The sequence below is a fragment of the Pipistrellus hanaki genome (assembly GCF_964339955.1).
Source record: "Pipistrellus hanaki genome assembly, chromosome: 1".
Classification (NCBI taxonomy): domain Eukaryota; kingdom Metazoa; phylum Chordata; class Mammalia; order Chiroptera; family Vespertilionidae; genus Pipistrellus; species Pipistrellus hanaki.
In genome coordinates this window covers 135,722,831-135,794,919 of record NC_140503.1, presented here as the reverse complement: position 1 = coordinate 135,794,919, position 72,089 = coordinate 135,722,831, and the positions used below count along the sequence as shown (strand labels likewise).

Here is a 72,089-nt window from a genome sequence, read left to right as displayed (position 1 = left end):
CTTCTGACCTACAGGAAGAGATTGAACTTTTAGAAACGGTTGCTGCATAGGTGAATGAGTGGACTGGTGAAAAAAATTATAATCACTAATTTCCATCTGTAGATCAATTAATAGTTACAGCCTATATTATCCAAGGTCATATATGTTTCATGTGAAGTTGTTCCCGGAATTATAACTCCCATCTACAACGTCTAAATGCAATATTGCTAAAACAAAAGTTCCCTTCAATAATAAAATAGACTTAAATGGTTTCAGCTAGTTACACCCATAATGAGCCAGATATTTCTTTTGCTTAAACCCAAGTTCCTGAGTGCATTAAGCTTGTTCGGGTGTGCTTTCAGACTGTCTGGGTGACCAATTAATGAATCACAGCCTTGGTGCCAATGGCCTATTAATGTCTGCTTGGGCCCAAAAGAGCCTTTTGTAATATTAAAATACTAGTGGCCCAGTGCACAAATTTGTGCGCGTTGAAAGGAAATTAGTTAGAAAAAATATTTTAATATTGCTATTCGCCCTTTTTCTATAATAGAAGTGTCAACCAAATTCGCGATTGACAACAGATCAAAACACACTCATGCGATTGTTGTCAATAAGAGCTTTATATGTATTGTGCATGCACAAGTCAACTTAGCCTTTTATAGATATAGAATAAACTTGCTTAATTAGACCTGTTTTCTGATTAACTAAACTTTTTCCAGCCCAGTGAAGCACCCCAATTTCTCTTTCAGGTAATTGTCAGCAACACAGTAAATATCAACATGAAGCAGATTATCCTACCTAATAATAGAGTAATATGCAAATTAACCATTACTCCACTGCACTCACAAGCCATGGCCACCAGCCACACCCACCAGCCAATCAGAGTGAATATGCAAATTAACCCAACAAAGATTGTGGTTAATTTGCCTACACAGAGGGAGGAAGGAGTGAACACTGAAGACAGCATTGAAGGAAGAGGGAGGGAAAGTGGAAAGCAAGGAGGCTGTGACTGCTGAAGGGAAAGCACCTTCAGCATGTGCAGGGCGGGGTGAGGCGCACAGTGGTGTGCAGCTGTGGAGGCAGAGGCGGCGGGAGGCAGCCAGGGCAGTTGGTGAAGTGGGTCAGGTAGGTGGGGCGGGGTGCATGGCCTGAGAGGTGGCAGCAGTGGGCGCAGCGGGTCAGGTGCGCAGCAGTGGCAACAGCAGCAAGGCTGCTGAGTCAGCGGTGGCAGTGGGCTGGTGGGTTGGGTGTGTGGGGCAAGGCGCTCAGCGGTGGTGGCAGTGTGTGCGGCCGTGGAGATGGCTGAGGTGGCCACAGGCATGGTGGGGTGGGCAGGACAGGTGGGGTGTGGCCTGTCCATCCCATCCTGCCCCACCCTGCCTGCTGCAGCGGGAAAGGTGGGGGGCAGGACAGGTGGCAATGGTGGGAGGGAAGCCTGCTGGAAGTCTTGCAGGAATATTCCTGCAACAGATCGCTAGTTATTATAGATCACGAAGGGAGACAAAGGATAAAATATTTAGCTGCAGCAGTGTTTGACTATATTCTGTGCGGTGAAAAAACCTGAAGTCATTTTCAAGGTCCACCACTTCATACTTCTTTTCAGTCGGGTCAAGTTTCTACACTTTCTAAATCTTCGTTTTCTGGCTAATGAAAAGAAAAATAGGATTCCACAGAGTCTCCTATTTACCTACTCCTGGACTTCTGTAATGATCATATGAGATAAGGCACAGGAAAATACTTCACAGATATTTGGTTAAAGTATAAAGTATTTCCACTTAGCTATAAAGCAAGCCCTGAAGAAACTGGGCTGAAGAAACTGCAAGGAGGCTAGTCACTAGGGAGGGGAAGCCAGGAACTGCTACATGATGTCATTACCCGGCACTCACAGCCACTGTTTCCAGGCTGGGCTGAGCTGTGGGCTGCATTTTGTGCCAAGGGGTCTCAGTAGTGTCAGCTGCGATTTGGTGGGCTGTTGCTCTGGGGTAGTGGCAGGGTCTGTGTCCTACTTAGGGGAAGCCGAGTGTTGCTTTGTGGGTGCCAGGTCTGCAGTGCTGCTTCTCTGTAAATGGCCAGTGAGCATCACAGCAGCTCCTGCAATGAGCGTCTGCCCCATGGTGGTCAGTGCACATCATAGTGACCGGTCGGACAGTCAGACACTTAGCATAGTAGCCTTTTATGTACATAGAAGATAGTTCAATACATTCAATATATACAGTACTCAGCTTTTCTGGGTTTTCACATGAGAGATTTTAGGCAAGGAATTTATATCTAACTCCTTCATATATCAAAATAAGAAAATGTATTACTATAGATAAATAATCTCATAGCACTTACATGTTACTATTGCATTATATGGGTATCTGAAAACAATTCTGAGGAAACCAGAAGAGTGTAAAAGCCCAATGATTACACAGGGTGCTCCTGGTTACAACATATCCTTTAGAACTTGCTGTACATTACAAAGTTTGTAACCCAGTTTACCAAAAGTGGTAGGCCTAAACAGCTTACTCATTGACTCACTGCATCTGGGAGAGATTTAGTGATCATTTTAAACACTCTATTGCTAAATTCATATCCTCAAGAGTATGTTTACATAATGCTAACTACACACACAATTTAAAAATGTTCCTTCTTTTACACCAAATTTAAATATATACATTAGATTTAATAAAATAAAAATAAAAGTAGGCCTATTCATGTAAAAATGCTGATTTAGACTTGTTATTAATTTTTTTTCAAGAAAATAACATTTTATATGTTTGAGATTGATCTGGGGGTTATGCATTATATTAAAACATATTGCAATAATTATATATATTACACTACATTTTTGTCAAAATAGTCTTTTGAGAAACTAATTCGTGTGTGTGTGTGTGTGTGTGTGTGTGTCTATCCTGGTAGGTTAAATTCCCTTCATTACTCTATTTTTTCAAAATTCACTGATTCATTATGCTCTTCTTACCTATGCACTTTTAAGGTTTATTTTTAAATGAATGTATATGATTCTGAAAGAATTTTAGATTTCATTTGGAATTACATTTGATTTATAAATTAATATTGAAGGAAATGATATTTTTGTAATATCTGGCATCTATCCTGGAATTTGTTTTATAAAAAAAAAAACCTTGAATTTTTTTCATCTATTTTACTTATACTTGTTAAATTATACATAATCATAGGAAAGCTATGAGCTCAATGAAAGAGGAAATAAGTGTTTTAATGTCTGCATTATTTCTATATCACTACATAAAGGGATTTGTGCTGGGTCCATATAATTTTTCCAAATGTTACAATAGTCACTTATAAAGAAACCTTCTATGCATGCAGTACCACCTCATCACCCAGCAGACAGTACAGCAGAAGACCTCATAAATTTCACAGGCTGAATAATATCATAATACAATTAATAAAAAAACAACAGTATGATCATGACTATGTAAGCTAACTTTACAGTAAAAATTTTATTTGAAACTACTATTTAATAATAAAGTGAGCGAGGCCCTAACCAGTTTGGCTCAGGGCATAGAGCGTCGGCCTGTGGATGAAAGGGTCCCAGATTCTATTCCGGTCAAGGGCATGTACCTTGGTCGCGGGCACATCCCCATTGGGGGGTGTGCAGGAGGCAGCTGATCGATGTGTCTAGTTCTCTATCCCTCTCTATTCCTCTCTGTAAAAAATCAATAAAATATATTTTAAAAAATAATAATAAATAAATAAAGTGAGTGAGGATTTTCTATAGACACTTTGTATCTTGTATTTCTGAAGAGTGCTTAACCAGAGGAAAGTGATAGTGGAGAATCACACTTTTCACAAAGTAAAACAGAAAATTAATCATTGCCCCTAGCACAATATAACTTTGGGTCTTTAATTTTCCATGAATTAAAGAATCACTGTCATTCTTACCCAGGTCATATGTGGAAATTAACCCTTTCATAAAATTAATCATGTAGAAATTAACTTAATGTTTTCTGGGGGAATATGACATGTTATTTAATAATCTTTTAAATTACAGGAAATTTCAGTGGTCAAGAATCTGGAATCTCTAACATCTCAGTCTGTGCCAACTACACGAGGACCAGGTCATGATGAGACAGACACCTTGTTATCCACTAAACCTGACCATCCATTCACCTTTCGGAAATGTACACTTAGAATAACAGGTTTCAGGTTTTTCTTTACTACTTTTATAACCAGAAATACAATTTCTCCTAGATTGTGCTACTAAGAGGTTCAGATAAGAGAATCTGTAAAACATACAGCAATTTTATGTCCTATGAAGTGAAAAATTATCTATCATTTTTCAGGTTCATGCACCAAGAATTATCCCAGCCAACATGCTGAGGATTTTATGACACAGTTAAAAACGTTTGAGTTGGATGATATGGAATCTCAAAGTAATTCATTTTACTCCAATACATATTTGTCAAAGAAGCATATGAGTCACTACTGTTTTTTATATCTCACTTAGGAAAGAGAAATTGCACACATAAGCTTGCCTAACCTAAATCCTGCTCACAGAGCCTGATCTTGGAGCTGTGGGAGGAAGAGAATGAGCATGGAGCAATAGTAATGCTACATCATCTATATATAAAAGGCTATTATGCAAATTGTCCCTTCAGGAGTTCGACCAGGAGACTGGGAGTTTGATTGCTCACTATGACGTGCACTGACCACCAGGGGGTGGCACAGAATAAAGGAAGGCCAGCAGCTGGGGAAGAAAGGCCCCAGCCATAAGGAAGGCACTGGCTAGTATCCAGTAAGCCCCAATCACAGGCCAGGCCTAGGAACCCTACCCATGCATGAATTTCATGCACCAGGCCTTTAGTCCTTAATAAAAGCCTACCAAATTACTGATCTCCACTAAAGCATTAGCATAGCTGAGATTTACTCAGTGCTCACAGTGGGCCAGGTGCTATACTAAGCACATTTGTAAGATAACCTCATTCAATTCTCACAATAACTTCATGAGATAACTACTGTTAATATATGTATTTTTTCATAAGAGAATAAAGGGTTTCCCAGAAGTTGTTGGTAGGTATCCAAGTTATGCAGCTGTCATTGCAAAGCCAATGTCAACTCAGGCATTAGGACTCTTCTACATACCAACTCACAGGGGCAGTATAAAAAGTAGCTCTAGTCCCAGCCAATGAGCTCAGTGGTTAGAGTGTCAGCCTGTGCCCCGATGGGTGGTGGGTTCAATTCTCCAGTAAAGAGTATATTCCTGGGTTGCAAGTTTGATCCTTGTCCCAACTGGAGGACATATGGGAGACAAACAATAAATGTGTCTCCCTCACATCAATGTTTCTTTCTCTCTCTCCCTCCCTCCCTCTTTTTCACCCTCTCTTTCACTCTTTCTAAAAATCAATGTAAAAAAATATCCTCATTTTGTTTGTTAACCAAAAAAAATAAACAAAAACAAAAAAATGTGGCTCCAAAAGTTCTTTGTTATCTGGTCTGCATGAAGGGGGATTCTGTCCCTTCACCTTGACTCAGGCTTTGTGACTGACAAACAGAACTCATCTAAAGTGATGCTGGCCTATCAGGAATTCACAACTCAAAGTGCCAGCCAGATGCACTGTCAGGAGTTTTACCTTCGTGGCCCCATGGTGATGCAAGCAGATGACAAAAATACACACAGACCTTGGGTACACAGCCTAAGATGTGCAAGACACAGATGGTCTGCCCCAGATTGGGGATGCCAGTGAAACCCACAATGCCATGGCAGGGAATCACTGAGGATGCATGTGCCCTATAAGAGCTATCCCCACTGTTGCTCCACACTCCAGCTACCTCTGCCTCACCTCTCTCTTCTGATCCCTGTTCCCACTTTCACCTTTTCTGAGGTTTCCACTCACTGGTTGGAGAGCTGTCCCAAGCTGTACATATTCTTGCAAAGGAGTTCCTTCTGCCCTCCCCACCCCCTATCTAATGATCTACTCTTACCCCTCCACTATCTTTTTGGCTTAAACATCTCTTTGCATATCTACCATAGGAGACCAAACTGAAATGCAGTAAGGGACCAACTAGGTAACATTTATGGGAGGAGTAACAACACCTAACAATAGGGAGTGGTGGGGCCTTTAGCAAGTTTATTTACAATCTTAAATGTCTAGTTAAAACACTGTCAAAACAAAATGAGCCAGGAGAAATGGAAGTGCAATAAAGGGCTTCATTTTGAGCCATTCATACACCTTGCACTTCTGGCTCAGATCTATTCCTGGTACTACTCAATGCAACATCCCTGGTTCTGAAGTCATTACAAGAGAATAGGTGGGGGGATCAAGCTGGCCTCATCAGCAATCACTCAAGTATTGGCAACAACAAGAAAAATCCTTTCTGCCTTGATGTACCTGAAGGCAGAATAATCTTTTTTTTTTTTTTAAATATATTTTATTGATTTTTTTACAGAGAGGAAGGGAGAGAGATAGAGAGCCAGAAACGTCAATGAGAGAGAAACATCGACCAGCTGCCTCCTGCACACACCCCACCGGGGATGTGCCCGCAACCAATGTACATGCCCTGACCGGAATTGAACCTGGGACCTTTCAGTCAGCAGACCGACGCTCTACTACTGAGCCAAACCGGCTTCGGCTGAAGGCAGAATAATCTTTAAAATACTTTTATTCATAATAACACTGATCTATTGATGTGGAAGTTATGACTAAAAGAACCAGACAGTTATCAGACACACATAAAAGCGATTATTTTTCCTGATTTTTTTTTCATTTACAAAATGTTAGAGCATCCTTAAATTTTCAAAACAAATAAAGCAAAACAAAATAATAAATTACAGTTGAAGACATGCCGTTTGCCAATGAGATTTTTATTTTTTTATGAAAGATCAAAACCAACTTACCTTCTCAAGCTGATTTGAAAAGCTGACTTATTAGAAATAATATTATGTAATAAAGAGGGAATATGCTAACTGATCCTCACACCGTCTCAAAGATGGCAGCGCCCACAGCCAATAATGAGGGAATATGCTAATTGATTGTCATGCCCTCAAAGATGGAGGTGCCCACAGCCACAAGATGGAGGTGCCCAGTTTCCTCAGCCCTACTGGGATAGCAGGCGTGTGGCAAGGCCTTGCCCTCAGGCCCAACTGCTCCGTGCACCTGCCACTGGAGTCCCCCAGTCCCTATCAGTTCTCCAGTTGCCCAGGGCCTGCCCAAGGCACAGGTAAGCCTTCAATAACGACTGCCCAGCTTCCCAGGTTCACCTGAGACTCAGGTAACCAGGGCCAGCTAAGGCTTGCACTGCCAGCAGTGGCAGCAGCAGAGGTGTGATGGGGGCATTGTCTCCCCCTGATCGGCGGGTCACCTCCAGCCCCTGAGGGCTCCCAGACTGTGAGAGGGGGCAGGCCAGGCTGAGGGAACTCCCTCAGCATGAATTTTCATGTACTGGGCCTCTAAGAAAGGACATAAAATTAAAATGTTCCAGACCCTCAAGATTCCATAAACAATTTAAAAGGAAAATGAAGAATTGAAGAAAATGTTGCCACAAAGAGTTAATATTCTTAGAATATAAATGACTGATGTAATTAGGAAGCTAAAAGATACACACCTCCATAGAATAATGGACAAAGGCTATGAGCAAGTAATTTAGAAAGAGAAAATGGTTATGGCTTTCAAAAACTATGAAATACCACCTATCAAATTATCCAGCATTAAAAATAAGTTATAGTATCTGATGTCCCACATATGAAGAAGTGAACAACTTCATATACTACTGGTGGAAAAACAAATTGATTCAACCTTTTCACAACTAATTGGCTCACTCCTATGGAAAATTTTTTAAGGATTTTGATTTTTTTTAAAACATTAAGTCCACTTTGAAGGATTGTAACAAAAATCAATATGGGTATACTTATACTCAAAGACTTGACTTTAAGTATTTTCATCGTTGATAAATGATCAAATATTTGAAAAATCTAGTAACAAAAATTACATAATACAGTTCCATTGGGGTGAAAAAAAATACTTATCTGTATATAATAGAAGGAAAAATAAATATCTGTAAGTATATACAGCAAAGAGGCTATTCTTGAATGATACAATTTTATATTATTTTATTATTTTATCTGATAATGCAAGGGGACTATTTTTTCTTTAATAACCATGTGTTATGCTATTAGATGTTTTATTAAATGCAAAAAAAATATGTTTTAATTCTTTCGTTAAAAATAAATGCTTCTAGGAGAAATATATAGAAGTGATATACTTATTTGATATGGAAAGTTATTCATGATATGTTGATTTTCTCTAAAATAATGCCATTAAAGAACATAAATGTACATTCATGGAAAGAACACTAAAGTAATAAAAAATAAAATAAAGAGTACTCATGTCTAAATGATGGGATGGTGAAAGGTGTTTATTGTCTTTTTCTTCTTATTTTCACTATCTAACTTCTCTATCAGAATGTTTATTATTTCTAGGAAAATGTATTTTAAATCCAGCTTCCATGCATTAAAACTATACTTAATAGCTTCCTGAAAGTGCTAAAATAAAATCAGTCTACCCCATGATCTAATGTTAATGGGAAAAACTGCCTCAATTGCATCCAAGTATAAGAGACATATAGGCATAGGAAGAAATACAACAAAATAATCAGATACACTTTGGATGGTGACTCTTCAAGCAGTTTGTGAGTATGTTTTTTCCTTTCTGAATTTTCCCAAATTCACTACAATGAATATATTATATTTTATAATAAGGGGAAAGAATGTTAATATGCCCCAAGTGACAAAACAGTTTTCAAACAGATAGTTATCTAATGGTTGGTATGTTTCATATAAACACTGAACGACACTAGTCAGTGTGTCAATTGACTACACACACTGCGCTTTGTAATTATCCTACAAAAACTATATCAAATACACATCAGTTGACTTTGAGTAGGTATGTCAATACATTTTTCCCCAATTAGAGTTGTGACAAATGCTTTAGTTTAAGAGCTCCTCCCTAGATAAATATGAACACACCAAAATGGGAGTGAATTTGCCTGCACAAGGGGCAAGGCGTTGAGAGATAAGGTTTTGCTCCGGCCTCACCAACCTGCTCTTCTGGAAAGAGCTTCCAGGAAAACAGGAAGTGAAGCTAAGATAAGACAAACTGCTTCATTCCTGCCTTGCCATCTTCAGATCCTCCAGGTGTCATCTTCTCAGAGATGTCAAAAATAACCAAGATTATACACATCAGTAGAAGAGAAGGGGCCATTATGCATGCAGTACTTCACATGAACTAAAGGAAAAGGGAATCATACCAGGCTGAGTCGCTGCAGGGGAGAATGGGTGTAGGCTGAGCCAGAGGACCTCTCGCTACAGTGGCCCGAGAGGAGGCCACTTGGTGAAGGTTCTCACCTCACTTCATCTCCCCATAATTGGGGGATCTTAGGAAAATGACTCAAGGCCTTGGTATCACTGTCTCTTCGTTCTTTTTTAAAAGCAGGATAAGGATAATATCCATTTCATAGGGCAATCGTGAGATGTGTGTCAAGTCCAGAGGTGGCCCACTGTGAGCATCCAAACCAGGCCGTCACCAATACCACTGACCGTGGTCCTGCTGTAGACACGGCTGTGAAAACACACCCGACCCTGTACTTCAGCTTCACTGGCTGTACTTTGGGTGGCCCTTATTAAACAGGTATTGCCCCATCACCCATAAGCACTCACAGAGGTTACTGCTAGAAGAAATCTAGGTCTAAAGCACGCTTTCCATAACCTAAACATTTTCAGAAACGATTCATAAGATCACTTTCTATTGCAAAATAGAGTTTGTATGTAACACCATGATCATTATAATCATGTTCCAATTTTATCTGATAAAACTCTGGTCTTAACAGTCCACTTTTCAGGACTTTTCCCTCCAGTATTATGTCATCACTTCTGCTCAGGAAGGCCTGTCTATACAGAACACTCCATGTGACATCAGACCACAAGAGCTGAGTGAGCCACCTGAGCAGCGAAGGCCAGTTGTCCCCAGGTCACGGTTGTGGGGACCTGAACTCTGATCCTTCCACCTGTCATCACATGGTTGGTTGGGGCTGCACAGAATGGATACCAGGAACCCACACCTGTACAGCTGCTCAGAGGGATGGCTACGCCCTAAGGTCCCAAGTGGGCCTCCCCCCAGGACATGCAGAACTACACATGGACCAACCTCCTCAGAAATCCTGTCACCTGGCCCCACAGCTCCTGAGCCCTGCAGCCTGGGCCAGGGAGGCCACCTGGAAACAGATAGGGGAGGCGCCCCCACCTCATCAGGAACACCCATTACGCGGCGCAGGTGGGAGGGAGACCAAGCTGAGGAGGGCTGGAACCCACAGAGCATCCCAGCTTTTAAGGCCTGCACCTGAGAGAGGAGCTTCCAAAGCATCTGTCTTTGTAACCACCCAGACACGTGCCCCTAAGAGTCATAGGCCTGGCCCCAGCTACCTGAAAACCAGGTGCACACTCACCTTTCAGGGTGTGGCCTTGGTGCCTGGAGCTCGCAGCCCACCTGTTTGGTGGGAGCATTCCAGGCAGGCTTCTCCCGCTCCAGGGTCAGTGCCTCTGCTGGGAGCTCCATCTGCATCTCGGCCCAGTTTGGGTCTTGGACGCAGGCTTACTTCTGGGGCCTGGGTTTTGTGTCTTGTGCGCTGGTTTACCTCAGCATCTCAGGTTTTACCTCTCGGCGCCTGATTTATGTCAGAGATCCATCTTTTACGTCTGTGCCTGGTTTTAAATCTAAGCTCTTGGTTTATGGCAGGATCCCAGGTTTTACATATGTGCTCCTGGTTTTACATTAGGGCAGTGGTCAGCAAACTTCGGCTCACGAGCCACATTCAGCTCTTTGGCCCCTTGAGTGTGGCTCTTCCACAAAATACCACAGCCTCGGCGAGTCTCTTTTGAAGAAGTGGTTTTATAATTATAAGAAGTTGAAGTTTAAAAAAAATGGCCCTCAAAAGAAATTTCAACCGTTGTACTGTTGATATTTGGCTCTGTTGACTAATGAGTTTGCCAACCACTGCGTTAGGGGCTCAGGTTTGCTCCTGGGTCCTGGGTTTTGCGGCTGCCATCTCCTGCACGTGGCCTGGCTCTGGTGGTCCTCCGGGTCTGCTGTTGTGATCCCCCAAGGTTGTATGTATTTGCATACTTTCAAAGCTCTGCCTGAGGGTCTGGGCTCCAGTCAGCCTGAATCTAGGCTCTAACAGTCCTCGCCTTTAAGGGGACAGTGGGCCTTGGCACACCCTAAGTGCCTGGGAACCTCTGAAAATAAAGCAGGCTACTCGTTCGATCACAGATGTTTGAGAGCCAGCTAAGGGCTGGTGGCAGGATTCAATAATAAGGCAATGCTTAGACCACTCCTTCAAGATGGGGAGAGGGGCTATTTCATCAAATGCATAGAAATCAACAGAGAAACTCGGAAAATGAAGAAAGGGGGCTGTGCTGAGGGGCAGAAAACACCAGCCCTGCACATGTCCTCTGTTTAAGCGCAGACTCAGGCAGGCCCAGTTGCCTGTGCTGTCTTTTGGGCCCTCGCACAGGTTAGACTTCAGAATCTTGCCACATTTGTATGCAAAAGTAGCATATTCTTTTTTTAAAATTTCTTTATTGATTAAGGTATCGCATATTTTTCCTCAATCCCCCATTCCAATCCCCTACCCCCCCACTCATGCCCCCACTCCCCTGTTGTTCTCAACCACTGGTTAGGCTTATATGTATGCACATAAGTCCTTTGGTTTATCTCTCCCTTTTATCCCCACCCTCCCTTTGAGGTCCAACAGTCTGACCCATAGCTCCTTATCTCTGGGTCTGTTCTTGTTCATCAGTCTATGTTGTACAGGATTTCCCCTAGATGAGTGAGATCATGTCCTACTGGAAATATACTTATAAGAATAAAAAATGAGACAAGTAATAATTATTATGCTGAAAGGCATATGAATCAGTCTGTAGTGAGCATCTTTCTGGGACACCAGTTCTTTTGAGACCCAATTTCAATGTCAAACAGTTCCTTATGTGTACATGTCAGCATATTCTTTACTCCAGAAAGAATTGAGAAAAGAAGGCACATATAGAGCACTGTTAGCATCTAGATTTAGGCTGACTGGAGCTCAGACCCACCCTTGAACATATAGAGCAAAGTGTTTCTTCCTAATGAGGTAATTTATACTCCTGTATTCTGAGGAGGATTGAACCTTTCACCTGGGTTCTTTTCCTGTAAAAAGAAGGGAGGAGGAAGGGTTTTGGCTGAAACTCCCCTCCAGATGTGAATGTGTGCAGCAGACACACCCCTAGAATTAGTTTTCCTTCTGTCAACCCAAAAAACAAGATAGATATTCCTCCAGGGGTTTTGGTGTTTCCTTCTAGGAAGGAGACTCATACAATATCATTAAAATTCAGTTCCAGCTCAGACAAGTTAATGTCTGTTCACTCCCATCAATGACAACTATAAAATCTGAAGATAAGCAAGAGACAAAGTGAAGTGGGGAAGGAGAAAGGTGGGCTGTTTAGGGACCCAAAGATTGGAGAACAACACAGAGGCCGATTATTGACACCCCAAGAGCCAGAGCCCCTCTCTCCACCTGGAGACATGGGCGTCCTTGGGGCTTTGGCAAAGGGGGAACCCACCCATGGACCAACCCCAGAACTCAGGTCCTTTCCACATCTCAGGGGCCCCAATAGGATTCACAGGAATTTCAGAGGCACAAAGCAAACAAGAATTGCTTGACAAAAGGTGCTGGTAATAAATGGCCATTGGAACCAACAGCCCACAAACAGCCCACATACTAAAATGCAAGATTGAAATGGGATTCATGATAGGCAAAATTTCAGGAAGCAATAAAAAGGTCACCTGTTTATTTAAAAAGGAACAGGAAAATTATAACTTACCTGAGTAAAGACTGATGCCAATATAGAAATGAAATTAGATGCTGGAATTATCAACAAGAATTTGAAAGCAGACATCATAAGTGTTACAGCAAACAATTACAAGTTATATCAAAACAAATTTTAAAAAATAGAAAATTTCAGCAAAGAACTAGACATTATAGAAAAGAATCAAATGGAAATTATAGAATGAAAAATGCAATAACTGAAACAACTCACTGGGTGTGCTTAATTAGTAGAGTGCTTTTGTGAGTTCAGCTCAAAGCCTTTGGCATAGTCAACACCATTGGCAAACCAGATTCATACTCAATACCAATTGAAGGTCAGCACTCAGGACCCTCAAAAAAAACAAGCAAACAAACAAACAAAAAAAAAACACACAGAAAACTATCAGAACCATCCAGTCTTGCAACTAAATCGCCAATAAGTTCATTCTCAAAAAATCTCCCTCAAAACCCAGGTGCAATCTCCCTTTAAATCTGTGTATTCATTCATTCTTTCCCAGTTATTACGCTCATCTATTGTGTGTTAAGAATTATGTCTCACATGTAAGGACTGCAGTGAGCAAAATGGTCTTGGCACTCCTTGAGCTTAGAGCCACATATAGTATTTCCCATTTCAAAATACCCTCAAGCAGAGCACCTGTCCCACCTTTACATTTTCAAACCAAATTTCTTAACAGTTAGAAACACAGCTTCTTCTAACCTTCCTGTAGGGGTTCAGTGACCTGAGACATTACTAGACAGAGTAGAGAAATAAATGTGTGATGAGAGTAGAAACTACTCTAAGTCGCACATTGATCAAAATGTATCTCTAATTTTTCCTATCGTTCTGGAATTACCAAATTCCTACAAATCAATTTCCAAGTGGATAGAGCAGGGATGAAGTGACTGGGGTTCCAATGATTCCTGGAAGTGTGAACATGTTCTCTCATCCTGGGCACATACACAGTTTGAATGGGAAAACCACCTTCTATAGTCAAGAACTGATAGCCTACCATCTTTTCATACCCACCTTATATTTAATCTTATTATGCAAAACTCAGAAACTGAGGTCCTGAGATCCATTATGCATTTAATTCCAGAATTGGGACACTGAATACCAGTGAGTTCTGCCACTTTGGTTGTCTGGAATCCCCTCACCTTCCACATCCCATGACAAGAAGAAGGAGGGTTGCTGGTACAACCACTATGGAAAACATTATGGAGGTGTCTCAAAAAATTAAGTATAGTTACCTTATTACCCAGCAACCCTTCTTCTTGGTATCTAACTGGAATTTTTAAAAAATATTTATTTATAAAGATAAATGTACTACTGTGTTCATTGCAGCATTATTCATGGTGGCCAGGACATGGAAAGAACCAAAGTGCCTTCAATAGATGATTAGATAAAGAAACTGTGATACATATTGTAGTCGGCAAACTCATTAGTCAACAGAGCCAAATATCAAAAGATTGAAATTTCTTTTGAGAGACAAATTTTTTAAACTTAAACTTCTTCTAACGCCACTTTTTCAAAATAGACTAGCCCAGGCCATGGTATTTTGTGGAAGAGCCACACTCAAGGGGCCAAACAGCCACATGTGGCTCACAAGCAGCAGTTTGAGTATCACTGCCCTCGACTGAATGGCAGAACAACCGAACAACTGGTCACTCTGAACTACGCTGGCCACCCAGGGGTGCACGTGGAACATGGGCTCCAGACAAAGGCAGGACACGATCACTGTCATGGGGTGAGCTCCTGCTTGCCAAGGTCCTGCCTGGCACTTGCACCTGCTTCCAGTGTGAACTCTACTCACACTTGCTGCCAGCAGTGGAGCCACCACTTGCACCAGAAGCCGGGGCCAGCAGTGGGTGCAAGTGATGGACTGCCAGCCCCGGACTTCTCCACCCCCCCCCCCGCTCCTTCTGAGGCAATTGGGGCCAGCAGCCTCCTTTTGCACCCACTGCCAGCAACGGCCCGCTTGCACCCACTGCCAGACACCCACTTCCAGTGTGAACACCCAGTGCCTGGCACCCAATCACTCCACACCTTCAGTGGGTAAGAGTGGGTCAGTGCTGTCAGTTCAGTGGCAGGATTCGGGCTGTTGGCAAAGTGGGGACCTGGGACCACAGCAGGAGGGGTCAGGCAGGGGTATGGAGAATGGGCTGAAACCCACCCTTGTGCCCACAGCAGCCTCAGCCTCATAGCCCACAATTCCTTTCAAGGAGCACGAATTTGTGCACTGGGCCCCTAGTATATTATGGGATACTACTCAGCCATAATAAAAGACAAAATAATGCTATTTTTAACCACATAGATGGGTGTTGAGAATATAATGATGCTAAGCAAAAGAAAAAGTCAGATAGAAAAAGTCAAGAACCATATGATTTTATTCATTATGCAGGATATAAAATTGAAAGCAACAAACAAGCAATACAAATAAAAACATATAAACATGGATAACAGTATGGTGAATACCAGAGGGAAAGCGAGGACGGGGAAGTAAAGGGTGAAGGAGTCAAATATATGGTAACAGACGGGGATTTGACTTTGGGAGTTAATTACACACTGCAGTATAGGATGATGTACTATAGAATTGTACACCTGTAAACTATATAATTCTGTTCGCCAGTGCCACCCCAACAAGTTTATTTTAGAAAACGAGGAGGGTGTGAGGAGCTTCTAATGAAGACTAACCCTAACCATAACCCTAACTCTAGCCCTATTTCTTAGTGTTTAGAAGTATATTTGATGAAAAGAGCATTCTACATGGATTCAAAGATAATAAAAAGTTAAAATGAGGACTCTGGACTAGAAGACCTTAAAGGTTTCTCTCCCATACATAGTCAAAGATGCCTCAGGCAGACATCTAAGGAACACCACTCTGTAAAGCCTCTTCCTTTCAGCATGACAGTGTATCTTGGAGTTCTCTTGTTGAGAACTATGTCTTCTCCTTGATGCTAATACTGTATCGTGGACTGTGAGCTCCTTGCACTTGGGAGAGGCTCCTTTCCTTAGAAAACCAAATTGATGCAGTTATCCAGAGAGAGACAGCAGCAAGCCAGCCAGCCACTTAGACCTGCCTGGGCTCTTTCAAAACAGAGCAGTCCCTCCTTACACACAATTTCAGTAACCTTTGCTTAATCTCAATCTGAAAATATTAAATGGAAAATCCCAGAAATAAACAATTTGTAAGTTTAAACTGCTTGCTGAAATTTCTCACTGGGATATGAATCATCCCTCTGTCCAGCATATCACACTATACACACTTCTTCCCCCCACTCCCAACTCTGTTAGTCACTTAAAAGGTATCTCAGTGGCCACATTAGCTTTCATAGTATCACAGTGCTTGTTGCAAGTCACCCTTATTTTACTTAGCAATGGCCTAAAAGCCATACTCATAACTTTTATTACAGTGTATTGTTATAATTATTCTATTTTATGTTACTGTTGTTAATCTTTTACTGTGCTTAATTTGTAAGTTTAACTTCATTGTGTATGTATAGAAAAACAAAACAAAACATAGTATATACAGGGTTCAGTACTATCTGCAATATTAGGCATCCACTGGTGGAGGGGGGGAGTGTCTTGCAGTGTACCTCCTTAAGATAAGAGGGGATGGCTCACATGGGACTAAACTCAGATCGCCAAGAGAACTCATCAGATTTCAAGGCCAAAACACTAACTGACAATGAGAACATGTATGTTTCTAGGGAGTCTTCTGGCTTTGTCAGCCTCCTTTTGGAACCATACACAGTGGCTAAATCCCTGATGGAAGTAATTTGGGTGTTGAGAGCTCTGGATCCTGCCCAAAGAATGTTTCTATCTCAACAGAATAAGTAATATTTATTATATATGGGCATAATCTAATACTCAATTACACAATTTATCCTGTTGTTCCAAGAACTCATTCCTAATGAAGGAAGACCAGAATGTTTATGTAATTTTGTGCTACATTACATAATGTTTGCTAATTATCTTGTAAGTTTTAGTATTGTTTATTCCATCCACTACATTGTGATAATTCCATATGATTTTTTAATATCATCACCAATCAGAGTCTATCAGAGTGCACAGCACACAGTAAGCGTTCAGCAAAATCCTGATAACTGTTTTTGCAAGGTGAGTCCTGTTTCCATTGGGAACTGGTTTCTTCAGGGCTCATTATTGTGAGCTTTGCACTGAGCAGTCTTGAAGATGGTAAAATGAAGAAATGCGTGCTAAAAAGACAGAACAAATCTGGAGGTCATAGAATAAATTGAGAAGAACCTCAAAATTCATTAACACAACAATGGAATTGTAAAGAGTAAGATGTCAAAAGAAATTAAAGGTAAGAAGGATGGAAAGAGGAATGGAGGAGGGCCAAATGAACAAAACAAAAATTCAAATAAAATGCTTATATTTTATAATAGTAAGTGACTGGAAATAGTAGTACATAGAGAATTTAGAAGGAGGAAGGAACATAACTCAGTATAATAAAGAGAAGACAATGGCAATGTCCTGAATGTGGATCTGGGAATGATATCAGATGAGGTACAACCAGCCATCTTAATGTTCTCTAATATGAAATGGAGTGGGCAGTTGCAATGACAGTCTCTGCTTCAGCATCTCTTTAAGAGAGGTTTCATATAATAGTATGAGGCCAGAACACATGCCAACTAATGGACATGGAACAGTATCTCACTCCCACAGGAGAAAAAATCTGGAAATGTGCATCAATGTGGTCACTCACTTGTCTAGACGAAATGGTTTCTGCATCAGAATTCATCACCACATTCCATAAGTATCTTTACAACATGTTTTCAAACAGAATTATTTATAGCTACTACTAGTATATCTTATTCTTGCTAAAGTCAGCAGTAATTTCTTTGTTGCAAAATACAACAGAAAATTCTATCATCTTTGCTGGTTTTCTCTGCCAATTTAGATGCTGCTAACTAGTTTCTCTATTCTGAAAATTTCTATATTTAGTTTTCCATATATTCATTTTCTCCTGAGTTTTACTTTTCCTCTTTGGTTTCATTCATCCTTGGAATCCCTTTCTTCTGCTCACACCTTAGGGGTTAGAGTAACCTTGGTGATCTCTCATTTTCTCTGGGTGACCCTGCTCTGGATTAGATTGATGGATTCGATGTCAATATATTTTACCTTTTCCTATCATTTTCTGCATATTTGTATTTTTTTCAATTGTTATTCAGGCTAATGTAAATAACTATTTGACATTTTGAAAGTATAACAATATCATATCAGAGGCAGGATTTATGGGAGAAGACAGAAGGATGAAACAATGACAATACCTTACATAATATGTTTATCAATAATGCTGATTGAATGAACAGTGCTAGGAGAGCCATAAATTACTTTCAGTGAATAGAAAGGAAGGGCAATTTTCCCATTAAAGAAATCATCCCAAAACAGTAACTGGGTGCTTATCAGATCTGTGGTAAGTGTGGCTGATAGGTGAGGAATAAAGCTTTGTCTTTTACCTCTAGCACTGAATGTGTAACATTTTTTTTTATCTTGCCATACCAAAACAATTCCAGACTTTGAATAAAGCTCCTCATTAAATTGTGATATAAAAATATTGAGCTTTACTCCTAAAAATATAGGAATCAATACTCATCTTTATAATCCATCAGAAGATTATCAGGCAGTCAAGGACTTGTACTCTTTCATTTATTCATGGTTTCATTCACCCTCATTCACAGAAAGACACATGCCTTCATTACTTACATGCCTGAGAGCTAGCCGCACCCCATCATTCTCTTTGTATATTTAAAGTTGCATCCTTTGTCACTCATTAGAACCAATATTCTCACTTGACTAAGATTTTATGAGCTGCAAAATTCTTAACCTTTAAAGAAAAGTTAAATTATTTTCCAGAATTCTTCATTTCTTTTGACAGTCTTGTCAATATATATATACAGAACATATAATTTTTACTCTCATTGCATCTGGAACAGATAATGGGGTGAGAGAGAGAGGAAGACATCCCTCCTCTCATTTCTCATAAGCAGGGTTCCTTGTGTCAATCACCGTGAAACAGAGCAGGAACAAAGGGCAAAATGACAAGCACCTAACAGACAAGAGTGCTTGAATGTCATCATAAATAAGACCTTAATACCAACCTCAGAAAGGTGTGCTACACCCCTCCCACAAACAACCCTTGCTTAAAAAACAAGAAAGCCCACAGTGTGGGAGATCATATTTGCAAATATTACCACTGATAAAGGTTTAATCTCCAACATTTACAGACAGCTTATACAACTAAATAAAAGGAAGATGAATGATCCAATTAAAAAATGGGCAATGGACCTAAACAGAATATTTTCAAAAGAAGACAGAAGGAAGGCCAAAAGGCACATGAAAACATGCTCAAAGTCACTAATTATCCGAGAGGTGCAAATCAAAACAACAATGCGGTACCATCTCACACCTGTCAGAATGGCCAACATCAACAAATCAACAAACGACAAGTGTTGGCGAGGTTGCGGAGAAAAAGGAACCCTCGTGCACTGCTGGTGGGAATGCAGACTGGTGCAACCACTGTGGAGAATAGTGTGGAGTTTCCTCAAAAAACTGAAAATGGAACTCCCATTTGACCCAGTAATCCCACTTCTAGGAATATATCCCAAGAAACTAGAAACATCAATCAGAAAGGATATATGCACCCCTATGTTCATAGCAGCACAATCTACAATAGCCAGAATTTGGAAACAGCCTAGGTGCCCGTCAGCAGATGATTGGATCCAAAAACAATGGTACATCTACACAATGGAATACTATGCTGCCATAAAGAAGAAGGAATTCTCATCATTTGCAGCAACCTGGATGGAATTGGAGAGCATCATGCTGAGTGAAATAAGCCAATCAACGAAAGAGAAACACCACATGACCTCACACATCGGTGGATGATAAAGATCTTTATAAACTGATGAACCAAGAGACAGATATAGAGAAAGTAAAGCAACAGGCAGACTGTCAAATTACAGTGGGGAGGGTAGGGATATCAGGGGGAGATAATAGATCAACCGAAGGACTTGTATAAATGCATATAAGTACAACCAATGGACATAAAACTATGGGGAGGGAGGGGATGTGTAGGAGGGAGGGAGGGGGGCAATAAAAAAAAATCAAGAAAATATGTAAAAAATAAATAAAATAAAATAAAAAAAACTATTAGAATCAGAAACTAGCCTAGTAATTAGTACAATGTCAGTACCATTCTCAGCTGGATACCCAAGAAAGGAAGAAAAAAAAAAAGAAAAAAAAAAAAAACAGTCTCAGGAAATCATTCACAGGTGAAAAAAAAATACAATATAAAACTGATGAGGAAAATATTTACCTTCAAAATATAATGGCAATTGGAAATAGTCTAAATGCCCATCAACATGAAGATGTTAACATAAATTAGATGTATCTATTTGTCTAGTCAAAATTCCAATGTATGTGGAGGTGAGGGGGGGTGAGGGTACCCTTCTCCCACCCACCCCCCCTCTCCCTCCTTCTACACACAGACACACCAGCTACCTCAATTCCAACACTATCTACTTGGAGATAGCAGCAGATGCCACAGGTTAAGAACTCAGTTACACAAGGTTGCACCCACTTCAGAAGCCACTGCAGGTCCAGGTTGTTACCTGTGCTTCTGACCAATAGATTAAAGGTTTCTAAGACTTGTCTTCCTAAGGTTCAATGAATTGCTCACAGAACTCAAAGAAACATTTTACTGACTAGATTACGAGTTCGTTATAAAAGAATACGATTTAAGAACAGCCATGTGGAGAAGATGCAGAGAGCGAAGTATACAGAAAGGGCAGGATGCTTCCAGGCCCTCCTACAGGTGAGCACTCTCTTCAGCTCTTCAAGTGTTCACCAATTTGGGATCTTTCCAAACTCCATCCTCTTCAGTTTTTATGGAGATTTCATTACAAAGGCATCCAGGGGTGGATTCCAGGGGTGGAGGGCCCAGAGTCCAGCTTCCTGGCAAAAGGAGGGTGTCTTGCCCTTAGAACAATATTCAGAACCTGTGAATTGGCCATTGGTGATAATGTAACTTAAAGCCCCACTCCCCACTCTAGAAGTCTGGGTGTGAGACTGAAAATGTCAATCCTCTGATCTCAGGATTGACTCCATGGCAACCACCCCCTTTCCAAAAGTCACCTAGTTCACATAACAAAAGAAACCCTTATCGCCCTCACCACTTAGGAAATTCCAAGAGTGTTAGGAGCTCTTTGCCAGAAAAGGGGAGAAAGACCAAAAACATACCTATTTCTTTTTATAGATCTCATATCACAATATACATTCAGTAGCATAGCAAGTCAATCATAAAAATGGTCATGTAGGTCATACCCATTGATTTGAGAAGATATTCATGATTTTTATGAGAAAGAATCAGGTTTTATACATACTTACTTTATTAAGTAAAACCATGAGGAAAGGAGAAAGAAAGGAGAGTGAGAAGTAGGCAGAAATAGGGTTAATGCTAGATGGCGAGTTGTTTTCCATATTTCCCTTTATTTTATCCACTACCTAATATTTAGAGTGGATATATATTCTGTAACTAGTCAAAAATATTTGAACATGTATAACTTACACAATGAAATGCAGAGGCTCTGGAGGCTGTGGGAAGGTTCTGAACAGGGCCTGCAGGCCCAGGTCCCACTTCTGGTTCTTCCCATAGAATATTTAGGAAAGCCAATTCCAGTTAGCCACCCGAGCAAAATCTCCCACCTTAAAAATAAAGAGGTTTTGAAATTCACTAATGGCTATAAAATTTGAATTAATAGATTTCCTAAACCTCTACATCTCATTAAATTAACTATCTAAACACACTGACAACTGCTCAAATGTGAAAGATGAGCCAAAACCGGTTTGGGATCTTTCCAAAGGTCAAAGGCATGTACATTGGTTGCGGGTACATCCCCGCAACCAATTGCGGGATGTGCCCGCAACCAATGGGACCTAGGGACTAGGGACTTAGGATTTGGGGGCTTTGGGTATTTGGCAGGTGCTGATTGGTGGTTGAATGCACAGTCCATAAAAAAAAAAAAAAAAAGAGCCGAGACCGGTTTGGCTCAATGGATAGAGCATCGGCTTGGGGACTGAAGGGTCCCAGGTTCAGTTCCGGTCAAGGGCATGTACCTTGGTTGTGGGCATGTCCCCAGATGGGGGTGTGCAAGAGGCAGCTGATCGATGACTCTCTCTCATCGATGTTTCTAGCTCTCTATCTCTCTCCCTTCCTCTCTGTACAAAATCAATTAAAAAAAAATATATATTTAAAAAAAAAAAAAGTGAAAGATGAAACAGAGGGCCAGAGAACCAGGACACAGGCTTTATTAGAGGAGAAGACCCCTGCTGGGCTACCTTCCAAAGGGAGAAAGAGCACACGTGCTGAAAGTGAACAAGCCTTTTGAGGGGAGGAAAAGGAAGAAACGGGGCCTAGGGCACCCAGCACACGCTGATTGGTGGTTTCATGTAAGGCACATGATTAAGGACCTAGGGACTTAGGAATTGGAGGCTTAGGGTATTTGGCAGGTGCTGATTGGTGGTTGAATGCACAGTCCATATAAGGTGCCTTGTTAGGTGCTCAGGAATGTCTATGCTGCAGGTACAGGTTATGTCATACTCCATCCATCAGTTGCGGGAAAGGAGGATCTATCAAAATGCACCTTATAGTGAGCCAAGGTGACCAATGTTTTTGATAGGCCATAGCACTGTGGGTGGCTTCCAGCTGCTCCTGGTTGCCTGTGTGCCCTCCATGAACAGAAGCCATACAAGGTCACCCTTGTCAGTCTGGAAACAGAATATTCGATAATCTATGATGCTGTTCATTTGGAGTTTCTCAATCTTCACTGAACTTGACTAAAATAAAGGCAGACATTTTTCATTTGGGCACAGATATATCATGTTTTACTTGTGAGGGAACATCTGAGGACTCTGTCCACTCCTGACAATATTTGAGGTAATCGGCATAGCTGACACTCTCACTGCTGATCTAAGGACCCTAGAGTGAGCCACTGGAGTGAATACAGTACATGTTACCCAGTCTTGGAAGTGTAGTCGTGTGTGTGGTCTACATGGAACCCTTTCTCGCTGAGACAAAGGCATGGATGCCAGAGTTCACAGGCTAGGGGTGGGGGCTCAGAGCCCAGCGTCCCTGCTGAAGGAGGGTGCCTGCTCTTAGAACAATAGTCAGAACCTGTGGATGCCTTCACAGTGGGTGACGATGAAACCCAATGAAGCACGCGAAGGGAAAACTGCTATTTGAGCTGGAGGATGATGGGTAAAAGGGCACTCAGAGGAGCCAGCTGGGTGAGCAGGATGAATGGGTGTGGAGAGTGTTGGCCAGGGTTCAGCCAGGGGGCATGAAAGGGGTAATCTGGGCATGAAGGCTTGAGAACAGAGTGAGGTTGTAATACCAGGTAGGATGACTCACCCCACACCCTTGTGTGCCTGTGAGCAGTCCAAAAACAGGTTCTAGAACTTCCAGAAGACAAAAGTGTTACTTTGCCTTCCTCCCACCCTCAAATTTTTCTCAGTTTTGCTGTTCACATCACTGTGTGGGAAAAGACGAAACTTTCTTCTACCCGATCGAGCAATTAAATTGATACTTCTCTCCCGGGAACTGGCTTTTCAGGTCATTTCACTATGGACATTCCCTTTGCTGAAACCACATTTCACTTGTGGTGATCACATTTCATTATCTCCCATCTGGATATGCATAAAGAAGTCTCTGCCCAGAAAAAAATCCCACCAAAATTCCTTTAAAAGGCTCCCTTCACTGGGTGTTGGTCTCAGATGATTGAATACATTCATAATCCCTCGCCATTCTGGCCTCCTGTGTTCCTCTTTGGGCGACTTTACTTTTCATGGTTCTTCAGCTGGTATAAAAATTGGATGTATGTAAGACAGGTTAACAAGAGAACATGACCAAATTTAATTATTGTACATATGGGAACCGCACATACACTGTAGAGTCAGAGACTCCACAGACAGAAAAAGAAAAGGAGGCACATGTGATATTTTGAGCTAAGGATGAGGTAAGGAACCTGAAACTTCAGAGAGGAGAAAGAACACTGCAGGATGATAAGAAGATGTCCAATAACTAAAAGTTTTCCCAGCCCTACAGATAGGTCATAAAGAGTCATTTTTGGTGATGACTCTTATTATTTATTAGCAAACCCCCTAATTTAAGTTCTTTAAGGAAGAGATATGTTTCCTGTGAGCCCACAGGATGTTGATTGTCAGTAATCCCCATGCAAGAGTGGAATGTGTTGAAGGGGTTTATGGGGGGCCTATTCTGAACCCTTCATCTGACATCCCCTCAGGGAAGGGTCTTGGGTGACGCACAGGCTCTCAGAGAATGGATGGTTATTATGGTACCCCTCATGCTGGTTTTCATTGTTGACATTGCTGTTTCTACTATGAAAGTCATAGAGAAAAGTTGACTGAGAAAAGATGGAGGAAATTAAGAGTCTTCCCCAAATAGGAATATCATTTTAATCAAGTTTAATTTTCAGGAGTGATATGTACTTTACTATATAAACTCAAAGCTCTCTTTCATTTATTTTGAGAAAGCAATAAAAAGTATTCTCTTTCACTGAGGACCCTGGTAATCCATGAACACGGGAGTTCTTTACAAGAGCAGAGCCGGAGGGCTGACCCTGAAATATAAGCACCGTGCACACCAGGAGTGACGAGAAGAGGGCTTTCCTGGGTATTGTTTCATGGGTCTTGGTTACAGTTTCAAAATGTGTGTCTCATTATTAGCACAATGTTCTACACTTACACCCTAGTAAATATTTTTACAAGATAATATTTAATGATAAAGGTATTTTGCTCACTAGCCTTTTCCCTGTCAACAACTGGAAGTTGACCTCTAACTTTCCCAAAGCTGAACAAACAGTGGTGGAGGATGTTTGCATCTGTCACTTCGAAAATGCCTTCCTTTTTAAATCTGGACTGAAAGAGAGTTTCCTTACCACTGCTCCCACCCAGAAAAAAATAAGTGAACCAAAATGAAAGCTGATTATTATTATTCTTTTCCTCCCTTTTTTCCCCTTTCGTTTTTGAAAGGCTCCAGCAGGACACTGAGTCTTTTCGGTAAAGCACGGTAGTTGGCACTGATGAATAAAATGCCAGTTTCCCATAGCTCCTCTGCCACCTGCACGACTGAAGATGAGATTCATGACCATGTGGGACTATGCCGTCAGAGAGAATTTGAATTTCAACCTTCTCCTTTCTATCTCATGTCCTTTCCTTCCCCAGATGCCATGATGTGTGGATATTACTGTGTTGTGCAGAACTACGCAGAAGCAGCCCCTGCCATACTCAGGCAGCATTCACCGGGAGCCAGGACACCACAGATGTCATCATAACTTGGCCACAACTTGGCTAAAAGCCACTTACCTTCTCCAAGCCTCAGTGTTTTGTTTTGTTTTTTCTAGAATGAGGAGTTTGCAATGGCACTAATTTGACATTGCCAACTTTATGAAACATAACAGGCAACAATTGCCGGCAGATGTGTTACAGTAGACCTGGCTTCTGCAGAACGGGAACCTTCAGGCTCGTTCTAAGACTTGAGGTTCTGTCCTCATCTGACATTGAATTTATGGGGTGTGTGTGGGGGGGAATATGAAGCCAAGAGGACAACATAGAATGCTAAGTAGAGTGTAGGCACTTTCTGATGGGCCGGCACCCTCTATGGTGCATTCAATGTTGAATAAAGAACCTGTGAAAGGCATGTGGTTCTCCTTAAACCAGAGCATCTGTTTACTAAACACAGGGAGGGACCAACGTGACCCAGGGAGGGTTTTATAGCTTCCACTCAGCCCAGCGACATCAGCTGTGGGGATCACTTGTGGCAACTTTCATTCTATTTTGGGGATTGGGCTGTAAAAGTGGGAGGCAAACTCAAGTCCATATGCTATGGAGAAATACATGCTTCCAAAGTGGGTCGATGGCTATTTTTAAAGCCACAGCTAATAATTTACCGTCTGACGCCCTGGGACTTGCCTGCGTCTAAAAATAGTTGTTCCTGAGCTTTCGGACACCATCAGGGAACACTTGAGAGCAGTGGGGAGTGGCATTGAGCAAAACCTGGCCCATCGGGGAATGTATGGCCAAATCAAATCCAGGCACCTGAGATCTGATTTCTTAAAAGATGGATGTGACTATTGATTTCCCATTAATTACATTTGTAAAGATATTTTAAGGATAGAAATAAAACGAGCCAACCAGACCCATTCTTTGGGCTTAAGACAGTCTGAAATGTTATTACATCATCTCTCTAGCGGCAGGTTAGCAACATTAGAGAAACAATGAGAGCAAATGGTCCACTTAGGGCTGACAGCTGACCTCAGTCCAGCTGGCAGTACCTAGACAGGGTCAGGGCCCTGCAGGGCAGGGGAACCTGTTCAGCCACAGGCAGTTCTTCAGATTCGGGCTTCTGTGAGCACTGGGCATGTCACACAGATGGAAATCACCGGGTGGAAACACGTAGGCTGCCATTTGTTTCCCCCCAACGCAAATCATTGCTGATGTGGCCCTTGTCAAAGGGCTGAAAACAACTCTGTCCAAATGCTTTTCTGATAGTTGATATTTATTTAACAAATGAACTAAAATTTCTTTGTGTGTTTGGACTTGAATGTTTAGGTAATATTTGATTAATTTATGTAAGCTGAGAACTTCTTATGATTACTTATATCCTGGGAAAGATAGCTCCAATAAGGGAATTCAAGTCATTTTTTTTTCCCTATTCTGTTGGGCTTCGTTCTGGCCATGTACTACTTACATTATTGTGTTTCTCTATCCATCCGTCTGTCCATCATCTGTTTATCTATCTACTCATCTGTGTATCTTTCTACTTTGTACTAGTATCTATCCACCTGTCTGTCTTGGATCTAGGAATTAAATGAGAAGTTTTCAAGTTTGAAGAGAATTGCTTCACTTATTGTCTTTCTAATACATTTAAAATTTTCACCTAATTGGAATGGGGTATTTAGCTAAACATACAGGCAATGCTTAATGCTTTTGGTAACATCGAAAGAGGGTTGGGATAAAGAGGGGGCACAGATGGATTAATTGATAGCGTTAGACTGTCTTTATTCCTAAACATGAGAGAGCATATTTTCTATATAACTATTATTTTCTTGCTTTCCATTTAGCTGAGACTGCAGATAAATATAGAAATTACATTTGAACATAAGAAATGGTTTCTGATAAAGAAAACACATTTCTCTCTCCCTCTCTCTCTCTCTCTCTCTCCACACACACACACACACACACACACACACACACACACACACACGCGCGAACACACACGCACACACACACACCTTCTACCCACAGCACAAAAGTGAGTCAGAGGCTCCCCAGAACCATATGGTATAGGAATTGGTGCCCTGAAGGGGAGGGGCTGCATTCCAGGGTGGGGGGCACTGGCTGGTGTGGCCTGTTTTGCTTGGTTGGTTGAAATCTAATTCATAGAGCTGGGTTTCTTTCAATATCTGAGATCAATCATAACAGCCAGGCTACGCAGGGGAAATTTATGGGTTCCAATGTTGTTTCAAGCATTTCAGTTTATTTTCATTCACATGGAAAAAAATGGGGAAACAAATTAGACTCGTACTTTAAATTGTATTGGAATAAAAAATATGATGTTATATTGTTTAATTTTATAAGAAACCCTTGAAAGAGTCAAACATTGAATCTAAGCTAGGTGCCAAGTGCTCTATTAGGTCTGTCCTAGGGCTATAAATATCATATTTTACTGTGCAAACATCACGTGGCTGACTAAGGAAAATATGGACTGTATAATATTTAAAGTAGCTTTGAGTGGCATAACTTGGAAAGATCTTACAATCATCAGTTATTGTGGAGGAAGTCATCTCATAGTATTGATCCCATGTATAATATTTCCCCTTGTACTATATTTCCCTGGACATTATTCCTTGATTTTTATTAATCAATAATAAATTTGCTATGGAATGTAAAGAGAATTTAAGGAGTTACTTGAGAACATATTGTACCACTAAATTTACTCATAAACTTTTCTACAGAAAAAAAAATGTTTTTCATTGTAAGAAATTGTATATCCTCATTTCACTAAAAATAATACATATCTTACTTCAGATTAGTCTTTATTTGAAAAGATTTTAGGGATCTTAGAAATATGTAAACATTTTATATAAATATAGACATATTTCTAAATGTATCTCCTTTTAATTGGATCTCATCTTTTGACCCCCCTTAATACAAATAGGACCCCATCCTAACAAAACAAACAACAACAATAACCAAACCCAGAGCACTTAGGCTATATTTAGGTATCAGAAATTTGGTTTTCTCAAGACTATATTGATGTCTGAGACATACTTTCAATTATAAGAAGGCAGAAATTAGTCCAGAAAACTGTAAGGCAGGATGTGGGAATCTCTGTTATATGGAACAAGGGCTAGAGGCAAAGGGAAAATTGTACAAAAGGGGAACAGGTGCTTGGAGAAATTCCTGTCAAGCGCCAGGGCAATAGGAAGGACAGGAGGAGCTCTGTTTCCTGTGGGGTCAAGTGTTATCAGGTCAGTACTTATTCTGGGTGACCTTCTGCTGCCCAGTGGTCTGAACAGGACCAGATACATTGGTAAGTGCCATGCTTAAATGCACCACCTTGAACTTTTATACTGTCCTTATGTCATTTGTTTGGTAGTTCTCATCCCCACGTGGTCTGTATAACAAAGACCATTTTGAGGACACAAGAAAACCAAGCTATTTTAAAGTCAACATCTTTCAGACGCTTCAAAGGAAGATGGCTGCTGATCCATTCCAGGGATGACTGGGAAGTCAACAATAATGCTCTGAACTTTTTTCCAAAGAGAAGAAGAAAATATTTAATCAGAAAGCAGTTTGAGGACTTAAAACAAAAGGTCATGCAGTATTATCAGCTCCTGTGCAAGACCTGACCTTTGATGAGCAGAGTCCTGAGAACTATGGGACAGCTGTCAGCGTGGAGCCTTATAGGAAGTTGAGGAATCTCTTACACAGTCCTAGGGAAGAGAAAAGAAAACTTGCTGAGACCTGAGAAGGCTGTACAGGCCAAATAGTGGTGGGAGTAAAGACGGAGGACAGTCTGGTTTGCTCCTGACCAGCAGATACTATTAGAATATTTGTACCAATACATTTCATGTTTTAGACTAAGAAATGGGATAAGATTGTCCTAAAACATCAAGCCAGTGGTCTTCAACTGAGGTGATTATGGCCCTTTCTCTTGCTATCCTCTGGCCCTGTCCCCTCCCCTCCAGGGGAAAACTGAGCAATGAATGGGGAGCTATCTTGGAGGATGGTGGTTGTTGCTGGTATCTAGTGAGTGGGGGACCGGGATGCGGCTGCATGTGCTACAGTGCATGGGACACTCCCACCACAGTTACCTGGGCTGCAATGTCAGCAGGGTTGAAATTGAGAAAACATAGTATAAACTCCTTGGAAGGAAATGAGTTTGATATCTTAAATTTATTTATAAATGTTCTCATGTGTATAAGAAATCTGAAAAATAATTTTATATTAATAATATAATTATATAGTATATAAAAGGTATATTTTTATATATAATATGTAATTTTATATTATATAAAGTTATATTTATAGACATAGAAACATTGATACATACTCAAATTTATGTATTAAATATATATCTATATATAACACATATATATTTAAGGTATAGGTTTATGCATAGGTACGCATATACATGTATATTACAAGGAAAGGCAATATTGGCTTATAAAGCTAAAAGTGTTAATTTGTAGGAAAATATGGTAGCAATGTATTTAGTATGTCTAGTTCTATAGGACCTCAGACACTCCTCTAAGCCTGTTTCCTCATATGTAACAGAGTGATAAAAATATTTACTTCACAGTTTCAAGAGCATCTATATATATAAAAGCCTAAGTGACCATCCAACCGTTCAACCATCTGACCGGTAGCTATGATGCATAATGACCATCAGGGGGCAGATGCTCAACACAGGAGCTGCTGAGCTGCAGTGCCTTGGCAGCTGTGGTCTCAGGTGACACACCAGGAACTAGAGAGGAAGGAGCCTGATTCCAGGATCTGTCACCTGAGAACTGCCCTTTCTCAATCTGGGATTCCTCAGGGGATGTCGGAGAGCCAGTTTCAGCCTGATCCTCACAGGCCAGACCAAGGGACCCCCTCTAGTTAAATAATAAAAACACTCATCTTAGTGTTTGTGCATAATAAACTGAATAAATATTTGTTAATCTTCAGTTTTTAGCATTATACCTGATTTATTACATGGAAATGAACCTAAGCTCAGAGTGGTTCACAAAAATAATATGTTAATATGGTTTCTTTGGGATTAATTAAAATAATAAAATTCTCATTAAGAATTCTTGTTCCTTGACACAAACTGAAAAGTGAGCAAAGGTAGTGTCTGCTGATGGAATTCTGCCTGGAGGAGGCAGAGAGGTTATGAAAGTCAGTCTGTCACCATGTGAAAGAACCCACTGCCCGTGGTAACAGACTGAGATCTTCTGGAAGGATAGCCTGTGAGCCTACTGAATAACCACAAAACATGAGCTCACCGTTGAGTAACTCTTCTTAGCTTGTGTACATCATGAAGTAAGTCACTTCTTGAGCACTTCCGAGGACAGGGAACGTACCTGTCCTTATTTCTCCCCAGTTCTCTTAGCAGAGTTTAAATTTTAAAAATGATCTTATGGAGCTTTCCTGGCTGTGACGTGTATAAGAATGTTCTGAAAAGCAAACTACTTGTTCTGGCTGGTTGGGTAATCAGCTATGCTATCAGTGGCATCTTCTTGTTTGCAGACGAAAAAGAATGCTTGAGGAGCTGCAAACCTTTCAGTCATTGGCTGTCTGGAAAGGGACCTACTGCAGCTGACTCAACTGAGCTTTGCCCAACAATGTAAGCTCCGGAGCCTGGATGCTAGGTGATTCAGGGGCAAAACCATCTGAATTTTTACAGGGAAGGGTGTCAGTGTCTGATGCATAAAAAAGGGCATACACTGTAAATACAGGGGAATTTTGGAGAGTTAGTTTTATTTTCCCTGGAACCCTAGATGTCTTCCCCTCTGGGGACGTCCCCAAACCAGCAACAATATGATGATGTCCCTAATTTTAACGGAAACGACACACATTTCCCAGAAGTGCCCTATCTGCTGACGGAGCTGAAGTTCCCAATCAAAAAATGAAACTGAGCTTCCACATGCCTCTGAAGAACCTTTAAATGCTTGGCCACTGAGGTCCTTCAGAGTCTGTTTACCTGGATAATCTCTGAGTCCTGCTCACTAGACAGACAGACAGAGGGATGGATCGACCTGCTGATCTAGGCCACTGTCCCAGAGCCCCTACCTAAGGCTCTTGCCAACATCTTTAGGATCTGGAAACCAGGCCTCTGCATTCCCAGACAACCACATGTCTCTCAGAGGTTACAGTCCTGCACATTTCTGGAATCCTGTTTTCAAAAGTCCAATGCTGTCTTTGGGAAAACAGGTATGTGTGGGAAGAAAGTCTCCTAATTGCTCAAAAGTAACTAGGGCAGGAAATGGTTTATGAAGGAACACCTTGGGTGGGTCTTCTATGTCAATAGCAAAACAGGAGTCCCTGGAGCAGTAGAGCAGAAGTCCCAGCAGAGAATACAAACCAAATTAGACAAGAATGACACACAACCTGAAACAAGGGAACGTGATCTGCTCCACGTGCTTCCTGGAACTTGGCCTGTTTTATTACCAGTTGACATCATTTTCCTAAAAAAGGCCTAACATGTAAAAAAGTGCCTGGATGACAGAGCCAACATTTCATGACTTGTCCTCCTATTCTCTCTCCAAAATGAGATAATGTGTCAGGTTTCAAATATGTTCTAGATACCTCTGAAAGTGATGAGTGTTCTCACAGTGGTCCTGAGTCAGGGGTGCTGCAGCTGTGTGTCTTCGTGTCTGCCCAGAGCAAGTCCCCTCCACTCAGAATAGGACACATACAGCTTATTTTATTGTGAAGTTGAAGTCCCAGGTTGAGTGGGAAGTTGTTTCTTTTTCCTGCGAAGGGAATTTCCTCTGAAAAGGAGAACAGAGTTCTCTAACATTTTTCATGAATAAAAGAACACCCATTACCAAAAAGGCAGGCATCACATCCAGTATGGGCCACACACCTTCCTTCGGGTAATTAAACCTTCCCACAGACCAAGAAAGGGAGGGGAGATTCCCTGTCATGGGGGAGGGCTGACTGGGGATCTCACTCCAGCCTCTGGGTCTCACAGAGCTGGCTGGTCTTGCCCCTACCCCAACACTGTTTCCATCACAACAGAGCTGCTTCCAGTAGCGAAGCATCTTCAAGAAATACGAGCTTGGGCTGGTTACCCGGGAGTACAGTAAACGAGAGGCCAGATGCATGCTGCTGCTTAGCTCTGCCTTTATTGAGGCTATCTGTTTTCATTATTTCAATCAATGCTGTTATCAGTGTTTTCTCTGGAAATGTAAGCAAATGGGACCGTGTAGAAAATCCAATAAATAAGTAGTAGGCAATGAACAGAGAACATCCACTGTGATTTGCTGGCCCAAGAACAGTAGCTAGTGCTGCAGGTGTACCCGGCCAGTTTGTTGGGTGTGATTACCTGAGACAGGTGTCACATCAGCACCAGTCTCCATCCTCTCTGCCCAGCCAGCTTCTGGGCTCTGGAAACGGCAGGAATGGACAGTCTCGCTCAAGCAGGGGCCTCTGGTCAGCTTCCTGCCTTCTCTGCAACTCCAGTAGCCTTATGTGTAAACTGAGGATAATAATGCCTACCTCCAAGGTGCTTTTATGTGAAATAAGTATCGATTTTCTTTTTGTTTCTACATTTACCTTTATGCCACAGATAGATGAACATTTCTAAAGCACCTATTTCATCATATTATTTTCCTGCTTGAAAACATCAAATCTCCCAGATGTGATTTGGAAGAAAGAGGAGACTATCGGTGCAAACATGTCATTCCTCTGCCCCTGGCCCCCAAACACCCCTGCTCTTTCTGGGGCTGTGGAGTTCTGTGTGTCTCATTCCTACCCACCTGAAGAAAAGGAGGACATCGGGCTGCCCCCGAGGCCTCTGGGTACTGTGGCGCCATGCACTGTCCCTTTCTTCTGTGGTCCTTCCTACACAGGCCCAGGGAGCACGTGTCACCTTGAGATGGCTGCAAATGCAAATCTGAAGCAGGACACACCTCAGTGCCTGGATGACAGAGCCAGCATTTTATGACTTGTCCTATTCTCTCTCCAAAATGAGATCATGTTTCAGTTAAAAAAAAGAAGGGTGGGGGCTTTTGTTTTCTTTCTCAAATATGTTCTAGATAACTCTGAAGGTGATGAGTGTTCTTACATACTTTGGCACGTTGAAGGCCAGGGGATGTGGTTAATCAGGAGAAGTTACAAAGAACAGGACCAGCTCTTGGGTGGGGGGAAGGTCCATGATCTCCATGTCTCTCTTTCTGAGCTCACATCACTTTTCCAAAAAACAGTTTTATGGTTCACCAAGGAATCCAAGCCTAATTATTAGCATTAAAGAGACTCCTGAAACTGGTGGTGAAGGGTTTCTTCTTTTTCAAACTGCCCTGAAACATCCACATTTGCTCTTTCGGGAGCATGTTTAGGAGTAAGGATCTGCCTAATATTCGGATGAAGAGAAGTTGAATTTTTAATCTCTGAACCAAAGGCCTCTGGTGACTTTCGAGTTCCCCTGAATCTTCTGATTTTCATTCTTGTTCAAAACCACAGTTCCATGTGCAGTAGAAATGGCATTTTCTACCCTTTGGGACTTCTGCATTTAGTATCAAGACTCTGGGAATGTGTGTGGCTGTGGGGATGTGCATGGACCGTGCCTCTTCCCACAAGTTCCACCAGTAGAATGCTTGCCTCTCCCCTAGGAAGAGCTCTCCAAAGCCAACTGGAGTCTTCCATCCAGGCAGAGGCCTCGAGTGAGCCCTCGCTCCTCAGTGCAAATCCAGGCTACCTACAAACACCGAGAAGCTGGTCTTAGTGATAGGCATACTACAGGAAATGAAAGACGGAAGCAACCAACTTAGAGCAGAACTGAAAGTCTGCAAATAAAAAGTACAGATCCTTAATCTCAACTTTTCCTCTGCACAGGCTGAATAAAGCACGCTATTCTGTTAGAGACCTGCCCTTTTGTGCAAGAGCGCTTTAGTCATCTTGGTTTCTGTCTCTTGCTTTAAATTTAACTCTGAGAACAATAAAATAGCCAAGGCACCGTGTTTCCCTGCTCAGCATGCAATGCACTGGAAACATATTTCTCCACCAAAGGGTGTGATTTGAGGTTTTTCCCCTCCAACTTAACTACACTCACTTGTTCTTCTCTCTGGGCTATTTGAGAAAGTGGGGAAGTACCTCAATTTCTAAGTCAAATACTTTGGGACTTTCTTAAAAGTAAATTGAGATAAAGCCATCATTTACTTTGTGGAAAGGGAGGTTAGGCAAAAAAATAAGTTGGACACATTTATTAAAAATTAAGGACTGAGTGGGCTGCACAGAAGATGGTAAGCCTAGGTCATTTCTGCCCAAATTGTTAAAGCCTCTCTCATCCTTTGCGGTCTTGCTTTTGACTCGCTGACTCAGCAGTGAGGAAATGGAATGACACACACACACACACACACACACAAATAACTTCTTGCAAATCCTTGCTAGCTTAACTTTTGATTCATTCCTACTCTGTAAAGCCTTAGAAGAAAAGAGAATGAACCGTTACCAGCCTTTGGAACCCTCTTTAATGCTAATTATTAAGCTCGAATTCCTTACAAGTTATACTGGACTCCAGCATTAGTTCTTGGGAAACATTTGGAGAGCTCATACCATCAACTTGCACGTAACCTTCCTGCCTACCTGCCCATCTGAACACACTGTTGAGTCAAAATTTGTTTGTTCAATTGTTTTTTCAGAATACGGCAAGTTAGAGGGATCTCAGGTGAGAAGAAACTTGCAAACCCAGACTCTTCTGTTATAAACACACCCTGTAATATATTAGCATGCCAATATATGTTAATGAGCATTCATTACTTCTTGGACCTGAGCCCACTTATGCAATGCTGCAATATTAGCCTTAAATTTGTTTGCAGATGTTAATGTTTATAATGGGAGATCCTTGAAGACAAGTGCATTCCTTCAAGCCTGTCCTGAGTGTCATTCATGCCTTAGCCGAGGCACCTGGGACAGTCCACTGGCTTGCAGCCTGAGAAATTTTAGGCACATCACAAACTATCTGGAAAATAAGGGAAACAATAGTTTCTTCATTGGACTAACTATGGGGATTAAATAACATTTGTGAATGCTATGTAAACTAATATAAAATTAACCCCCAAATTAGTTATTCTGAAATAAATTATTCTAGCCAAAAATTAACACACCATGCATGTCTCTTCTGCGTCTCCAGCGCCCTGGCCCACAGGATTGTAAGCACTCAATTGAATCTACAACAGCTTGGTGCGTGAGTGACACTGATTTTGCTTTGTAATTTAAGCAAACTTGCCCCTGTCTACTTACCAAACTCCTAAATATTTTTCCCCCCAACCATTCCTTTCTTTGCCCCTAGAAAAGTTAAATTCCGTACATTTGAAAGAAAGGGGATTTAATATCGACCAAATGCCCATTTCATATAATTTCCACCAAATTCTTCAAAGAAGAACTTGTTCTTTTTTCACACATGTTGCCCTGAAGGCTCAGAGAGCTGAACTGAGTGGCCCACAGCCACACAGCTCAGCAGTGGCAGACAAGACTCATTCTCAAACTCATTCTCAAATCCACCCCATCTTATTACCCCACGCCACCTCCCACAGAATAAGTCATCACCCAACAATCCAGTTTTTTGAGGGCACACCTTGCATTTCTTCAGTGAGTCTCACTTGAGTCCTTCCTTTTACTACAAGGTTAAGGGGAGTGGTTCCTTTTGTGCACATGCCCAAGAGATTAAGTCCCAGTGAAATGTGTCAGCCTGCCACTCCAGGGTTTGATAGATTTTCCCAGAACAAGTATGAATGGACCAGGAAAGTCTAGGTTCTTGCTCAGGGGCCACACCCCAGGTGTCCTTCTTCTGACTTCAGGGCCACCTGTGGGTACAAGCCCAGGAGAACTGAGTCACTGCAGTCTTCTTCCACTGTCCTGTAGATAGAAAACCTGCTTCCCATGACCCTGACCAACACTCCAGTTATGGATGTACTTTAGAGTCCTGAAGGGCCATGGGCAGTTTAACCAAATAAAGACCTGGATGATGGTTTGAATTGTAGTTTGGTGACATTAGCATTCTTGGATCTTAGGGATTGCTATTATTAAAAAGGGACAGTAAGAATAAAAAAAAAGAGAGAGAGAGAGAGAGACAGTAATCTTCATTCTCACAAGATGTGGGGGAGAATAAAAAACCATATACAGTATGAATTTAGGGAGAGATGGGGAAGAAGGACACAACACTCAGTCCATAACAGTATAAAATGTAAAGAGTAGCAATGGGGAGTAACTCTTGGACTTGTACACAGAGGCAGCCCTGGAGTCAGGCTGAGGAAAGTGAGGGCTGACCCCATTGCTACCCACTCTCCATTCTCTCATACATGGCTCGCCCATGGTTTCCAAGGTCACAGAAGCTTTGACGACTGTGATTCAGTGGGAAACAAGCAGACGTAGGAGCAGGAAGGCCTGGGTTCTGATTTTAGCTCTGACATTAATACTATAATATGATCCTATTAAGATTAGATAACACGTGTTTCAGACACAAGGCCCAATGCACAGGAAACAAAACAGAGAGAAAGTAAAGTTGCAGAGCTGCAACTGGTCCAGGTCTGAAAGCAACCTGTGGAGTTGGGTCTTTTTTTTTAGTCTAAGTTCTGAGGAAGATATCACCCACCACTCAGGACTGAGCTGGGAACGGAAGCAGAATATTCTGTCCACTGGGGGTTGAGCATTTTCCAGGCTGCAAATTTCCCCTCTTCAGGCTCTCCTGGGGTAGGCATTCTTGGCTGGGGACCTGACAGGCTGATAATCCAATCCCCATTTTAACATGGGAAGGTGGATGCTTCCAGAGTTCAAGTGACTTCACAACTTCGGGAAACCTCTGGAACTGCCATTTGACCCAGGTGTGCTGGACTCTAAAGTACAACCATCTCTCATCCAAGGCTGGCACAGAGACTTGCCTTCAGGGAGTTGCACTCAGCCTGTCACTCATTTCACTGCAGTTGTAGACACTGGAGAGATGGGTCGTCGGCAAGGGACATGAAAAGTGAGTTTAGGGCATACAAAAGGAATATTTCCCTAAAGTAATGACACATCCAATTGTTTTATAGGTGCAAGCATTGCTGGTGATCTGCACATGCCCAAAGTTATTACTTTTTTTTTGTGGCTGTGGCTGTTCTTTCCTGTGGGGTAGGATGAAGGGGTCTGGTCCATGTTCTGTTGCCCTTGTGTCTGAGGCCATCCTTGAACAATCGCTGACACAAACCCTCATCCTGACACATCCAGGGTAGACAACACACTTTGTACTCTTGAGTTATGCAAATAAGAATGGACCTGAACATTTCAAGCCAAATGTTTACCCATTAATTCAACTTTAGTTGAATTAATAATGTCACTTAGTAATGTCATTATAGTTGGTTAAGTTTTCCTCTGTCAGTAATACCTGTCCTCTTTATAAAGTGGACCAATAATAGAAGCTATGACTTCTCATTAAGGCCAGTTGAATATTAAGCATCATGACATGCATTTCCCATAACCTAGGATAGTTAGTTGGGAAGAAGAGAGCTGCTTTTATGGCCAATGCTGCAGTCCCGATTTCTGTCTGCCATTTTTTTTTAGGATAACTTGTTGGAGCTGGATGGCAAAGTACAGGCTATTCAATGAGCAGTTAAAGGCTGTGGTCAGAGCTATAGCAGCATCTGAAAGTGCTGTTTTGGACTTCCTTGAATTGTTCCTATATCTCTAAGTCCTTTGGACCCTCCTAACAATTTTACTAGAGTGTTTTGAAATGATGTCTCTTATTTCACAAAGAAGTTACAGCAATAATCTGAATCTGAGCAAGCTCTGATGCACATCACCTACCTTGGTTCCAGGTTCCAGGCTAAGCTCCTTCCTTGTATTATTTCACATACTAACAATAGCTTAGCATGTTGGCTGTTCTCCACCCAATGTGATGATGAGAAGCTGAAGCAGAGGAAGGTAGGGAAGTGGCAACAGCATAATAGTTGAGCACAATTCTGGTAGCCAAAGGTGTTTTTCATGCTTAATTCCTGAGTCCTGCACCTTAGGAATGTTGGGAGACAGGCATTTCTGCCACAGGAAGTGGGACTGCCAGGCCTGAGGCATTGAGCCAGCAGTGGACAGTGGACATGGGTGGATGGTTGAACATGGCAGGGGACTAGGCATTCAGGCTCTGACGCCTTTTATTTGGTGCTGTGACATTTTCCTGTGACTGGTCACAGACATCAATTGAATGGAAAAGAGTCGTTAAAAGGAATGAGGGTATGTGAGAAAAGCTTCAATGCAAGGGACTAGAGACAAAAAGAAGCTGCCTCTCAGTCATTTGGAGAAAAGAGGACTGAGGTCTCCTGGTACCAAGGGTGCTATCTGGATGTTCACGTAAGTCTCCTGTTTAATACTTGCAACAGCCATCTGCAGGGATCCCATCACATAGACAAGAACTGACTCAGGGCTTCAGCAACTGTCCCCGCTTATACAGTGGCACGAGGGAGGGATGTGAGCCTATTTTCTGTCTCAGGCACTCACTGAATCATGTTACCTTTAACTGGAAAATGACTGTACGCTCTCTGTAATGCCTGCCTAGAACGAGTACATGATGAGCAGTGACAGCTCAATCACCCATTTGACCTTGAAGAAAAAGACTCCACTCTGATTTAATGTGATAAAACCAACATCAAATGACTTTGAGTAAAACACAGGGAAAGGCAGCAGGTTGTGAGAAGGCAGACATTTAACTAGTCACCTGGGACACCTCCCCCTCTACAACCCCCACCCCCAGTTTACTCCTCATGTGCAAAAGAATGACATTCAGAATTGAAAGGACTTTGTATTTGTAATGTGTCAAAACACTTGGTTATTTAACTTTAATGACAAGCACAGAATGTGCTTTCATAAAGTTTCACTTTCATTCCTACTCTGGCCACCTTCCCTCCTCCTTCCACCCCCAGAAGCTCTGCTCAGAGTCATGTAGCCCTTTCTGGAGCATTCAATGCATTTGTAGGAGGGAAAGGCCTTTTAATTAGCACAAAGTTGAAAGAAAGACAACTCACATGGGTTGTGTGAGTTGCTTATGATGTACTATTCAGAACCCAGTTGACAAGTGTACGGGTTTCCCTAATCATCTTCCTCTGATTTTCAAATACTTCTTCTTAGGGCACTTTTCAATCTAAGGTGAAAGGGCAATAGAAAAGAATAAAACACAAAATGAAAATTCAGCCTTCCTCATGCTTGTCAGGCAAAAGATGTGCCTGAGACGTCTATATTTTGGATCAATAAGTTGTGGGTTTTATTTAGAGATTGTCCCTAGAATCAAGAGACCCCTGCTGTTGGCACAAGGAGTGAAGGGGTGACAAGCAGAATCATTAGCTCATCCACTCATGAAACACCCATGCCAGGAGCTGAGCAGGCTGAGATACAAAACTCTATTACACAACTGCTGGTCCCAAGGGACTGCTTCTCCAGGAAGCCAGAGAGAAAGATGAAGAAGCCCAGAGAAAAGGCAGGTGACCCAGACTGAGAAAGAGTAGAGCAGGACGCTTCTGGAAGGACTATGGAACCCTCTCCCAGGCACCTCCATCTATTTCGCAAATGCATTGCCCCTGGGAGGGATGTGCCAGGCATCCCTTCTCCATGGTTTAACCACCTTATAACAGAAATGAAAACAAATTCATTTGTATGCTCAGATCCATCCTGAGCATTTGGTGGTGGAAACCCCAGCACTGATGCAGAAGTAAGGACTCTTCTGCCAGTTATTCCTCAGGCAGAATCCCTGACAGCCAGGATATGCTCTGCAGCCAGGAAGGATAACCCGGGTGACACGTGATGGGATCTACAATAATCAACATTAGCCAGAGGGACAATGAGGGTGGTGGTGAAGGAGCGGTGAGTATACACAGAATGTGTACATTTATCATTGTCAAAACTCGGAAGCAGTTGCAAGCACTGACTTGAAACACACAACATGATCTGTGACCAAAGGCCAGACACACACAAGTTTTGCTTTAAAACAACTTGCTCGCTAGCCATTCATTACAAGTGAGAAATAAAAGCACAAATATCTCACACTGAATATCAAATAAGGCAAATTGCAAACAAAAGACAGGAGCTCAAAGCAGGAGACTTTTGTGGCTGGTGAGGCCAGGGAGGCTGGCATGGCCAGAGAGGCTGGTGGGAAAAGTCAGAATATATGCTAAATCTTGAAGACAAGGGTTCAGATTCACATATTATTGCTTCTTTAGTAGCCTGCTAGACTCAGCAGGGCACCCATCACCTTGTTGACGCTCACTCACTACTGAGTGAATGAATGAATAAATGATTTTTGCTCTCAGACCCCATGACTGGCTCACACAGAGCTCTGCCAAGGGCAGGTTGGGAAGGAGAATGTGAGCATGACCAGGAGACAGTGGAACACAGATGTACTTCTGCTACACTTAACACAGGTGCACCTACTGTAGGGTCAAGTTCAAGTAATAAGAAGGCTACATGACCTATTATTGCTAGTAGAAAGAGATAGGCTGGCTTGTATTCCTGCTTTGTGCTGACTGTGTCAGTTAATTGACTTAATCTCAGGTTTGTTCCCTGCAAAATGAGATGATAATGGCTGCTCTGCCCACCACCGGCTGTCTGAGGACCAAATGAGAGGCATCCTTATCACCCCTTCATAGACTTTATCACTCAGGATGATTGCCTGCCTCAGAATCTATGTGAGCACGTATTTTTTTTATAAGAAAATGGCCAGTGAGACCATTTTACAAAAAATAAAATAAAGGAAAATAAAGAATAAAACAACAGCAACACACACACACACACACACACATACACACACACACCACCACCACCACCACCACCACCACCACCACCACCACCACCAGCACTACTACCACCCCCACCACCACCACCAAAAAAACTCTATATAAATGTGTGACATTTTATTTTCACTCAGGACAACAAAGGCAGGGAATACATGTTCATGGGAGCTATGCACATAAGAACCAGGGTGGTGCAAATAATAAACAAGCAAGCAAACATCAGTTAATTGAAGATTAAACAAAATAAAGATAATGAAATAAGCCAACAAGAATATGTGAATGTAAGAATAGGGAATTTAATTGCATAGAGTGTATATCCAATGGAAGTGGCATACAGGCCAATGCTTTGTGATGTGTGAGATATTCCCTATACATAATCCATTTCATCTGAAAGAATGTCATAAATTAAGTTTGTCATTCCTGGGGACCATAGTGAGACATCTGTCCAGTGGTAGCTTTAGCTCAGTCCACTGGATTCAGGAGAACTGGACCAGTATCTGAATGTATGGCCACTAATGAAAATGTCAGTAACAATTGGGACTTTCAAGTTCTTTGTCATTTGTCAGATACACTGTAAATTCAACTCTTTGAATCTGTTGGTCAATTCAGTTCTGCCACTGGTCAGTGTGTTCATGGCTTTTGACAGGAAATGTTTTACTCAAAGTCTTGCAGAACTTCCTTCCTGCAAGATTTCAGCAGCACAGCCAGTGTTGCGAGAGGAAACGACTTTATTGATCATAAAAATTCAGCATAAAAGTTTCAGCTTGCCCTTCACTCAATTTACTGGAAAATTATGTTGTGGAAAATAATGAGTGAATGTTTCCTAACCCTATTTTTTTTTAATAATTGCTTTTAAAAAATTCAATGGGAAGACCAAGAATTCTTTTCCTGTTCTTTGTGGAGAAATAAATATCCAGCACACAATGAAATAATGACCAACTACTGATCCCTCCGTACCTTATCTCTGATCTTACAACAATCCCAAAAGGATTCTCATTGTCCCACCTTGGGTATGAGAAAAACAACATTCAAGGAATTGGAATTAGTGAATCTTCTATTCTTAAGTTCCATGTGGGAAGGCTCCTCTGGACATAATACTTAAATGCCCTGTCAAATATAATGTTATAATAGAATTCCCCTTTAACAAGCAGTATCTCTGAGATTGTGTTCCCATCAAACATTTCCAAGGGAACTCACAGTTTAAAGAAAGGGCTGCAGGATGCTTGGGCAACAATGTTCTCTTGTTCTTGTTCAGTTGTCTGGCCACCAGGAGCCACACCAGCTGGTCACTAGAATATGGACATTTTTAAAAGGAACATTCAGAGTTACCTAACTGCAGGAAGTGCAGGGGTGGGTCATGATTGATCCAGGGAGAGCCAGAAGTTGCTGGCACTCCTTCCTCTCTTAAACTTCAGAAACATTTCTCGTCAGAAGGGCACTGGAACCCATAGTTCCCATTGTTGCATCCTGTTGACATACTCAAAATTTGAGTGTGTGGCGGCTATTCTACTCAGCAAAGCTCCAGTAGCCCTTTCTGCTGCACCTCTGCCCAGACTATCGAGGACTGAGGGATGCTGCTGGGGACAAACTCAGAAATGCTGGACTTTCAGAGTCCTCTTGCCCCATGAGTCCTCTCTGCTGTTACCCGGCCTCCATATTCCAACAGAGTATAAGGACAGATGGATATTTAAAACTGAAACATCATTGTCTGGCCAGTGTGGCTCAGTGGTTCAGTGTTGGCCTGTGAACCAGGTCAGTGCACACACCCAGGTTTTGGCTTGATCCCCAGTGAAGGGTGTGCAGGAGGCAGGTATCCATGATTCTCTCTCATCATTGATGTTTCTATCTCTCTCTCCCTTTCCTTTCTTCTCTGAAATCAATAAAATATACATTAAAAAATAAAATCTGTAGCAAACACTATTTTTTAAAAAAATGCTTTCAATAATTTATATATCTCAGTTTTGCCCAAAGGCAATTTTATCTTGAAGAGTTAATTTTTTTTTTTTTTTTTTTACAGTTTACATATACATAGGTCTCATGGTGAGCAGCAGGCTTGCTCTGACTTTTGAGCTTGTGAATACATGACCTATTTTGGGAAGGATGGTATATCACATGAGTGAAGATGGGGGGTGAAAGCGGAGAAGTTTTTACATTCATTCCCATGTGAAAGGCGCAGTAGGGCACACTTTACTGCCATCTTACCTGTCTCATATGCTTTCATCTCCTCACCAACACGAGGAGGAAAATGACACCAGGCAATGCCCCCTGCTTTTACACTGAGCTAATTGATAATGCCAGCGCATGTCATTACCTACCTTGCACATCTGGAGGAAAGTCTTGCACAACTCAAATGAAATGTGGTAATGTGAAACTTAAGCAATGGAGGGGAACAGAGCTATGCTGAGCCAGTAAATGCAAGTCATAGATAAATGTGCTTGGGCATCTTGCAAAAAAGAAAAGCTGATATGTGGCGTGGCACACAGTAATTTATTATCTAAGCAGATAAATCTTTTAAATAGTCACTAATTGTTTGTTCATGGCAGCTTTGAATTGGGGGTTCTTCACTTAAGGAACAATCCTGGGTCATGTGGTGTGGTTTTTTGTTTTGTTTTGTTTTTGGCATGGGTTATGTACAGGGAAGTCAGTACAAAGCTATTTGGAGGGGGACTCGGTGACTAAGGGCATGTTGGTTGTATCTATCTGTTATTGAAAATTCTTTGGTAACTGCTCAGCCCAGTATGGTTCCTATCAGGACATGTGGTACCCAGATTCCTTCTCCTCTTTGTCTCTTTCCATTCACAGTTGTTTAGAGGATCCTCATTAAAATTACTTAGAGGGAATGAGAACATGTTATAAAATAAATCTAGTTAAATACACTTTGTTGTATTGCCTCATTTGGGTGATGCATGACCCTAATTTTCCTCTCTTTGTGTCTTAACTACGTACATTAGGTGATGCTTGCCAATTAATGCAGGATGTCACATCCCCAATTGTGTTCTCTATCTTCTTAAACATTAAAAATAAATACATGCCATCTGTCTCATATCTTGAAAGCAATTCAAAATGGTTACTTTGTTTGTTCAGAATTACAGCGCAGTTTATAGCTTTAGTGCTTCTGAATTGTAAGAAAGTTGTCTCCATTTCATAAATGTAACTTCATTTTAAGGTGAATTCGACAGGCTCTTGTGGGAGCCTGGGTGAGACAGAAAGCCGAGTTCAGTGGTGATTAAAACCTTGGTCTTTTGCCATTTGAGAGCCCTGGATTGGATGCTTGCCTGCGACTAAGTGATCTAGGGAAAGCAGCTTCACTTTCTGAAGCTTCAATATTCCTCATATGTGAAATGGGAATGATACCTACCGTGTGGCATTCCACACACACACACACACACACACACACACACACACACATATATATATACACACACACACACACACACACACACACCATGCTCACACAGATATGACATATTGCCTTACCCAGTTCCTGGTTAAGGCACAAGAAGTAGTAGATATCATCATCTTCATTATCACCCAATTTGGGGAGAGGAAGAATGTAGTTGGGGAAGGAGGGTTGTTAAAAAATAGCTCATGGTGCCATACGGTTAGGACCTAAGAAAGGAGTTACATATGAAAGCTATGTTCTTTCTCCACAGCCAACCACAATACAAAGGTAAACAACTTGACTCTAGTCCCCACCCCCACTGTTTGTGCACACAGGTGTGTGGACTAAGATTGCGGCGGGGGGGGGGGGGGGGTATGGAATATGACAGACTTGGATCTGCAATGGCTATAATGGCACTTTTAAAAGAGGTCTTTTATTTGTTTGTTTATTTTTTAAATAAAATGATGGCATGCTAAAAAGCACCAAAAGCCTGAATAACTTAACTATAATTAAAGGGGCAAAGGGCAATCTGAGAACTTTCTGTTTCCATTCTAAGTCAGAGAAATCCTCTCAACAATCCTTTCTACTGTAGCACATGAGAAAGCTTTCTAGATCTGAGCTGAGTATCTGTAGATGGTGAACCTATAATTTCAAGTCCACCCTATTCTCACAGACCACAGAATTGTAGTGCTATATATAATAAAATGCTATATGCATGTGACCTAGCTCAAAATATTTCAGCAATAAGAAAGTGGAAGTCCATTGTAGATCAGCAAATTGTCCAATAGCACACAGCAACTAGTTAGAACGGGAACATTTCCTGTCTTTGAGCTGGGTTTCAAAAAATTTGTTAAGCAGACTGAAATTTTTTATACTTCTATAAATATGCTGGATTTACAGCCGATTCCTTGCACAACAGTTCTCCTAACAGCCTTATTTGAACATAACTGAGCTGTTCGGCATAGTCTGCACATGACAAAGTGGTCAAGTCTTACCAGTAGCCGAGAATGCATTATCAAGCCTTTATTTAGCCATACAGTCAGGGCAATCCAACTATTAGTCATCCTGACATGTGTTTCAGAACACAACACACCCAGGAGTCCTGGCCAAATTTTCATCAGCTTCCTCCACCCTCCCACGCCACAACACCTCCCGAATGGCTGATATTTTTACTGCAGTTCTAGAAAGCCACTTAACATTGGGCATTCTTTTAAAAATTCCCCTCCCCAATCATAAAATTAAAATCAACTAGTGGAAAGCCTGCACATCTAGCAAAGCAAAGATCTGCTATGAAGAGAAGTCATGAGCACTTAAGCAACCAAAATGTGAGAACTTCTTCAAAGGAAGAACATCAAGAAGCTTTCCCATGGAAATTTCCACCATCCTATAGCCCCTTCTGGAAAGCACACATTGCTTTTACCTATCACTAGGATAAGCTTATTATGGCCTGAAAATTTTTTATACTTCTATAAATATGCTGGATTTACAGCCGATTCCTTGCACAACAGTTCTCCTAACAGCCTTATTTGAACATAACTGAGCTGTTCAACTTGCAGATAAACTGATGCTACTGACACAGTAAAACTGGAACGGAGATCTAAGGCTACTTACATGAAACCCTTATAAAAATCCAAAAGTGGACTATTTATTTTCAAACTCTACATTGAATGTGTTCCATTAACCTTTAAAAAAAAAGATGCAAAATTATCTGATCATGTAAACAACCTCTTACTTTATACCCCGTCTTACTGGTCTACCAGAGAAGGCAGGGGTTGTGGAAGGGAGGGTTATAGAAGCTAGGGCAGCTTTGGGGCCTGCTGTCCCTCCTGTCATATTTGCCTTCGTCTGTGACAATTCCGCCAGGTGTGTGGGCCAGGTCAGAGAAGGCTGGCCCTGACCTAACTGCTTAACTGGCATAGAGCTGCTGGAGCACAAGAAAGGGAAAGGGAGCATTCAAGTTTGTCATTGTGCAGATGCCTCTGCAGTGTATTCCCCAGGCTTTAGTGACAGGGAGATAAAACGCAGGAGCAAATGTTTTCCTACTGTGCCCCAAAGCCTAAGCCTGGAGGTTGCTTTAAGGGAATTGGTGCATTTCAGGGAGCAACATTAGGCTGTTTTTTTGCACACTAGCTCCCAGGTCAGGCTGTGAAGCTGGAAGGAAGGGACTAGGCTGGAAAGAGGCTTTCAGAGTTGCCCAAGGGACATTTCCCAAGGTTGACTAATAGAACAGGAATTTGTTTCATCCCTCCCCTCCTTCCCAGTCCCGCCCCTCTGAAAAACCAAGCAGAGTCATGGAGATCCTGATAAGAATTCTTTTATGTTATTCCAATAAAAAATACATTCATACAGAAATATAACAATCTTGCAAAAAACAATTTCAAATAAAATCTTGTAAAACAAAATTTTACAAAAATCTTACAAAGATTCTTTAGATAACAGGGTGCTTCAAAAAAAAGAAATTTCACTAATAGAAATTTTTTTTTAATGTCAAGCAAAAAGTTTCTGCTTGATTGAGGCTCAGTTATCACCTGAACAGAATATAATTCTTTATGTACTTGCTTATTATGAAAATTACAGGCATTGATATACACGGCACCCAGCCCCACCCAATCAGACAACTCCATGGTGTTTCATAAGTGAGACAAGCCAGTGCAAGTTGTGTGGGTTTTTTTTTTTTTTTTCCTTTTTGTCTTTTGTTTACCTTCTTACTTAATGGAATTGTTATGGCTAGGCGCACAGCAGGGCCAAAAAAGGAGTTTTCCAAAATCCAGCAAATCAAATGCCTGGATTTTGAATTGCCAAAAGTGCATTTTCCCCTTAGCAAAATGAAATGAGTTCTTTAGGTAAGTGTACTCATCTGCCCAGATAAAAAAAAACAAAACAGTTATTTGAGCTTTCATCATTGCTCATTTCCAGGAAGATCAAACAAAATACCAGCCCAGCCAGACTCACATGTGTATATATATGTATATATATATATATATATTAAAAAAAAGATCCACACCCACAAGCCAGCAGCTGGATGAAATATCAGCTGTCCACACTGTGGTGTGCCAATTCAGGGAAATTATTCATTGGAAAAATGGGAAGAATTTATGTGCTAAAAAAAAAAAAAAAAAAAAATTCATCTGCATAAAAAGTGTTCTAAAAAAATCCCTGTAATTAGCTGACTCTTAGATCGTCTAATAAGGCCGAAATTAAAAATCAAAACCATAGCGTGTCTGAGACCAACTTGTGGGCTAGTATTCCGTTAATGCCAATTTTGAATGGCCAACAGTACCCTGTTCCAGACCTGCCAGTAAGATGAGCAAAGTCAGCAGTCTGGAACGGAGACCTTGCCAAGAGTCTGTAGCAAATCATTAAATTAAAGATAAAGCCTTTATAAAAGTTATAGTTTTCATTTTTACCTCCTTTATGGCCATTTTGAAATATTTCTTCACAGGCTGTGAAATTTTCTAGCTAAACATCTAATTTCTCCTTAAAAAAATATTTATATATTATATATATATATGTATATATATATATATATATATATATATATATACACACACACAAACATATACATACTCTACACACAAATATACATACACAAGAATTCTGCCCACTTTTAAAAAATTAATATACTTTCTGTATTACCAACAAATAGCTAGATAGGTATGTGAAACTTGTGCCTTTTAAGCAAATACATTAACATTGTTTTTTTTTTTATACTTCTGTATCTTTAATATGCGTGAAAACATTACATATTAAATACAGCCGGTGTGTGATTTATACAATTGTTGTGCAAAGTCTATACGAAAAGTCTCTTGGTGGCAGAAATGGTCAGGTTTTTCAATTATCATGTGTTTTCCATTTTAACACTGATGGTCAAGTTATGTAAAATATTGAGTAAATACTGACTTGTTTGGGGGGGGGGGGGGTTCATCTCTCTATTTGTCTTTGTGAAGGAGGACTTTAGAGATTTTTTTTCTGTATTTTACATTGATACAGTACAATGCCAGGTGAAAAAAGAGCCTTAATAAAGCATGCATCACCCATACCCCTGTATGAGACCCCCACATAAGGGGCCACTTGCATAAGGCACCATTATTAAGATCTACAGTGCATTAACAGCTAGAAAACCAGAAATTAGTCCTCAAGGCATAAATAAGAGAAACATAGCTGCATGAGAAAACACTTTCTAAGCTTTAGTGGTTTTATCCACCCAACTGAGAAAATTTTAGGTTTCTGAGTCTAATGTACCATTAGACCAGGAGTTCCCTGCCCTCGCATCCTTGACACCCAGTGGGTGTCCAATGTCTTGAAGGGCATCACTGAATTTCCAAAAAGGTCATCCAATTCAGAATCATTTTAAAAAAAAAACAATCCTATGCTGCACGCCACCTTTCTGGAAGGGGAGTGTTACAAAAATCGAAGGGGAGAGAAATTGTGTATTGCCAGGCCCAAATGGCTAGGGATCACTGATTTCACCAAATTGTATCTTAGCTGCTCAGTAACTGGAATCGAAATTGCAGTTCTGATTTAAAAATGGAAAAGCAGAAAATTCCCTAGACCATGCATTACTTTTGTCTTATAAGGAAAGGTTACCATTGTGTTATATTTGTAAATACACAGCTTATACAAAGGGTAACAAATGAGCTGTTGTAGCCAGTAGAACAAGCTACTTGACACATTGCACGTTTTGTAGCTGCACCACCAGACGCCAATGTTCCTCTCACACAGGAGGGCTCCCCCTCCCACATACACTCACCACACAGGGTTCTGACCACTCACACTCCGCCCTCCATGTTTTCCCTTCTTTTTTCTTTTTTTTTTTTTTCTTTTTTCTTTTTCCTAAGGCGCAGACACCCCCCACCCCCTAAAGAAATGATTGGTGGTCATCTCATCTCATGGTTTACCTGTCACACAACAAAACATTCAAACGATATTTTTTTCTGTCTCTTGCAGTCTTGCTACTGCACAAGAAAGACTCTGCCTCATCACACAGTCCTAATAGATCCTCCACATACAGTCAACCCAACCATTAACATTCTCAGTGCACATGCTCACGGCAAAGGCTTAGGGACCACTCAGAAGATAGGTACAGTGGCGAGTCCAGGCCACCCAAACACCACACACCACAGGCGCTCTGGCGCTTCTGACATGACTTCTTTCGCCTTCGAAAGACCTTCCAAGGAGAGGTCCTGGAGGCAACTGGGTGGGGTGCAAAATGGCATGCTTTGGCTGGAACACGCACCCTCCTTCCATGGCCGTCTCTCAGCCTGGAAGCCGTTTTAGCCGCAGGATTCACACTCTGCTCCCTCAGAGGTGCCTCTTCATGTGCAGGGCCAGGTGGTCGGACCTGGAGAAACACCTGCAGGACCAATCAGCATCAGAGAGGTTAGATCTCCAGTCCTTGCCAGATTACAGATCTCCCACCCTGTACACCCCCTACCTAGCCCTTTTCAAAGGGAAGCTGGCAATCCACCGAATCATCACAATTTATTTTCAGGGTTAGGAAATTCCAACTGCTAGAAATATACATTAAGGTGTCCATTCAGCTAGCTCTTTGAAGCACATTACTGCCCAGTCTTGGAATTCAAAACCTACTGAAGGCCTACTTCAGTAGAAATGAAATCACTCTGGTTTTGCACACCCAGGACACAGAGCATCCTAATTTGGACAATAGGCATGGGAGAGACTTGTCCTAGGACAATACAGAACAGGAAAACATCTGCCTTCCTCCAGGTTTAACATATGCCTACGCCAATAGGGGGATGGCATTCCCGAACCCGGCGCTTCAAGCACATACCTGTCACAGTGAGAACATTTAAAAGGCTTGGCACCAGTGTGCTTTCTGAAGTGTCTGGTTAACTCATCGCTTCTTGCAAAACGCCACTCACAACCTTCCCATGAGCATCTGTAAGGCTTTTCTCCTGGGAAGAGAGCACAAGACAAGCATGCCATGACTTCACTGTCCAGTGAGGGAAGGGGCCCTGCTACAACTCCACATGGGGAAAGTCAACTCATTAGCAAGCGCCAGGCCTGGTGGCCTGGGGAACTCCTCAATTAGGAGCAGCAGCTGGCGCTCAGAAGGTAACACCCAGGAGCTCTTTCCTGACCTAGCCTCAGGCCTGCAAGGGCTGTGGAAGCGACCCAGAGCCCACGTGACTGTAGTCAGTTAATATGTAAGAAAGACGATTACTCAGACTGAAGAAATACTTTGGAGGTGATGTGTCAGCCCACTGGACCCACAGCCTCTGAGGGCAGGGTTTTATTGCTTTCTCCATGGAAACGGTTTCTCCCAAGTACTTATTTTGCTCCTTACTCACTTCCCTGTGGAATGAGCTTTGTTGTTTCCTCCGAGAAACTACATTTCTGCAGAACTGAAGTCATGAGTTTCTGGGAAACCCCATCTAGGGCCAACAGAGAACTTTTTCTAAATGACAATGAAATAATCAAGTCCACTCTGTTCCTTGGACAGATTATAAATATGAATTCACCAAAAAGTGCTACCTGAGGACAGTAAATATTTGGCCAAAACCAGTCCCAGAGAATGCTGTTGGGACAAATCGCAACTGGGTCCTAATCCCCCTCGGTCATGACCATTTTGGGAACCCTGGCGGAGGGCTCAGCCATTTCCTCTCATCACTGATAGGGTGAGAGCTTGAGTGACTTGATCTCTAAGGTCCCTTCTAGCTCGAACATTTCTGTGACTCATCACCAGTTACCCTAGAGACTACAATAGTAATTTTAAATGGAACTTTCATCTAGGTCGCTGTATGTCTTTTTTTGTTGTTATTGTTAATCTTCACCTGAGGATATTTTCCCATTGATTTTTAGAGAGTGGGAGGGAGGGGGAAGAAAGACCAAGAGAAACATTGATGCAAAAGAGACACATCGATTGGTTGCCTCCAGCACGTGCCCTGACCAGGGCCAGGGATAGAGCCTGTAACCATAGCCCTTGCCTGGAATTGAATCCAGAACGCTTCGATTCCCAGCTCCACTGAGCCAAACTAGCTAGGGCTAGGTTGTGGAATTTCATTAAAAAACTTTTTTTTTTTTTTAATTTGTGGTTTTTAAAATTGGTATCAGAAAACAAAAGCTGCATGATCCACAGAGAAATTCCCAGTAAGCACCCTCTGATCAAAACTGCTACCAGAGCTTATGGTCAAGTTCAATTCCCACACTGTCAACACAAGCGTGATCCATGCTGTCCAGCCACCCTCTCTCCTGATCGTTGAGTTTCATTAAAAAAAAAGAAAGAAAGAAAGAAAGAAAGAAAGAAAGAAAGAAAGAAAGAAAGAAAGAAAGAAAACCAGAGGCAACTCCATGTAACACTATCTCCATGGGTCCTGATAACCGGGAGGATTGGAGTGGGTAGGGGTTGGGTGGAGATGGAGAACGTGATTTACCTCTTGTCTGTTTACTCTGAAAGTGTCAACCATTCATCGGCACATGTCCAGTCTTTCACCTCCTACTCTGTCTTTCCCAGAGACCCAACTCTTTAGGGAAAGAGTGAGGTGAGGATGTGTCTGCTCTGACAGCCTTCTGCGGAGCCCGGCCCCCTCCCAGGGCTGGTGCGATTCAGTGGCGCCCGCCAGCGGCCCACCTCCCGGGTCGCAGGAGGGACTGACCTGTGTGAGTGCGCTGATGTGCTTTCAAGTGGGAGCTTTTGGTGTAAACTTTTCTGCAGCCATTAAAGTGGCATCGATGCACCCTCCTCCGGCCGTCTGGGGAGGCATCCCCACTGCTGCCCTTGTCACCTGGCTTCCCTGAAGTCCCACCGCGTATCTTCCCCGGAGGGTGCGGCTCCCCGGGTGCACAGCCCCACAGGTGAGAAGGGTCTCTGCTCAGTTCTGGGGAGGAAGGAGGCGTGGAGGTGACCGAGGAGCTCAGGTTCCCAGAGTTGACCAGCACTTCGCCGATGGGGTCAGAGGTAAACTTGGAGGTGGGTGAGAGTTCCTCGGAACTGTCCGATGACTCGCTGCTCACATCCGAGTTCAAGCTGTTGGTCTCCAGGTTGTAGCCAAAGCTGGGGCTGCTGAGAGCATCCTCCGGGGCGCTGGAGGAAACCTTCGCTTCTGGGTCTTCCTTTTTCTCTCGAGCCAGAATAATTTTGGTCCACAGATCCTCCTGGCTGTCGAATTTGATTTCAGAGGCTGACACATAGCAGGGTTCACTCTGGAGATAGCGTTCCAGCTCCAGGCAGGTCTATGGGAAAGGAACCGCAAGAAGGCACGTGATTATGACAACCGAAAATGGAACCAAAAGCATATTTCCAAAATACATGCAGGGATGAAGGGCAAACAGACTGTGGCCATGTCACTATAAGAATCGTGTCTTTAGGAGAGCAAGAGGAAAGCTGTTTCTAGGAATGGGGATGGATTCAGAAGAAATCACCCTGTTGGACCAAAGGCCACGGTGACTGAAGGTCACTGAGCCAGTTTTTGTTATAGTTACCAGTGTTGACATTTCTAATGAGTTTCTGTAAACCACACAAAGAAAACCAGCCTCAGACACACACCCCCAACAGGTTTAGCCAGATTATCTGACAGTCTCGGGAGCCGTGTGCAATTAAGAGGAACCCAGCCATCCTCCTTTCTCAAGCACAAGATAGAAAGGCTGCACTGCACACACAATGCAATGTGCTCTGACATTGCATGTGTCTCCCTTTGCAGACACAGCTGACAGCACAGGGCCACACTCAGTGAGCAGACGCAGCAAGCTGATGATGGTCTATAGTCAAGGACATCAATGGAGCTGCACAGAAACCACCCATTTCCTGCTTAGCCCAGACCTCGTAGGCTTTCAAAGAATGCCATTCCCAAGTGCAGGGCCCTGGGTACACACAACTTTAATGACTTCCACAGTGGTCAGAGAAAAACAAGAGCTTCTACAAGGGAGTGGAGAAATCATTCCAGATTGGCCATCTGCTATTGTAAAGGATGCAGGAGGGGAAATTCCTCCCGGCCCTGCTGGGAGTGCCACAATGGACAAGAACTTTATCTACTGGCCAAGAGTACAACTGTATGAGTCATCACTCTATTTCTTTCACGCAATGCCAGAGGAGACTTCCTTTTGAAATTCTGACCAGCAGCCAAAAAAGGACCCGGTTCAGATATTCATGCAGTGTGTCATGGACAGAGTGCCCCCTCCCCAGACCCACAACCAACCTTTCAAGAAGCTACAACTGCCGAGAGACCAGCATCCCCTCTCCCCACCATCTCAAACTTTCTAGCCACTGGAAAAGAAAAATGGTAGGAAACATTTTAGGATTACATTGTATCTGCCTTTCTCTTCACTAGGATCAATTGCCTGGATGGCCATATAAGGTTGTCAATACGACAGCAATTCTACAGATTTCAGTTTCTACAGCCGGCTTTGCCCTTTTTAACAAATCATGGTCAGGACTAGCTAAGCTATCTATCCAAAGATAGATACACTGCATTTCATCCCTCGCTCATGCTTGCTTTCTTAGCAATGTGCCTGCTATCATAATATAGCACAAACCCTTCCCCCTCCCCACAGAATCTTCATGGAGCAAGCATGAGCAAGCAAAGGGGAAAAAAAACAACCATTGTTTTCTCTTTACCCCTAAAATTGTATATCTAGGTTACAAAGGCAGGCCAGAGTGTTCAGAGGAGAGATGGCTATTTTATGGATGTTCCAAAGAAAAACAAAAGCACGTTTACTGAGATCTTATTAAATTTTGTCATCTGGCTAATTTAAAATCTCCATTACGCTGATGAGCACTGGGGACCAGAGCAAAGCTCTCAGAGAGTTTAAAAGCCTCTGAAGGGGAAGGAGAGCTCAGCCTGGCTTGGGGCCCAAATCCCAAATGCCCGAAGGAAACTACTTAGATCAATTTCAATCATGTCCTAGGGAGCAGCTTCTTAAGGCGGAAAAGGGGGCAGGGGGGAGGAAGGCAGGACAGGACTGAGAACAATTAAGCAGGCATTAGAGGGTTGCCACACTGCATTTCATCCCTCTTAAAGCTTTCGAGGCTTTGAAATCCACAGAATATATTTGTACTTTGTGACAAAAGCCAACATTATAGCAGGGCAGAGAGACAGCCCCTTCTATCTTTTAAAAAACAATGTGACAAGTGTCAGAATCTCTCTCCCTTCAGGCAATACTAACGAATTAGAAAGGGGAAAAAATTAAGTTTCAGATTTGTCCAATGCCAAAAATGCTAGTTTCACTAGAAAAAAAAAATGCCGGAAACTGAGGCTCTTCTTCCCAAACTCAGACTAGAAGGGCTCATTGTCATATGACTGATAAGTCACTGATTGTGCAAACGTTCTTTCTTTCCTTTTTTTTTTTTTTTTCCTTCCAAAAGAAGTAGGTAAGAAAAACAAGGCAGATGGAGGTAAATGTTAAGGATGCCAAAGAAGCAATGGCCTGGTAGAGAAAAAGAGCTGGTGGGTGCTTTGCTAGTGAAATTTCCAATTGAAAAAAACAAACACGAAACTGTCTAAGTACGAAGACCAAAAAGGAAAACAAAAACAAATATCTTTGACAAAAATACCCTTGGCTTCCACGCAAGTTCAAATGACAAATTCCAGCTGTGGAGCCTGGAGCTGGTACAAGCACCAAACTTCTGCCAGGGGCTCCTGTCGTGAGATCAGGCGGTGGAGCTGGGTCTGCCCTCCCGTTCAGAAGCCCCAGAAACGGGCTAAAAACACTGGGAGCAAGGAAGCACTGCTGCGCTCCTCGCAAATGACAACTCCGCTCCAAGCTGGAAAAAGCTCGTTTAAAGTGCCTCCCGCACCGGAGACAGCAGGAGTATGTTTTAAAAATAATTGTTTTAATTTTTAAAAAATGTTTACCCAAATCATTAAAAAAAATAAAAATAAAAAACAGCGCACCTCCAACCACACACCGTCCTGTCCGTGCGTGCATGCACCCTCCGTGGCGCACCCGGGTACCTGGCACACAATTCCTATTTACCTGTTGCCAATATTCCTCCAGGGAGGGCAGCGCCGAGAAGTACCCGGTCTCATGCACAATCTGGAGTTCCTGGAAGATGCTGCACATTGGGAGTACATCCATGTCGGTTTGGAAAAGACAGTCCCCGCTGCTGTGGTACCAACACGGAGGTGTGCGGTCTGGAGTCAGGAGCGCCGCGGCCGTGCCTGTAGCGCAGGGAAAGTTTCATGCAAACTCAGTGCACAACAGCCAGGCGCCGCGGGTTCAGATCCTGCCGGAGTCCAGAGACGCGCTCGCGAGCCCACACAATATTTGCAAACACCGGACTGACTGCAAACGTAACCCCTGCAAAACTTCCCTATTCAAACCTCCGCTGCCAGCTCCCCCTCCTCCTCGCCTGGCTCCCCCCACTCCCTCCCCCCACGTGACTCGCCGGGCCCGCCCCACGCACCGCCCAATCACGCCGCGCCCGTCCCGGGGGCTGCGCGCCGATGATGTCAGCTGCGGCCAATGGCGGGCGCCCGTTCAGCGCGGCCCCGCCTGGCGTGACCGAGCCTCTCTCTCACGGGCCTTGCCATTGGCCAAATTCGAACTTCGAGCGCGTCTGATTGGACACGGGCCTCGCAGGCTATTTTTAGCAGGGTATTTAAGGCGCAGGCAGCCGCTCGCCGGAGGAGTCGGCGCTGGGAGGTGCGCTGCCGTGCGGCTCAGTGCGCCCGCGGCCGGGCCGGGGGAGCTGGTCCCCTCGTTGTCCCCGTCCAGCCCCTGCCGCCGGCCGGTTAACGGTCACCAGGTCCTCGCCCCTCAGGGCTGGGCCGGGTCAGCCGGGCCGGTCACTCGGGGCACCGTCCCTGGTTCCGTCACCCGGTTCCCGTCCCCTGTCTGACTCCGAGCAGCTTGGGGTGCCACGGCCAGGCTGAAGAGGAGGACAGTGAGGGTCCCCGTCACCGGCTCCTCACTGTCCTCCTCTTCCCTGGTCTCCCAGTCCGCCCTGCTCCAACCTGGGGGTAGCTCTGCCTCCCTCCGCCGCTCGGCTCCAGCCTCTCTGTTCTGCCTTAGGTCCCTCCTCCTCCCAACTCGGGGTGCCCTGCCCCCTGTCACCCTCCGCCCCCTTTGTCCCCCGCCACCCTTCTCTGTGCACTTTTCCTGTCTCTAGGACGGGAAGGTGGAGAAGGGGGGTGAGCGGGATGGGGAAGGGCGCGCGGACCGCGGGGATACCTGGTGCGGGTCTGAGAGGGACCCGGCAGGGCACCTGCGCGCCCGGGACCCGCTGGACCCGCGTAGGAGGGTCAGGGGGGCCTGGAAGGTCCGCGGCGCGTCTACTAGCTCTTGGGGGGTTCACGTTAGGATTCAGTGGGAACAAATTTTGCCTTTAAAAATGAAACTCCCAGTCACCTTCTCAGGAGGGTGGGGAACTATGGTGGCATCTGCACCAGGTGTGAGCGAGTTAGAAATGTCATTTCCAGGGACCCCCTAACCTACAGAATCAGAAGCTGGGGGTGGAGGGGGGTGGAGGGGGGTGGGGGGGAGTGTCCCAGCCATCCTGTTTGAATCCCCACCCCCAAGTGAATCTCTTGCCCAGTGAAGTCTGGGAACCAGAGATCTGTAACTTAAAACATCCTTGTTACCTGCAAAGCAGCAGCCCTTGTCCTAAGATGCCCAGTCAACTTCTAATGGGGAGAATCTGTGTGGCTTGTGGGCTGCAGTTTCAGCAGCACCAGGGTTAGCAGCGAGGCCTCTCCCCACGGAAAACGTAAACAGCTGAAGCTGACATTCAGTGTATGTGTGTGTCTACTAAAATAAAATGTTCGTTTCAAAAAAAAAAAAAAAAGCCAAGACCACGAAGAATGCACATTTTAAATTCAAAATGGAAAACTGAATTATAGCTACTGACTGCTTTCATTTTTATCTCAAAATAGTTAAATGACCATCTTTTTAAAGAAACTGTGTTTTGTTTTTTTTAATGGAGGATGTCAGAGAGTTTTGAGAAGATTTTGTATGTAAGATTGCAGCAGACTAGAACAGAGAATTGGCCTGTATATAGGAGCCTGTCAGATTCTAGACAAGGGACCTTTGTGAATCCAAGGGTAGGATTAGGACTGTACCTGTTACATTGAGTTTAGGAAGACAATCCAAAAGAAATTGATAAAAATGATCATTGGTCTGTGTTCATGTTAGTCTACACAGAAACAACGAACATGACTGGGCCTCCATGAGTGAGGCATGCACCCTGAGATGGTTTGGTCCTGAACCGTCCACAGATTGAGCCAAACGCTGGTGACCAGCAGGGTATTTGGGTTATGGTTTCAAGAGTGTGGTTATATTAGGAATAGGGTTTCTCAGCTATTAGTAACAAACACCAGAGGAAGAACAAAACAAAAAAAACAAAAAACAAAAAAAACCCCACAGTGTCTGTACCAGTGAAGGCCAGCATCCTGGACCTTTTGGAGGAGAGTGAGGGGAAGGGGGAGAATGTTCCCTAAGTAAGACGCCATGATGGCTCTCAGTGCAATGCAAGAGGTTTCAAGGTTAGGTTATCCTTTCAGATTATTACTCGTTTTAATAGTTTTCTTTATCTACATTCATTTAGAATGTAAATTTGTCCTTGTCTCTTACACTCACTGACCAGTACTTAGAAGGTTGTGTAGTTTCTTTAAAATAGCAAACCTAGAACAAACTTCCAGTTATAAAATAAATGGCAGGGTGCAACATGATGACCATAGCTAACAATGTTGTTCGATAAATAGGAAAATTATTAAAGTAAATCATAAGAGTTCATCATGAAGAAAATATCTTTTATTGTCTATATGTGAGCTGAACCTATTGTGCTAATCATCTCACAATATATGAAAATCAAGCCACCATGCTGTACACACTCTGTAAACTTACACAGAGGTGTATGTTAACCATTTCTCAATAAAACTGGAAAAAAATAGCGAACGTCATTGAACATAATACAGATACACTCAAAATGGTAATTCTCAGAAGAAAAGGTGTAAGAATAGGTTTGTACAATAAGCTGAATTTCAAAGAGAATAAATTTTATGACTTGCTGTTGCATCCATTACCCATTCAATACATATTTTTGACTGGGGTATTTGGGATTCATACATTCACAAAACAGGTGTAAGTCCCAGTGGTGGAGGGAGGTAAAAGACTGTAGAGGTCTTAAGGGCATGATCACTCTTGGCATGTATCGCTATTTGATGGGGACATGGTGTCAACTTCCAATGTGAAAAAAATGTACTGGATTCTGAGCAGTACTCAGCAAGGAAGAGAATCAGAGAAGGAGTGTAGCATAGTATAAAAAGATGGACTTTGAGACTGTAGTTATCCGACTACCTGTGAGACCTTGGTCACATCCGTTCAATAGGAGGTAAAAATGTCTATTATAGTTCGGTAGAATTGAAATAGATGATTCATTAACATCTTTACTTTGTGTCAAATAGTCATTCAATAATTTGGAGGCAATATTCACTTATTCAACACTCATCCATCTCTAAGCATGCTGTTGCCATTTATTTTATAATTCCTTTTTTAAAAAAATAGATGAGTGAACACAGCAAAATGAAATTACCTTTGCAGGTCATATAGCCAATCAGAGGCAAAATTGGGTTCACAGTCAGGTCCAATAAACTCCAAAGGAGTTTCTTTGTCCTTTCCCACACAGAGGATTGTTCCCCTCACCCTTTTCACTCTCCCAGTCCTGGAGAGAAAATAGTAAACTTCAGTTGGTGGGCATGACTCTTGGTCTCCCCTCATCTTCATCTACTCATCTCTTTTTTATAATTGTCATGCGGCTGCTCATACCACCATCTTCAGAAGGTCAGGACCCATTCACTGTGACTGCCCCAGGCTCCTTTCACATTCCTGGACCTTGGAGGTGTCTGACCCCCTGCAACCTTGTGTGATTCCCTCAGGTACCCTCAACCCACCTCTACTCGCTCCTGCACTTTTCCCCATACTTTCATTTCAAAATATGCTCTATTTGCCACTTTTAGAAACAATAATAATCTGTTTAAAATAAACTTTACATTTTAAACTGAAGTTTCAACTTAATTTAAAGGTTTGTGGAATGGTATGTTGGTTTTGAGTACCTTTGATCTTTCTGTTGTTCCAGGTAATTTAAGAGAGGCTCTTAAAAAGAGTCTCATGAATCTGCTCCAAGGACCACTCCAATAAAGACCCCAGTTGGAATGCTCCCGTTGAGCCAGAGGCCTCTTTGTTATTTGCATTTATTTGTTTTTTGCTTTTTTTGTGTGTCACTAACTAAAAATCATCAGTTACCATATGACATTACAGTACAGATTCACTTTATAATCACTATCAGTGCTGCGAATAGCTAATGAGAAAAGGTCTCTGTTGATAGTTTTTAATGGTTGTTCAACTTAATTTGTTTCTCCTGGGACCATCTGGGCACCCTTTACAATTCAGTCACTTACATTGAAAAGTATACTGTTCCTATGAAACTTTTTGTAAGTTGAAATAGTGTATAGTGAAGAAACAATTACCTTAGGACACATCTTGCTAAGAGATGCACAAAACAAGTTGGGATAACACACAGATGCTTGCAGACAGAACTCAAAAATCTGGGGCTTGAATCTGCGGTTCCCAGGATGCATGCTGCCTCTAAGGCTCACTGCAAAACAAACTCTGAACACTAGTTTGGTTTTTTGCCTTTTTGTATAAAAGCAAATATCTATTTCAATGAGCAAAAATAAGTACTAATTTAGGTATTTTGTGAAAGTGAAGCAGCCTAATGAGAACTCTCAAAAAGTATGGGATACCTGTATGTGTAGGTAGCAGGGAGCTGCAGCCCATATCACACCACATACAAAAACAAATTTGAGGCAGATTATAAAACAAGTGAAAAGCAAACTATAAAGCTTGCAGAAGATAATATAGGAATCACCATGAGTTGTAGGTAGTCAAAAGTTTCTTGGAAGAACACAAAAAGCAATACTTAAAGAAAATTGTTGTCCTAGTTGGTTTGACTCAGAGGATGAAGTGTTGGCCTGTGGATAGAGGGTCCCATCTTCAATTCTGGTCAAGGACAAGTAACTTGGTTGCAGGCTCCTCCCCGGCCCTGATCCTGGTCAAGTGCATGCAAGAGGCAACCAATAGATGTGTTTCTCTCACATTGATACTTCTCTTTGTCTTCCACTCTCTCTAAAAAAAATAATTAATGGAAAAATATTCTCGGGTATTGGTTAAAGGAGATGGTTAAAGGAGAAAATTTTTTTCTCATTAGTAAATTAGACTTCATCAATTTTAAACTTTATTTCATGAAGAAAATGGACAAGTTACAGGCCGAAACAATATGTATTTATTGAGAGATATATGTAATATTGAACAGATACTCAGAGAATATAAATGACATCTACAAGTCAGTAATAAAAATATTTTTAAAGCATAAAAGACAGGAAAAATGTTTGAACATATACTCCACAAAAAAGATATATAAATGTCTAATAAGCACCTGTGCTTTATCTCAACATTATTTATCATCAGAGAAATGTGAAATAAAAGCCATTATTGGTGAGGATATAGAGCTATAACCACTTTTGAAAAAGTTCTGGCCGTTTTTAATAAAGCTAAACATATAACTACTAGAGGCATGGTGCATGAAACTCATGCACTCAGTGGGGGAGTGGTCCCTCAGCCTGGCCAGTGCCCTCTCACAGACTGGAAGCCTTGCAATTGATTTTCCCAAAGAGGTAGGCCCTGCCCACCGGGCTAGGGCTCCATGATGGATCTCTCCAGAAGAGGGAGGCCCCACCCACCCCTCAAAGTGCTGCCATTGGATAGCCTGGGTCTCCCTCTTTGGGGCAATTGTAGAGCCCCCTGATTGATTGGTCACCCCTGATTGGTTGGTGGCCTGGGCCTCCCTCTGCTGGGCGATCATGGGGCAATGGCCAGGCCCCTGACCAATTGCATCGCACCACCTTGGCTGGCCTGGCACCAGTGGGTGTCATAATGTGGTTGTCAAGAAGGTCATCTAGATGGTGGTTCTGTTGTTTGGTCATTCAGCTGATTTGCATGTTACAATTTTATTATTATAGATTCTGTGACTCAGCTCTTTTATCATTCAGGCATTTAAAGCACTGAAATAATATGGTCACAGAGAGATTAATACAAGATCATTTATAGCAATTGATCTATAACTAGAGGCCCAGTGTACAAAATTTGTGCAGAGGTAGGGTCCCTAGGGACTGCCAGCTGCTGGCTTCCAGCTGGGGCTTGTCTTTTTATCCACCTTGGCCTGGTGCTGCCTACTCATCTGCTCCACCATCCCACTATGGTCCAGCTCTTGTCAAGTTCCTTTGCCTCCACTGCTGCCCACTGCCAGCACTGCGTCACCAACACCCACCATGTTTCACACCACCCCCTAATGGTCAGCACATACTAACTCCCAGTGGGTAGAACTCCTGCCTGTAGGGACAATTTGCATATTAGCCTTAAAAAAACAAAACAAAAAAAACACACACACACACAAAAAAAAGAAACTGGTCACTGCCCTGGGGTCCATCACCAGGAAATGTGGTATCCTCAGATAATGGGATGCTGTTCATCAACAAATAGAACAAACTGCTATACATTGAGCAACATGAATGTGTCTCAGAAACACAGACTGAGTGAAAGGAGTCTTATAGGAATACCTACTGCAAGTTTCAGATTAGATTAAGATCTAGAACTGGCAACACTGATGTTTGTTTGCCTTTGGTGGGCAGAGATAAAAATTGACTGAGAAGAGGCTTGAGGGAGCTCTCCTGGTGATGGGTGATAGTGCTGCTGGTGCTGTGTAATGATGATGAGTGATGGGTGATTGGTGATGTATGATTGATGATGGTGATGGGTAATTAGTGATAGTGATAGGTGATTGGTAATGGTGATGGGTGATGGTGATGAGTAATGCTCAATCCAGAGCCATATGTCCTTCCTATCTCACTTCTATGAAGCAATAGCTTTCTCAGATGAGTCAGAAATCCTTGTCATCTATCTGGGAATTCTATTGCACTTACGCAAAATGTCCCAAGTGTTCAAAGGAGAAAAGAAGAGTCTATTTTTTGTTTCTGGGTGCTTGCTCTTTGCTAGGTATTGCTCTGTCTCATCAGGAAACTACAGTAATCAAGACTGTCTTACAAAGCTCATGTTATAGCAGGTAACAAATAATATCTCCAGTGATGACAGATGCCACTCAGGGGGAGGGGATGTGAGAAATGAGGGGGGGATTAGGGAGTTCTCTCTTAGGATGGTTCTGGAAGGCCTCGTGGATGGAGTATCTCTGTGCAGAGAGGATGAGGTGAGTGAAGACATAGTGATATCGTGCAGGAAGTTAATGCAAACTAATTATGAAGTAACAACAGTTCTGCTTCCACCACAACTTTAAGAGGTATTTAAGGGTTTCATATCCCTTTAGTTAATTCCTTATGTGTAAATGGCATTTATTTTTATTGGAAATAAAAGCATTGTTTTTAGGCGATCTCAAATATAAACTTCTAGGTCACAATGACCTAACTTCTTGGAAGAAATAAATACTTTAAAATTTAGAGTGTGTATATGGAAAGTCTCCTGTTTGTACATATTGCAAGAACATTTGAATCCTGTGTCTGAAACCTGGTCAGTCACTGCCCAGAGAGGATGAGATATTTCAAATCCCCAAACTCGCCCATATTTTATGTTTCTGCACCATTTTACTAGTATGGTTTTCTTTATCTGATAAAGAGCCTATTAACACTTCATGTGCCCAAGGCTCTTCAGGAAGAACCAGAATTCCAAATTCCATGCCCCCTTCCTTAAAATTCTCCAGGATTTATTTCTTGTGGGGCCAAAGTTCCTGTAAATTGAGGGAGAAGCAGGTAATGTTTTGGGTGATGGATCACTGAGTGACACAGCACACTGAAACATGAGTGACTTTTGAGTAAAAAGAGTTTACTGGATGTTGGCACAATTGGACAGTTTGCATGATTGTGAACCCAGAGGGCCTTATTTTTCTGTTTATTATAGAAGTTGGAAGCCAGCTTTGGTGATCTAGGGTCGAAAACAAGAATAAGGTATCTGTCTCTCCATGGAGTTTAAGCACAGGACACAGCTTGTGCCAGGAGGTAAGCTCACTCGGGGCCATAAAAGGAAAGGGTCCTGAGTTGAATTCCATCCCTGACATCAAACTAGCTGCTGGACTGCAAAGACATTTCTAAAATCTTCTGAATTTAGTTAAAGTCATTCTTTTCAGGAGTTTTCAGGGATTAGATGATAACGTATGCTTAGTGCTTAAGAGAAGCTCTGCTAATTTACAAATGCGACTTTGTTGAAGGCATAGTGACAAATCCAGTCTTACCTTCCCCAAAGAAGTCATAGGTAATAGAAATGGGGTAATGCCAACCAGCGACTGCAGAGCTCACCCCTCTCCTTTGGGTACCCAGTGGCAGCCGCAGTGATTGGTGTGGATATCAGGGGAATCTTTGGAAGAAGACCACTGCTTGTGCCCCCCTTCCCTCTTTCTTTCTCCATTTTCTTTCTCCATTTTCTTCTCTTCTTGGTTACAAGCTACCCTTTAAATAGCCTCAGGCCCTACTTGGTCCTTCATGGCCAGTGTGTAGCAGGGCTGTGCTAGTGGCAGCTCCATGCAGCTCATCCTTGTGAGCCTGATCCAAATGCACTGTCTTCTTTGATTCTTTGTTTGCTTGGCTTTTGTTTCCCCTAGGAAAAGTCTTGTTGGGGAGTGAGCATGCACACAGATACACAGAGACTCACAGACACACTCACACACAGAGGTTCAATGACACAGAGGGTCTCCTGCTATATTGTGGACAATTGATAGGCGGTTAGTTTGTAGCTGATTTCATGCAAATTACAGCCTGAATTAGTGCCCTTAGACTTTACAATGAAGTGTAGTATTGTAATAAACAGATTCATAAAAATGTGCTAGATTTCCAGAGTACTTAAATGATTAGTTTTAGGGACTGAATAGGTAGCACATATTTGGCTAGAATTACATATTCGCAGATGCCATCCAATTGAAAGAAAATCCTCCTTGTGATGAGCTATTTTTAACACCATTTTAAAAGATCATCTTGTGGAAATGCAATGTCTCATTGGGAGTTAAATCCTGGATCTTCCTGACAAAAAAATAGGTACTTGAAAATAACATGTTGCCAGGGTACTGTGAAGATGTTACCGTGGGACTGTCTCTGTATGAAGTGAGCAGACAACCACAACGACTTGAACTTCTGTAATGAGAAATCGTGTTGCTCTCCTGGGCCCAGGAGCCCTTACAGATGTCAGAGCAGTGAGATGTTCTCTTCATGCTTTAAGGTAAAATACCACATGCCAGAGTGCAGAAAAACATGTTACTCTAACAATCAAATTGATGGAGTCTGTCATTTTGGGCAACTAAAATTATCAAGGACTTTTCATGTCTTGAGGACAACCATGGAGAAGAAATGTCAGGTGCTGTGGCTTTTTTGAATAAGTTTTTAGCTCATATGCAGTACCACAGGCCATTTTTTAGGAAAGCCAATTTTTCACATATTTACATAATTTTTTTTTTTTTGATCTGCAATGGCTTGAAACTACATGTGTTTTTGAAACTGTCCATCTAGGTTAATGTCTGTGGTATCTTTTTTTTTTTTTTTTAATACTAAATGAGATCTATGCAGTGTGGAAAAGGCAGATAACGGGCACTTTAGACTAGTGTGAAAAATTAAAAGAAAACGGAACTTTCTTTAAGCATCTTCCTTCCTCCAGACAAAGTAAAATGAGAGACAATATTGGGCTGTTATCAACATAGTTGCATGCAGCAAATATGTGAATGACTTCAGAGATAATGAAACGTTAAGTTTTTTGGTTCACTATTTAAAAATATAGAACCAACAATTACAGATGGAAACTATTCATTCTGAGATTTAAGGAGGGAAAGCAGGGGGAAATGGGCCTTTAACTCCCGAGTACAACTGTAGATAATGGAGCCAGCACATTACTGATGCTCCCACAAAGGGAGCTGATGAGTCTTTGAGAGAAAGGGATGGGCAGGAACCATGGGCTGTGATTCTGGTTTTGGCTGTGTCCAGGCACCACTTTTGGCCACCCTTTGTCACCTGTGTATGAAAAAATCCCCAGATAATCTTGATGCTCACGGTCTTCCGGCCCTGCTTTCCACCTCTCTGTAGTGTCCAAGAGTGGGAGATGTTCTTTATACTATAAATTGCACATCAAATGGACACTTTCCTCACTAGAAAAGCCAGTGATTGAAGAGATTTCACATGTCAAACTGCATACCCAGTGAAACCTTCCCAGTGAAAGGCTGGTGACACTTAATGATAGAATTTAAAGAATCCTTGTACAATTTATTTTAAGCATATTCCAGTAGTGGAGGCATTGTTCTTGGATAGCCCATGAACTGTAAATATAGTGTCAGTATTTCATAGGCAAATGGCTTTAGTGGTATATATGGAAATGTGTTTAAATGTAAGCAGTTGTCCTGAAATACATTTTTATTATCAACTTTCACTGTGTAGCTGCAGAAGTTTAATGGACAAAGATAAACTTTATCCCAGCCCTGGTCATAATGAACCCAAATTCTGAAATTAGTAAAATATAAAGTCAGTGCCTTTAAATGTCTTAAAAAGATCCTCTAACCAGATGTTCAATTTTATAAGTGTACCCAAAATACTAGAATCCAAGCCCTTAACACTATTAAAAAGCATTCCTTTCATTAAAAATACTTGTTTGATTATATCATATACTTATGAAACCTATTTTGCAATATTTTAATTGTGATCTATCAATTGAGGAAGTCTCCCTTAATTTCCTAGAAAACATTAACTAAAATTTCCAAGCTTTCATCTCTAGGTTACATCTTTCTCCAAATAAAATGTGTTGTTTAGAAAACAAACACTGTTGCCTTGTGATAGGTTATTTTTTTTTTTTCAAATAAGCCAACACAACGGAGTAAAATATATGATCTGTCGTGGCTGAGTCACTTCCTGTTTCAATAACAAGAATGTCATCAGCTAAACTCTAACCAGCACAGTTTGTCACTGTGTGTGTGTGGCTTTATTTGTACGTTGCCAGAACATTCTTAGGGGACATACACTCATCACTGTCATATCGAAAAAGAAACTTTCAGTGAGCAGTTTTGACCAGGGCTGTTGACTTGTTTATTATTGATGCCATAACTGAAGCTTCCCTAATGGCAGGGAGAATGCTTGCCTGGCAGTGGGAAATGGGGTTGTAAGTTTGCCCGGGGAAGTCATAATTTATTCCTGTCACCAAAGCTCTAACACAAATGTGCAGCGGTTTCCCAAAGATCGAGAGCTGTGCTCTAGCGGTGTGACAAATCAAAAGGCCTGAATGTTTGCCTGGCTTGGTTACTAAGTGACCATTTGATTTCGGGCTTCTGTTTTCACATCTGTAAAATGCTGGTGTTCAACAGCACAGCTCCGACCTTTTTTATAGTGACAAGTGCTCTGGCTTTTGTCCTAGCATCGTGAAACTGAGCTGGCATTCTTTGCAGAGTCAGTGCGGGGTGTCCCCTGAATTTAGAACTCCCCTCCCCACCTCCCAGCCCTACCCCCCATCGCACAGGGTAAATTTTAAATGAGTCATCTGGGTGATTTATTGCCACACTGCCTTCCGGGCAAGACAGTTATTGCTTAGGTGGTATCATTTTTGCAAATCTCTAAAACTCAGAAGCTGAAGGATTCCAGACAGAGCTTCTGGTTGGCTCAGCTGCAGAACGTGGTCCAGAACTCAGGAGACCTAGCTGGGGGTGGGGAAGAAGAGAGTTTAAGCCCCTCTGAGCTCCTCTGAAATCTCCTAGGTTAACATGATTGAGGTCAGACTCTCAGCGCACTGACACACATTCAGGGTTTTACCTGCAGAAAGGCACCCGGATGACTCATTGGTGTGATATGCCCCTTGGAGTTAGGATGAGACATCATGTCGGAGGAGAAAGGACTTTCTGTGCTGTAAAAGAAGCTTAGAAAACACCCCAGGTTATGGTTTTTCCAGATTTTAAAATCTGGTCCCTTTGTGGGGTCATCCTGACACTAACCATTTCTCTTTCAAGAGCCTCACCAAGGATTACATTATGAACAAGTTTTAAAAATTCACCTAGTCTTATTGTAAAGGCACCATGGGGCTATGATAATTAGCATCTTATTTGCAAGGCACAGGATTGTACACCATTGTCTAATCTGGTGATAGGCGTCTGTAATTGCTAAGCAAATATTTGCTCTCAGGTATAAAGAATGAATTACATGGGCACGACCCTGTCTTCCTGTCCCTGGATAAAGCAGGGTGGCCTCCACTGAGTAGTGTGTGTGTGTACAGCTGAGTCAGGTAAAACTGGACTCATCAGCTTGTTGCCTCATGCACGGCCCTGTGGGTCTGTGGCCATGCTCCTTATTGCTACTGACCTTTCACCCAGGAGTCAGTCATATAAGCACCATTTGAGATGCTGCTGCTATGTAACTGTTGAATATGTTAAAACTCTCTTGGCTCTGCTCAAACCTGAGTTCCTAGGAGAGGGGTGATAGCTATTAGAAAATGTGATGCCCTCAGGAGATGAGCCAACAGTCAGGTAATGTGCTGTGGATATAGGGTGGGATCCTAAAATCTCTTGTGCCCATCAAAAATGACAAGCCAGGGTAAGTGATTAGCAGCCGTTCCTGTTGCTGTGATGATAAACACTGCTGCTATCTTAGGGCCAGGGTTGTTCAATCTGGATTTCGATTCCCTTCACCATCTATTTTGGCATTGCCTTGCTCTAAAGGGCAGGCTGTGTCACAGTCAGCACTTTGCTGGTGATCTTTGTCCAGGTTTACACAGTGAGAATGCCACCTGTGGGAGAAATAGGGGATGGGAGGGCTTAAAAACTATCTTCCATTCAGAATTGTTTTAAAAGTGTGTTTTTAAACAAGAGAGATATCTTAAAGCATTTTAAAATTTGTTTTTTATATGTAACGTTTAAGGAAATCAGATTTATTTAGTAATACAGATTTTTGGTGGAAAAGAGATATTATGAAGAGCATTCTACAATGCCATGTACACACACACACACACATATATATATATACACACACACATACATATACAAACATGTATATGTATACACATAAAACTCTGTGTGTTTGTGATAAATTTCTCATCTATTCATTTGTTTTCTCAGTGGGATGATTCTTAGAATTCTAGGAAAGAGACACTCCTTATACTCATTAATATGTCAATAATGTGGGTCCCTAAAATCATTAGCATTTGTATAATTTTTGAGGGACTGGCATAGAGAACATTGGCTGTGGGTATTGAATAAACACTTGACAGCACAGGTTGAACACCACCCAGTGCACTTCATGCTCACAAGGATCAGAGTAATTTAGTTGCTCATTCAATGCTACTCTGCCAGGGAACTATGCACCCAAGTGAGGACAGTGGCAGGCTGGTGGCTGTAGCCATTCTTGGTGGACTTGGCCAGAGTCTACAGATGATTGGGCAATTAGTCTTGGCCCTGATGTAGGTAAGAGCTGAGGAGGTTTGTATCACTATCAAATCTGCCAGCACCCAGACTTGGTCAACAGGACTTACAGGAAATGCACTCACAGGTGAAACAACCTTTGGCACCCAGCTCCCAGCTTTCAGTTCAGAGAACGCTGCGTTCCCAGTACAGGGAGTGGAAGTTGATGTCATCAAAAAGATATTGGCTTGCTTTGAAATTAGCAAGTGTGTTCAAAGTTCTCCAACAAAAACCAAAACCAAAATAAACAAAAAACATTTATGTGGTTGCTGCTAAAGAATGCTACATAGCCTTTATGTGAATATTATAATCTTACTTTCACTTATAACTTTCCCAGAAGATAGTGTTAGGAGTGAAAATCTAAAATTAGCTCAAGGCCAAAAGTGAAACGTTTCAACAGCCATTCAAAAGCCGCTGTTTATGTGTTTGGAACTATATATGGGTGAAAGTAACAATTTCAACAGGAAGAAAAAAAAAAAGGAAAACTTTTTTTTTTATACTCAACAGAAAAAATGCTTAAACTTTCATCTGTGAAAGAGCTCAAATTCCCAAGCCTTGCTGTATGAAACTCCAGGTAGCTTATAAACTTGCTTTTATAAAATTTATTTGAAATGCTTCACTAATTTTCAGGGCCAAATCAGAAAACATGGCTCCCACTATTATTTAACAGTTGGCTGGCATCTCACTTCTGTTTGTGTTGCCTTTTCATAACTAAAAACTAGTGAACATTTAATTGAATTTTGATGATAATCTTAATAGCATAATTCTACCTTTACTTCTTAAAGCAATTTCATGTTTGCAAATTGCTTTTGCATTCCTATTAGCTAGTTACATAACTTACTTTGCTCCAAGAGCAAAATTAAATTCTTTACTAAGATAACATGTTTTTGCTTTTTCGGTGTAAACACAAACATGTGAAAGAATGACCTCATTGCAATGGGAACTCATCAATGTTAGATATTAAGGGTCTCTCTATAATACTTCTATTGTCCACACCCATCTCACAGATCTGGAGGTGGGCTTGGGAATGATGTTTAAAAAATACCGCATTTCCTGGCATGCTGTCAGTAGACTTCACTGCTGGTCAGTGAACCTGTTGGCAGCCAGGTCAGAAGCTGGATAGAGTCCAGAAGGGGTTCCAGATTTGGCATTTGAAGGGCTTGCAGGGCTTCTTAACACTTGATGATCACCTTGAAGGTCTCATCAATTTCAAATGAGCATTCCACTGTGGAGGAGCAGCCAACAAGCAACCTCAAGCAAATGCCCTTTTTATGAGAAAGGGAAGCTTTAGTAAAAACAAAACAAACAAAAAACAAAACAAAAACACAAGTGACCAGCAGCTACAGATGAGAGGCATGCCCCAATGTACTAAGAATTCAAAACTGTCCAACAAATGGCTGCATGAGAGAGTTGTTGTTATTATTAATAAGTAAAACATAATCTCTCTAAAGTGCTAATGTGTTCGGCTCAGTCTCCAAATGGCCATCAAGTGTGCAGGGCTGGGGTGGGAGGTTCAGGTTATGTGAGCCAGGATATTGCCCTGAGGATGTGATGTACATACATTTCAGGGGTAGATTGATTATTTTAGGTGAAAAGTCATGCTACCTCATTCAGCACCCAGCTGTTGCCTCTTTGCCATCAATTTTGTCAAAATGTCAAAAATCACCAATTTGGAAAAACCCATGGAGGAAGAAGAGAGAGGAATGGACTTTGGATAATTAGGAGCCTGTTTCCTAACTCAACTGAGCTCCCTTTCCCTTAGGATATTCACCCCCTTCCCTATAGGGAAAAGCCTTAAGTGCTGGGAACCCGGGGGCTCCTGGAAATCTTGGGAAGTCTAATTTTCAATCAGTGCACATATCCACTATCCTTGATCAATGGGAGTGCCCTAGGCATCTTCCCTATAGCTGCCTCCACTATTCAAACGGTTTGCCTTGGTTCATCTTTCTGCATTGTGGTGACTGTGCCTGCCAAAATGGCACTACTTCTAGTGATTATGTTCCCTACTGAGGCCATGGCACATTTCCTGCTGAAAATGATGTCTTCTGTTTGGATTATCAAAGATGGTGGCATAGCAAATGTCTAGTGTACTCTGGTTCTAGTTAAAAGTGTACAACTTGCAAAATACAAAACTTCCTTGTAAAAAGAAAAATTCCCTTGCATTCCTTTAATTTTATGAACTTAAAAATATTCCCGGGAATTTTAGTTTTTCTCTTTTTTTCCTTTTTTAAATTGAGAGTAATCCTAAATAACAAATGCCTAATATGCAAATTGCCCCTGGACTGGGAGCTCCACCAGGAGTTTGACCAGAGGGTAGGGCTGGCCAGCCAACTGTTTGCAGCTCCTCTCCTCCACCTGGATATGATCAGCCCTGATCAGGGCCAGGCTGGCCAGACCCTGCCCATACACAAATTTGTGTACCGGGCCTCCAGTAGACATATAACATTATATATCATACTAGAGGCCCAGTGCACAAAATTATTGCACAAAATTTTTCCAGACTTCTTCCTCTCGCAGTCTGGAAGCCCTCGGGGGATGACTGCCTGCTGGCTTAGGCCCATTCCCCACATCCCTCTTCTAGACCCTTGATTCTTACCACCCACCTGCTCACTGCTCCTTACCGCTAAGTTCACTACTCCTTAGCACTGGCATGGAGGCAGGAGAGTCTCCCTCTACCACTACTACACTCACCAGCTGTGAGCCTGGCTTCCAGCTGAGTGCACTGAGCCTCTTTCCCCTGGTGTTCTGTGTGCATCTTAGCAACTGGCCATTCCACCATAATGCTCACTTAAGCTTTTATTTTATAGATGTTAATTTCAGGCATACAACATGATGATTCAATATATTTATATATTATTAAATGATCACTGCTATAAATCTAGTTAACAGCCCTTGCCATACATAATTATATGTTTTTTAAAAGGAGATGAGAACTTTTAAGATCTAAGCAACTTCAAATACAGTATTATTTATAGAGACCATGCTATAATACATTAAAGAGTGTTTTGCTTAATGTAAAGATAATCATTTTGAAATTTGTGTGACAAGGGTGATTAGTTGGACCTTCTCAGAAGATATATATTACTTTTAAAAGCAGGCTTCACTTCTTTGTGATCCGGATAATAAGTCAAAGACAGTATAAGCCCACCAATTTTTTCTACCTGAAAAGAAAATCCATCACATTGACTTAACAAATATGTCATGGGAATTTTGAGTAAGTAAAACTTGTAGACATCAAAAGATCCCAGATGATGTCTGACCCCAGGTGGCTCATGGTTCTGCTGGTAAACACTCTGATTCTCTTCAGTTAGTCATTTGGCCATTTTATAGATGGTCATCAAGAGATTTCAAATATAGTCTTTGTCTCTATCAGTATTTTGTGTCCATTTTATT

The 72,089-nt window shown here is 42.1% G+C and overlaps 1 protein-coding gene across 1 annotated transcript; it reads right to left on the bottom strand.

The window, feature by feature from the left end:
• Window positions 1–46,570: 46,570 nt before the first annotated feature.
• Window positions 46,571–55,597, bottom strand: KLF6 (KLF transcription factor 6). Its single transcript, XM_084885574.1, has 4 exons — window positions 55,205–55,597; window positions 51,889–52,465; window positions 50,064–50,187; window positions 46,571–49,625 (listed from the first exon to the last, which is right to left on the bottom strand). Exons 1-4 carry the CDS (start codon window positions 55,304–55,306, stop codon window positions 49,574–49,576), a joined length of 855 nt encoding a protein of 284 aa, XP_084741700.1. The 5' UTR covers window positions 55,307–55,597; the 3' UTR covers window positions 46,571–49,573.
• Between the last annotated feature and the right edge of the window lie 16,492 nt (window positions 55,598–72,089).

Excerpts from the sequence above, each read along its gene's own strand:
- KLF6 (XM_084885574.1), bottom strand. The coding sequence starts at position 55,306 with ATGGATGTACTCCCAATGTGCAGCATCTTCCAGGAACTCCAGATTGTG. Across the intron at positions 52,466-55,204 it reads TGGAGGAATATTGGCAACAG|ACCTGCCTGGAGCTGGAACG; the intron begins GTAAATAGGAAT and ends CCTTTCCCATAG. Across the intron at positions 49,626-50,063 it reads AAATGTTCTCACTGTGACAG|GTGTTTCTCCAGGTCCGACC; the intron begins GTATGTGCTTGA and ends TTGGTCCTGCAG.